Raw genomic sequence first — 64103 nt, 5'->3', positions numbered from 1 at the left:
GAGCTGAAAGAATATTATTAATTAATTAATTAATTAATTCATACCCCACCCATCTGGGTGGCTCCCAACAGAATAATAAAAACATGATAAAACATTAAAAGCTTCCCTAAAGCACGTCAAAGTGCAATTAGATAAATAGGTACTGCTCCGGCGGGAAGGTAAACGGCATTTCCGTGCACTGCTCTGGTTCGCCAGAAGCGGCTTAGCCATGCTGGCCACATGACTCGGAATCTGTACGCCGGCTCCCTTGGCCTGTAACGCGAGATGAGCGTCGCAACCCCAGAGTTGTCCGCGACTGGACTTAATGGTCAGAGGTCCCTTTACCTTTTTAAACAGGGCTGTCTTCAGATGTCTTCTAAAAGTCAGATAGTTGTTTATTTCCTTGACATCTCATGGTAGTGTTCCACAGGGTGGGCACCAACACTGAGAAGGCCCTCTGCCCATAGTTGTCAACTTTTCCCTTTTTTAAAGGGAAATTCCCTTATTCTGTATAGGATTCCTTGCAAGAAAGGGGAAAAGTTGACAGCTATACCTCTGCCTGGTTCCCTCTAACCTCACTTCTCACAGGGAGGGAACTGCCAGAAGACCCTCGGAGGAGCTGAGCTTCCCCAGCCACTCTGGGCAGCTCCCAAACGAATGTCAAAACAATACAGCGTTAGATATTAAAAACGTCCCTAAACAGGGCTGCCTTCAGATGTCTCTTAAAAATAGGATAGCTGCTTATTTCCTTGACATCTGGTGTGAGGGTATTCCACAGGGCGGGTGCCACCACCGAGAAGGCCCTCTGCCTGGTTCCCTGTAACCTCACTTCTCGCAGGGAGGGAACCGACAGAAGGCCCTCGGCGCTGGATCTCAGTGTCCGGGCTGAATGATGGAGGTGGAGACGCTCCTTCAGGTATACAGGACCGAGGCCATTTAGGGCTTTAAAGGTCAACACCAACACTTTGAATTGTGCTCGGAAACGTACTGGGAGCCAATGCAGATCTCTCAGGACCGGTGTTATGTGGTCCCGGCGGCCGCTCCCAGTCACCAGTCTAGCTGCCTCGTTCTGGATTAATTGCAGTTTCCGGGTCACCTCCAAAGGTAGCCCCACATAGAGCGCATTGTAGTAGTCCAAGCGGGAGATAACTGGAGCATGCACCACTCTGGCGAGACAATGCGCAGGCAGGGAGGGTCTCAGCCTGCATACCAGATGGAGCTGGTAGACAGCCGCCCTGGACACAGAATTAACCTGCGCCTCCATGGACAGCTATGAGTCCAAAATGACCCCCAGGCTGCGCACCTGGTCCTTCAGGGGAATGGTTACCCCATTCAGGATCAGGGAGTCCTCCACACCAGCCCACCCCCTCTCTCCCAAAAACAGTACTTCTGTCTTGTCAGGATTCAACCTCAATCTGTTAGCCACCATCCATCCTCCAACCACCTCCAGGCACTCACACAGGACCTTCACCGCCTTCACTGGTTCTGATTTAAACCAGAGGTAGAGCTGGGTGTCATCTGCATATTGTGTAAATAATGTATATAACACAGAGGTTTGGGGGGAACTTTCATTCCTCGCTACTATGAGCTGAATAAAGAGCATGAAATTCACTCTTGACTCCGAGTATATTTCAGTAAATAACACTTGCTTTACACACTTGACAAATCTACTTGTCCACCCTCTCACTTAGTAGGTCACGTGCCTGGCTACCATTTGCCCATGGGACTTACTTCAAATTAAGTGGGTTTATGACAACAGCAAACAACTGCTGCGGCCTCTGTTAAGTTCTGAGAATGCTGAAACATTTTCAGATTTATTTTCTATACAGTACATTATACAGAAGGCAAATGGACATCAAGAGAGACAGATAGAGATAGGTGATTGTGACAGTGGCGTAGCAAGGGCGGGGAGATGGGGGCAGAGGCGTCTTAGCCATTGAGGCTACAGTGCATCCCGCCCGGTGCTGGTGCTGCTGCTCCTGCGGCGACCGGTGGCTCGTGGGGCTGCCCCAGCCATCCTTAGAGCAGCGTGAGCGGCGGGGAGTGGTGGAGGGGGGTGACACTTGGCGGCCCCCTTCCACCACTCCCCGCCGCTCACGCTGCTCTAAGGATGGCTGGGGCAGCCCCACGAGCCACCGGTCGCCGCAGGAGCAGCAGCACCAGCACCGGGCGGGATGCACTGTAGCCTCAATGGCTAAGACGCCTCTGTGGGTGACACCTGACCCACAGACACCTGTCTGACAAGGGTGTGATCGTGAAGTCCACCCCCTCTCACACCTACCCACTTTCACCCTGCCTTGGTTATGAAAGCCTCTGCAGGGCTTATTCCACATGCAATTTTGCCCCCCAACATCTTGCTCCTCATCTCCTCCTGACGTGTCCTTTGACCCATCCAACCTCTGCCTTTCACCCTCCGCAGCCAAGTCCTAAACAGAGGAGGAACAGCACGAATAGCCCAGAATAGAATCAGAGATCTGAAAGGTACAACCCAAAACTGCTCTTGAGTTCCTTCTCATGCCAAGAGTTTAGAATCCAACAGAGGAGGTGACTGAACTGGTCAGACAAGTTTTTTTCTACGGCAATGACTGGCTGACCACCTTCAGGGATACTGAACTCTGCACAAACACTGAAACGCCTGGGTTTTTCTCCCTGCTCAGCAATTTGGGTGCTGTGTAACAATATTTTCAAGGAATCCTCACATGTTTGCCCCTTTTCTCCAGCTCCATCCCTCAATCTGTTTGCACCTCAAGGGATGTCTTTGGTGTTGCTGCTCCCCAATCCCACCCACTGTCCCCCAATATCACCTTCTGATCTGGGCTGCATTTGGCAGTTGCTTTACCCAACTTTGCTGCCTGTGGGCATCCGATGGAGCAACGCTAGTCCGTTGACTTGGAGCAAGACCAGATGGGGAAACGGGACTTAGCCCTGTGACGACAGGTTCCCCACCTTGCCTGCTGGGTTTGCCCTTCAGGCTCTTGGGAAAGGATGCTGAAGACATCTCAGATTGGAGATTGCAAAAGTCCAGCAACCGCATTCCAAATGCTACAGGCACAGCCCAGACCAACAGCTCACGACTGGCACTGATACTTCTCCCCCTTGCCAATCAGAAGGTTGGCGGTTTGAATCCCCGTGACGGGGTGAGATCCCGTTGCTCGGTCCCAGCTCCTGCCCACTTGCAATTCTGGGCCAATGATGTTCAGAGGCCTCCTGTCTCCAGCAGGGGAGGGAGAAAGTAGCCATCCTGGCTGGTAGTCATGGGCAACATTCTGCCCCAAGGATTGGTTTCTCCTTCCTTATCTCTCTTTTCATCAGGAAATGTTACATGCACAGCCCAGACCAACAGGTCACGACTGGCACTGATACTCCCCCCCCTCCAATTTAAATTGAAGGGCCTTGCTGTGAATCTTCTGCCCCAAGGATTGGTTTCTCCTCCCTTATCTTTCTTTTCATCAGGAAAACGGAGGTGGGCGGACTCCCCTTCTTCATCCATCAGATAAGCACACAAACACACCCATGCCCCTTTAATAGGAGTATAGCATCTAGATCAAGGGAAGCAATAGTACCACTGTATTCCGCTCTGGTCAGACCTCACCTGGAATACTGTGTCCAGTTCTGGGCACCCCAGTTCAAGAAGGATACTGACAAGCTGGAACGTGTCCAGAGGAGGGCAACCAAAATGGTCCAAGGCCTGGAAACGATGCCTTATGAGGAACGGCTTAGGGAGCTGGGTATGTTTAGCCTGGAGAAGAGAAGGTTAAGGGTTGATATGATAGCCATGTTCAAGTATATAAAAGGATGTCATATAGAGGAGGGTGAAAGGTTGTTTTCTGCTGCTCCAGAGAAGCGGACACGAAGCAATGGATTCAAACTACAAGAAAGAAGATTCCACCTAAACATTAGGAAGAACTTCCTGACAGTGAGAGCTGTTGAGCAGTGGAATTTGCTACCAAGGAGTGTGGTGGAGTCTCCTTCTTTGGAGGTCTTGAAGCAGAGGCTTGACAGCCATCTGTCAGGAATGCTTTGATGGTGTTTCCTGCTTGGCAGGGGGTTGGACTGGATGGCCCTTGGGGTCTCTTCCAACTCTAGGATTCTATGATTCTATGTCTGCTGTTGATCCAGATAGAAACACTGACCCAGACCAAAAGAAGTGGGGCAGGGGAAGGGATCGGAGAAAAAAAAGAAGAGGCGAAAAAGAAAAAGAGAAGTAGAGCGTTTTGACATGGGAGTGAGCACCACCATTCTAAAATTGCAAATGGGAAGGCGATGAAGAGACAAAGGTCAAGAGCCCATAATAATATTAATAGCAACAGATTGAGGGAGTTGGGGAGACTGAGAGGAGATCTGAGAGCCATCTTCCAATATCTGAAGGGCTGTCCCAAGGAGAAAGGGGCAAGCTTGTTTTCTCCTGCTCACCATGGGGAGGGCCAGGTGGGCTGTAGCCCCGGGCATATGATCTTGCTGGCTGCTGGGCGTCTCTGCCCACTGGAGCCTGGCCCCTATGCTGAATGGCCACCCAGTCAGTGTTGTGGGGGTGCACTTGCCAAGAGACGCCATGGCTGGGGAGCCCCCCCCCATGTGGGCAGGTGAGGAGGGAGCACAGCACAGCCCTGTGAACCCTCTGTGCCCCATGCTTGCCCATCAGTGATGGCATCTAGAGTTGGGCTAGAAGGAAGGGTTTTGTTCGCCCTCTGTGCCCAGTCCCTGGTCCCGCCTGGAGAGTGCCCCCCAGGGGGTATCAAAAGATGCCGTGCCACTGTGAGCAGAGAGCAAGACACAAACCCACAGATTCACTTTCTGAGTTGTTGAACACTGGAATGGAGCCCTTCAGAAGGGGCCTGATTCTCCTTTGCAGGAAGAATTTAAGCACAGGTTGGATGGGCAGCAGTCAGGGATGCTATAGCTGTGATGCCTGCTTTGCAGGGGGCTGGATTTCATGATCCCTGGTGTCCCTTCTGTGAACCTATAACTCTATGGTCTTTGACCGGTCCTTGGCACATGCCCCTCAGGGCTTGCAACATCCATCTTGCAAAGGACGGTTGGCATCCCACAAGATTTCAACAGTCTTCCAGCCACCTATAAGTAGAGGGACCTCTCTTTCCCCAGTCAACTGCTTTCCCACTTGGCTTCTGTTACCTCCAGGATTCCCACCAACCTCCAGCCATGAAGATCTTCTGCCTCCTCTCTGTTGCCGTCCTCTTCTTGATGCTGGTGGCTCCAGGTATGGCCTTCTTCTCACATGCTTCTTCTCTGAGCTCCACAGTTCTCAGATTTATTCCTTTTAAACTGGATCAGAGCACCACTTGCTGTGACTCCCAAAGAGGTGGTGGGATCTTGCCCCATGTTTCCCAAATGGGGCTTTTGGTTGGACACTGTGAGACGAGGATGCTGGACTGGATGCGCCCCTTTTGGCCATATCCATCAGTCAAGCTCTGCTTATTACCTCATTTATATGATCCACAAAAGCTCTTGCTTTCAAATCTGCAATAATGAGCTTCAGCAAACTCAGCTCTGCAGTGGGTAAAAGAATGGGCCAGTTTACTGGGCAAGGGGGCTTCTCTCTCCCAGTTTTGCCAGTGGCCGCCCAGGGAAGCCAGTGGCTCTGACGCAGCCTTCCCTACCACCTTGGCTCAGACCCTGTCCTGAAGGTGCAGGGAGGCAGAAGAAGGGACTGACTCTCTGCTCCAGCCCTGCATTCTTCCAGCACCAGCTTTCCCCAACCTGGTGCCCTCCAGGCGTCCAATCCATCAGGGCCATCGTGGAAGAAGTTGTGGAAGGTGTAGAAGGTCAGTCCTGTGAGACAGAGCCTTCACATTCTTCTTTTTCCTCCTCTAGATTTCACCAGAGCCCAATCCCCATGTTGTCGTCACCACTGTCAACGTCTCAGGGGGAGATGCCAACCAAGGTGCATTCGACCCCAAAGGCTACTTCTTCGGTGTGGTCGCCAAGCTTGTTGCCGTTAACGTGAGTTAAATCAAATCATAGTTTTCCTAGAAAATTAGTCAGTGGTGTCTCATGACCCCAAATGCATGACACATATCACTCTGTTTCCCCCCTAACCCACCTCCCTCTCTTAACCTTTACACCCACTGTGAGGGGGAACAGTATTAGCGTGTGCACAGGGAGTTGAAGACCCTTTCCTCTCCCCTTGCTCCCCCCATGAAAGCTCTCTGACCCCTCAGCCACAATTCCCCTTAGACTCCATTGGCTCATAGAACAGTTCTTCGTGGTATGAGAGGTTAGGGGCTCATTCGCTGACCCTCCTCAAATAGCAAAGGCAACCTGCGTGAAAAGTCCCTGTGATGGTGGTTATTGAATCACAGAATTGTAGAGTTGGAAGGGAGAGAGTTAAATGCACACCAACACACACTCACAATGAGCTGCTGAAATGTGTCCTCTCCTGGGGTTGCAGTTTGTAAAAAGGAGGAAAAAGAGTCACATTAGGAAAAAAAAGTGTGTGTGGCAGCCAAGCCCGCTCAGATTCCCCCAAAGTACATACATGAAATGCTCAGAGGTCTCTCTTACAATCATAGAATAGAAATGTAGCATTGGGAGGGACCCAAGGGGTCATCTAGTCCAACCCTCTGCAAAACAGACCCTCGGTGTGCAATTTGGACTCTGACAACAGTCAGCTCTTCTGCCTCCCAGTTGGAGTTACTGGTTTGGGTTTTCAGAACCACCACCAACACCCGTTTTAACAGTGTTTCCTCCTCTCACAGGATATTAACCCTGCAGACCTCCGGTGAAAGACCTCTGGTGAAAGGAAGACCCCCCTGCTCTCCTCCGATGTGCAGCTGCCTCGACTGCACCCCCCATCTCTGCTGGGGAAGAAACCGCTTTGCTTGATGCTGCTGAAGGCGATTCTGGGAAGGAGTCAAGAGGGAGCCATCCTGTCTGCCTGTCTACTCACGAGTCAGCCCCACTGGGGTCTGACTCCTTAGTAAATGGGCTGGGAACTTTGATTTGGTTTGCCTGCAAAAACGCGATAGCTTTTCCTTTTTAATAAATGCAAGCATTGAAAAACTTTGTGATGGTTCGTGTTGTGAAAGCGTGTGCTGGGTTGAGGGGACTCTTTTTGGTCAGACTCAGATAACCATTCTCTCTCTCTCTCTCTCTCTCTCTCTCTATCTATCTATCTATCTATCTCTCTCTCTCTCTGCCAGTCAGTGGTGCCATCCAGGTTTTGTGGTTGCTTTTCAATCCTTGGCTTTGCACAAGGGCACTTCTCAAATTGTAGACAGGATCCTCTCCCTGGGGTCTCCCCTGCCCCTCCCTGTGCCCCTTTCTCTGTGTCTCCCCTCCAACTCTCTCTCTCTCTCTCTCTCTCTCTCTCTCTCTCTCTCTCTCTCTCTCTCTCTCTCTCTCTCTCTCTCTCTCTCTGCCAGTCAGTGGTGCCATCCAGGTTTTGTGGTTCTTTTCCAAACATGGCTTTGCACAAGAGCATTTCTCAAATTGCAGACAGGCCCCTTTCCCTGGGGTCTCCCCTGCCCCACCTCAAGCTTAGAAACAGGAACTGAACTTAGCTGAAAAAGTTAGGAGATATACATTGCAACATTTCTCCCATGAAAATAGTAATGTTCAAAATAATATTAATAATAATAATACCCCACCCATCTGACTGGTTTCTCCAGCCACTCTGGTCGCTCAGAAATATATACCTGTATAAAACCATCACATCACATTAAACATGAAAGAACCTCCCTATACAGGACTGCCTTCAGATGGCTCAGGGGTTGCAGAATTCCACACCTTCCATTTTTTGGATGAAAATTGGGAAGTTCTTAGGAAAGGTGGGACATTCTGAGATCAAATCAGCAACTGGAAGAGCTTCTGTAAATCCAGAACTGTCCCTGGAAGATAGGGACACTTGGAGGGTTGGAGGGACGTGGAGAAAGAACAAGCTGGTGATGAAGGAGAAGGGGGAAATGGACCAGTCCAATACATTTGAGCATCTGAGGCAAACCACAAAATGCTGCTTTCATATATGTGTGTGTGTGTGTGTGTGTGTGTGTGTGGAGGGAGTGAACAAGCGAGTGAGAGAGTGCTTTTCCATTATTATTTTTTACATTGATCATACTTTCAGCATTCACTTTATAAATTGCTCATCCGAGCATCGACTTGCCTCCCTCCCCTTCATGGTTTCCCAATTAATATTTTTATATCCTAGCATTTATTAGTTTTCCCTTTTACATTATACCTTCTATTCTCTGATTTTAAATAAAAGTAAAAGGGTTGTTGTTGTTGTTGTCGACTCTGGGGTTGCGGCGCTCATCTCGCTCTATAAGCGGAGGGAGCCGGCGTTTGTCCACAGACAGCTTCCGGGTCACGTGGCCAGCATGACAAAGCCGCTTCTGGCGAACCAGAACAGTGCACGGAAACACCGTTTACCTTCCCGCTAGAGCGGTCCCTATTTATCTACTTGCACTTTGATGTGCTTTCGAACTGCTAGGTGGGCAGAAGCTGGGACCGAACAATAGGAGCTCACCCCGTCGCAGGGATTCAAACCGCCGACCTTCTGATCAGCAAGCCCTAAGCTCTGTGGTTTAACCCACAGCGCCATATTTCAAATTTCACATTTTTCAAATCTACTTCCCTACCCTCTCACTTAGTAGGTCACTTGCCTGGCTACCATATGCCCATGGGATTTACTTCAAATTAAGTGGGTTTATGACAACAGCAAACAACTGCTGCGGCCTCTGTTAAGTTCTGAGAATGCTGAAACGTTTTCAGATTTATTTTCTGTACAGTACATTATACAGAAGGCAAATTGACATAGAGGACAGATTGAGATAGGTGATTGTGAAAGAGGGAAAGAAAGGTGACAAAAAAAGGAGGCGAGGCAGGAAAGGGAGAGGAGACTCAGTTCCTCAGGTAATTAAATGGGCAAATCCTAGACATGTCTACTCAGAGGTAAGGTCTATTTGTTTGAGTAAAACTTATTCTCATGCAAATGTGCAAAGTTTAATATTTCAGTGCTGTGAGTGAAAATGGCTTTGTGGTTTTAAAAATAAAATGGCAAGTTGATGTTGCCATTTTTTGTTCATTTTGATTCCGGCGCCCGTCCCCACATTCAAGGTGGCTTTGTCGGAGGCGCAGCGATCTGCTCCCCGAGGAGTGAGTGGCATAGGGCGGCTGGGCTGGGCTGGGCTGAGCAGGTGGGGGCACCGCCCCTCGAGGGAGGCAGCTGCAGCTTTTCCTCCTCTTCCTCCACCACCACCATCTCGCTTCAGGCACTGCTGCCGGGAACAGAGCAGGCGCGCCAGTCAGCCTTTGATGCTTTTGAATTATGGTGCTGGTCAGCCTTCTTGATGGTCCAGCTCTCACTTCCATACATCACTACTGGGGAAAACATGTTGTTCAGTCGTGTCCGACTCTTTGTGACCCCATGGACCAGAGCACGCCAGGCAACCCTATCCTCCACTGCCTCCCGCAGTTTGGCCAAACTCATGGCAGTCACTTCGAGAACACTGTCCAACCATATCATCCTCTGTCGTCCCCTTCTCATTGTGCCCTCCATCTTTCCCAACATCAGGGTCTTTTCTTGGGAGTCTTCTCTTCTCATGAGGTGGCCAAAGTACTGGAGCCTCAGCTTCAGGATCTGTCCTTCCAGTGAGCACTCAGGGCTGATTTCCTTCAGAATGGAGAGGTTTGATCTTCTTGCAGTCCATGGGACTCTCAAGAGTCTCCTCCAGCGCCAGAATTCAAAAGCATCAATTCTTCTGCGATCAGTCTTCTTTATGGTCCAGCTCTCACTTCCATTCATCACTACTGGGAAAACCATAGCTTTAACTATACGGACCTTTGTCGGCAAGGTGATGTCTCTGCTTTTTAAGATGTTGTCTAGGTTTGTCATTGCTTTCCTCCCAAGAAGCAGGCATCTTCTAATTTCGTGACTGCTGTCACCATCTTGGAGCCCAAGAAAGTAAAATCTCTCCCTGCCTCCATTTCTTCCCCTTCTATCTGCCAGGAGCTGATGGGACCAGTGGCCATGACCTTAGTTTTTTTATGTTAAGCTTCAGACCCACCCACTGTCCCCCAATATCACCTTCTGATCTGGGCTGCATTTGGCAGTTGCTTTACCCAACTTTGCTGCCTGTGGGCATCCGATGGAGCAACACTTGTCCGTCGACTTGGAGCAAGACCAGATGGGGAAACCGGACATAGCCCTGTGATGACAGGTTCCCCACCTTGCCTGCTGGGTTTGCCCTTCAGGCTCTTTGGTAAGGATGCTGAAGACATCTCATGGGGCCCATCTCTGTGGAGATTGCAAAAGTCCAGCAACTGCCTTCCAAATGCTACAGGCACAGCCCAGACCAACAGCTCACGACTGGCAGTGATACTTCTCCCCTTTCTCCAAAATTAAATATAAAAGCCTTGCCCTCACCTTTGGGTGCCCACTTTTTGTTGTTGTTGTTCAGTTGTTCAGTCGTGTCCGACTCTTCGTGACCCCATGGACCAGAGCATGCCAGGCACCCCATCCTTCACTGCCTCTCGCAGTTTGGTCAGACTCATGTTGGCAGCTTCGAGAATACTGTCCAACCATCTCATCCTCTGTCGTCCCCTTCTCCTTGTGCCCTCCATCTTTCCCAACATCAGGGTCTTTTCTTGGGAGTCTTCTCTTCTCATGAGGTGGCCAAAGTACTGGAGCCTCAGCTTCAGGATCTGTCCTTCCAGTGAGCACTCAGGGCTGATTTCCTTCAGAATGGAGAGGTTTGATCTTCTTGCAGTCCATGGGACTCTCAAGAGTCTCCTCCAGCACCATAATTCAAAAGCATCAATTCTTCGGCGATCAACCTTCTTTATGGTCCAGCTCTCACTTCCATTCATCACTACTGGGAAAACCATAGTTTTAAGTATAAGGACCTTTGCCGGCAAGGTAACGTCTCTGCTTTTTAAGATGCTGTCTAGGTTTGTCATTGCTTTTCTCCCAAGAAGCAGGCGTCTTTTAATTTTGTGACTGCTGTCACCATCTGCAGTGATCATGGAACCCAAGAAAGTTGTGGTAGTTGGGCTCAGATTTATTTCAATGGATTTTGTCAGGGGACTGATTTGTAAATCCGGGGACTGTCCCCAGGAAACGGGGACGTCTGGTAACCTTACCATGGGCCCAATCCCAATATCCTCTACAAGTCAAGGCTTTTACTGGATGGCTCACAGTAGTGTATAAATATCTGTTTAGGGCATTTCCCAAAAGGAAGGGGGTGACACCTGACCCACAGGCACCTGCCTGACAAGGGTGTGATTCTGATATCCACCCCCTCTCACACCTACCCACATCCATCCTGCATTGGTTTTGAAAGCCTCTGCAGGGCTTATTCCACTTGGAGTTTTGCCCTCAACATCTTGCTCCTCAGCTCCTCCTGAAGTGTCCTTTGAGCCATCCAACTTCTGTCTTTCACCTTCCGCAGCCAAGTCATAAACAGAGGAGGAACAGCACGAATAGCCCAGAATAGAATCAAAGATCTGAAAGGTACAACCCAAAGGTGCTCTTGGGGGAGAGAAAAAAAGGTCAAGGGAGTGGTGCCCCCACCTTCATGGCAAGCCTGAAGAGCAACCCAAAGGGAATGTTCCTTTAGGACTGCACAATGGCGCCCAGCAATGTTTAGCAGCATTAACCCCAGAGCTAGAAAAAACCCATAGCTACAAAACATTTGAAAGGCTGTACACAGCAGTCCTTGCTTCAGATAAGGAGCAAGCAGAGGGATAAAGGCCGGTGAGGACCATTGGGGTGCGGGGGTAGGTGGAGATGCTAGAAGCTCTCTGCAATTCCCATTCCCATTCCCCAGGAATCCCCAGCCTGAAGTTGGCGTCTTATGCCTATACGGCATCCCAGGAGGTCTTCTTTAGGAGACCATGTGCTCTTCTTCACATACTTCAACATGTGGTCAGCCAACCCTCCTGGATCTGGGGAGCCTCCTGCTCATTCTGCTGAGTGGAGCCCTGGACATCTGCCCCAAATCCATCCCTGATGTCATCTCTCCTCTTGCTTGCAAGAGAGGTGGCATCCTGCTCCACATCAGCAACCTGTGGGGTGTTGACAACTGGGGGCTTGGGCCAAAAGGTTATTCAGATTGTGGATTGGAACGTGCCCTCAGTTCCTTCTCACCCCAAAGTTTAGAATCTAATAGAGGAGGTGACTGAACTGGTCAGACAAGTTTCTTTCTGCAGCAATGACTGGATGACCGCCTTCAAGGATACTGAACTCTGGGCAAACACTGAAACGCCTGGGGTTTTCTCCATGCTCCGCAATTTGGGTGCTGTGTAACAATATTTTCAAGGAATCCTCACATGTGTTGTTTGCCCCTTTTCTCCAGCTCCATCCCTCAATCTGTTTGCACGCCAAGGGATGTCTTTAGTGTTGCTGCTCCCCAATCCCACCCACTGTCCCCCGATATCACCTTCTGATCTGGGCTATCTCCGAAGTTCACTGGGTTGCTTTGGCAGTTGCTTTACCCAACTTTGCTGCCTGTGGGCATTTGATGGAGCAACACTTGTCCGTCGACTTGGAGCAAGACCAGATGGGGAAACCGGACTTAGCCCTGTGACGACAGGTCCCCCACCTTGCCTGCTGGGTTTGCCCTTCAGGCTCTTGGGAAAGGATGCTGAAGACATCTCATGGGGCCCATCTCTGTGGAGATTGCAAAAGTCCAGCAACTGCCTTCCAAATGCTACAGGCACAGCCCAGACCAACAGCTCATGACTGGCACTGATACTTCTCCCCTTTCTCCAAAATTTAATATAAAAGCCTTGCCCTCACCTTTGGTTGCCCACTTTTTGTAGTTCCCCTCAAATATGCACAATGCACAGACGTTTAAGCCAGTGTCAGCCAGCAATATTAAAATGAATCATCAAGCAAGCAACACAAATACCACAAAAGCAGCACAACACACAAACACACACATACAAATAGACAGCAAGACAGTGCTCAAAGAGTATCCAGGAAAAGAGAAGATTAAGCCTGCCCTTTCCTTCAAAAGATGGATCTGGAGAATGATCAAGGGCATGGAAAAGCAACAGAATTGTTTGGTGCTGGACCGATGGGTTGGTATCCAGGGCCAGAGACGTCCAATTGTGGATGGGAATCCCTGCTCTTCTCCCCTGCAGACCCCACCCCATCACATCCTCAAAATCTTTTCCAAAGTATTGGGCAATGTGTGATACAAGCCTCCAGATCAGTTTTCGGTGGTGTCAGTAACACTAGCCTGGTTTGTCATCATTATGCCAAAGGTGGTTTTGCACATATCCTGTAGAAAACATTTGGCTTCCCACAAGGTTTCAACAGTCCTCCAGCCACCTATAAATAGAGGGACCTCTCCTTCCCCAGCCAACTGCTCTTCCACTTGGCTTCTGGCATCTCCAGAATTCCCACCAACCTCCAGCCATGAAGATCTTCTGCCTCCTCTCTGTTGCCGTCCTCCTCCTGATGCTGCTGGCTCCAGGTATGACCTTCTTCTCACATGCTTCTTCTCTGAGCAGCTTCACAGCTCTCAGCTTTATTCCTTTTAAACTGGATCAGAGCACCACTTGCTGTGACTCCCAAAGAGGTGGGATCTTGCCCCTCTGTCCTCCTGGAGAGTTTCCCAAATGGGGCTTCTGGTTGGACACTGTGAGAAGAAGATGCTGGACTCGATGGGCCCCCTTTGGCCAGATCCATCAGTCAGGCTTTTCTTATTACCTCATTTATATGATCCACAGAAGCTCTTCCTTTCAAATGTGAAATAATGCACTTCAGCAAACTCAGCTTTGCGGTGAGCAAAAGAATGGGCCAGTTTCCTGGACAAGGGGGCTTCTCTCTCCCAGTTTTCCAGTTGCTGCCCAGGGAAGCCAGTGGCTCTGACGCAGCCTTCCCTACTACCTTGGCTCAGACCCTGTCCTGAAGGTGCAGGGAGGCTGAAGAAGGGACTGACTCTCTGCTCCAGCCCTGCATTCTTCCTGCACCAGCTTCTCCCAACCAGGTGCCCTCCAGGCGCCCAAGCCAGCAGGGCCACTGTGGAAGAAGTTGTGGAAGGTTTAGGAGGTCAGTCCTGCAAGGCAGAGTGTAATGGCTTGGGTCTCTCCCACACAAGCGAGATGACTCCGGCAGTTAATTATTTCAGATTTATTAGCCAAATAACAAAGCCCCGGGTCAGAGCTCCGCTAATTTTTGTCATCCTCGGAAAGCACAGTTGCCGGAACTGCACCCTTTTCCCCCAATGGGAAATCCCCACCTCCTCTTCCTTTCCTTTTCCAGCTTCTCGTAAAGTCTCCTGATCCTATGAGATTTTGGAGATAGCACTGCTGGTATTTCTGTATCTGAGTCGCTGTCTGGGCTGACAAGCTGCCTTCTTTAATTAGCTCTCCCTTCAGTTATCCCTGTGCCCAGAGATACTGTGAGAGTCACTGTTGCTTCCTGCCACTTCTCCCTCCCCTCTGCATTCCATTCTAATCAGTGCTCTCTCTACAGGTGAAACTCAGAAAATTAGAATCATAAAATCATAGAATCCTAGAGTTGGAAGAGACCCCAAGGGCCATCCAGTCCAACCCCCTGCTAAGCAGGAAACACCATCAAAGCATTCCTGACAGGTGGCTGTCAAGCGTCCGCTTAAAGACCTCCAAAGAAGGAGACTCCACCACACTCCTTGGCAGCAAATCCCACTGTCCAACAGCTCTTACTGTCAGGAAGTTCTTCCTAATGTTTAGGTGGAATCTTCTTTCTTGTAGTTTGAATCCATTGCCCCATGTCCGCTTCTCTGGAGCAGCAGAAAACAACCTTTCTCCCTCCTCTATATGACATCCTGTGCTGGCCCCAAGGGTTTGTCCATGAAGCGAGGTCCAAGTCCAGTCCTGGGTCTAGGGGTCCAAAGGAGGTCAGTCCGGCAGGGAGCGAGGCAGGAAGCAGGTCAAGGTCCAAGGCAGGTTCAGGCACAAGGTTGCAGGTTGAGCACACGCTTGCAACTAAGTTGCTCACGCAACTTGGGCTGCGTCTGGCTGGCTTTTATCTGGCCCTATGCTTAGGGCGGTCCCGATCCTCCGGAGACTCGCCTCTCCTCCGGGCCTGGAGGCGAGCACTCCTCCTGCAGACACTTAACTCCCTTCGCCTCTCTGCCCTGAGCCTCTGTAGCTCAGGAGAGGATGGTGGGATACAGGACCCAGGGGAAGCCTCAGCTTCCTCTGAAGAGGCTGGGAGTGGAGCACCTGCAGGCAATGGGTCCTCCCTCCCATCAGGAGCCAGAGCAGACTCTGCTGATGCCTGCACCTGGGGATCCAGCACAGGTGGGGATCCTTCAGGCTCAAGCCCTGGCCCCGGCTCAGCTGGTTCTGGAGGCGGGGAATCCTGTGCAGGCTGGGATCCCTCAGGTTCAGCATCAGAGTCTGACTCCCAGGCCATCACACCATCCCCCCTCCCAGGCCTCCCCCTCAACCGAGGGGCTGAACCAGGCTTGCTGGGGTAAGCTGCATGGAAATCACGGAGGCAGGCAGGTGCGTGGACGTTTTCCGCTGGTTCCCATGAACGATCCTCAGGCCCATACCCCTTCCAGTCGATGAGGTATTGGAGCTTCCCCCTGCGGTATCGTGAGTCGAGAATGCGCTCCACCTCGTACTCAGGCTCCCCCTCAACCAAAACTGGCTGCGGTCGTGGATTGTCTGGGTGGAACTCGTCGGGCGGGGCGACTGGACTAAGTAGGGACCGGTGGAATACTGGGTGAACCTTGAGCGATGGAGGTAACTGGAGGCGAAACGCCACCGGCGACACCTGCGCAGTGATGGTGAATGGGCCGGCAAACCGTGCATCCAGCTTTCGTGAGGGCCGAGAAGGATGCAGGTGACGGGTAGAGAGCCACACCCGATCGCCAACATGGAGTTCTGGCCCCTCCTGACGATGTCGGTCAGCCTGGGCCTTGTAAGCGTCCTTGGCCTGGCGCAGTTGCTCCATCAATAATTGTTGCTGGGACTGAAGCTCCTGAAGCCAGTCTGTCACTGCGGGGACCGCGGAAGCTGGCAGCACGTCTGGGAACAAACGTGGATGGTAGCCGTAGGAGGCCTGGAACGGGGTCTGCTGGGTGGAGGCGTTCACTGCATTGTTGTAGGCGAACTCCGCCAATGGCAAGTGATCAACCCAGTCATCCTGCTGGAAGCTGCAGTAACACCGGAGGTACTGCTCCAGCACCGCATTTGCCCGTTCCGTCTGGCCATCGGTCTGCGGGTGGTGGGCCGAAGATAGACAGACCTCCGTCCCAAGGGTCTGGTGCAGGGCTCGCCAGAAGTGGGATGTGAACTGGACGCCGCGGTCAGAAACCACACGCTCGGGAAGGCCATGCAGGCGGAAGATGTGCTGCAAGTACAGTTGAGCCGTTTCCTTAGCTGTGGGTATGGACGGGCAGGGGGCACAGTGCACCATCTTAGTGAAATGGTCCGTGAAAACCAGGAGGCAGGTACAGTGACGAGATGGGGGCAAGTCCACCACAAAGTCCAGCGAGACCGTGTGCCAGGGACGCGGTGGGACTGGTAATGGCTGGAGCAGACCGGGAGGTCGCCCGGTAGGACCCTTGGCCCGCCGGCAGACATCGCAACCAGCAACATAGCGTGCCACATCAGCCTTCAGGCGGGGCCACCAGAACTCCCGGCTTACCAGATGGGTGGTCCGGTACCGCCCAAAGTGCCCTGCTGCTGGGGCATCGTGGGACAACTGGAGAACCTCAGCCCGCAATGGTCCTGGTGGGATGTATAGACGACCCTGGTGCAGCAGTAGGCCCTGGTGCAGGGCTAGCCCTGGATATCGAGGGCATGACCCGTCAGACAGTTCCCGGAGCCGTTCCTGAGCCCAAGCGTCGACCCGTTGCTGTTCTCGCACCCGAGCCTGCAGCGGCTTGGCCTCCTGAGTGGCCAGGAATGCGGCCGGTGGTAAGATAGTCGTCGGTACTGCCTGCTGTACAGTGTCCGCGACGTCCTCGGGTTTCCGGGACAGGGCATCCGCTTTCCGGTTTTGGGAGCTAGGGATGTAGCGGATCCGGAACTGGAACCGGGAGAAAAACAGCGCCCACCGGATCTGCCTTTGGTTCAACTTGCGGGTGGTCTGGAGGTACTCCAGATTCCGGTGGTCCGTTCTCACTTCCACCGGGTGTCGTGCCCCCTCAAGATGATGGCGCCAGACCTCAAAGGCCACCTTGATGGCCAGTAGTTCCCGCTCCCACACGGTATAGTTACGCTCCGCCGGAAGGAGCTGCCGGGAGTAGTAAGCGCAGGGTAACAGCGGCGCATCAGGTCCATGTTGCTGAGACAGGATGGCACCGAGAGCCGTACTGGAGGCATCAGTCTCCACCACGAAGGGACGAGAGGGATCAGGATGCTGTAAAATCGGCGCCCTCTGGAAACAGGCTTTTAACCCCTGAAATGCCACTTCAGCCTCCTCATCCCAGGAGAAGGGCGTCTTGGGGCGCAGCAGTCGGGTTAATGGGGTGGTGCGATGAGCATAATCTGCAATGAAGGTCCGGTAATAGTTGGCGAACCCTAGGAACCGCTGTAAGTCCTTGCGGTTCCGGGGCGCTGCCCACTCTCGAACCGCAGCCACCTTCCCAGGGTCCATCTGCACCCCGTCAGGGGAGAGTCGGTGTCCAAGGAAGTCCACTGACCGCTGGTGGAACTCGCACTTGCTGAGCTTGGCGTACAGGCGGTGCTCCCGCAAGCGCTGCAACACGGACCGAACATGACTCTCGTGACGGGCTGGGTCACGGGAATAAATCAGAATATCATCTAGGTACACCACCACGTATTTGTCTAGCAAGTCCTGGAACACGTGGTTGATGTACCGTTGAAACACGGCGGGCGCGTTGCATAATCCGAACGGCATAACCAGGTATTCAAACTGCCCATACCGGGTCCCGAATGCCGTCTTCCACTCGTCCCCGGCACGGATCCGAATCAAGTTGTAGGCCCCTCGGAGGTCCAGTTTGGTGAACATCTGCGCCCCCTGCACCCGCTCCAGCAATTCTGCAATAAGGGGCAAGGGGTACCGGTCTGGGATGGTGATCTTATTCAGGGCCCGGTAGTCATGGCAGAGGCGAAGCTCCCCACACTTCTTCTTAACGAAGAGTACAGGAGCGGCAGTGGGTGAGGTAGAGGGCCTAATGAACCCGCGTTCCAGGTTCTTGCGAAGGAAGTCCTGCAAGGCTTCACGCTCTGGCTCCGAAAGAGAATATAGGCGGCTCACAGGCAGGGGCGCCCCAGGCTGTAGGTCTATGCCGCAGTCGAAGGACCGATGAGGCGGCAGCTGGTCTGCTCCCTGTTCCTCGAACACGTCTAAATAGTCCTGGTACACGGCAGGGAGCGTTGACACAGCCTGCCCCATGGGGGCAGCAGCTACTAACTCGGACTGAGCATGGGAACCCGGGTCTGGGAAGCGTACAGTCCGATTGACCCAGTCGATCTGAACATTGTGCGACTCCAGCCAGTCCATCCCAAGCACCAGGGGAAACCGGGGCATGGTGGCAATGTCCAGGGTTCGCACCTCCCGGTGCTGCTGGTAGCACAGGACCAAGGGCTGGGTCTCCCGAGTAACAGCGCCCGAGCGTAGGAGCCGTCCGTCAATTGCTTCCACCTGTACTGGTTCCGGCTTGTTCTGAAGCGGCACCTGATGCTGAGTGGCGAAGGCAGAGTCCATATAGGAGCGGGTTGCCCCCGAATCCACCAGAGCGTGGGTGAGAATCCAGGGCCCACCGGGGGGGTATAGACGCACCGGTATCATGAGGTGTTGCAATTCCACTGGTGAGGGCCCATCATGCAATGCTTGGGACCCCAGGTAGCCTGGGCCATCGGCTACTGGGGTTGGCCGTTTTCCCTGCGGCTGGCGTTTCTCAGGGCAGGTTCGGGCGTAGTGTCCACTCCCACCGCAGTAGAGACACAGGTTCCCCTCTCGACGCCGAGTCTTTTCCGAGGGGGAGAGGCGAGGCCGCGCTGCCCCGAGCTGCATCGGCTCCTCCAATGACTCAGCTCTGGCCACGGAACTGCAGGGAAGCACCGGCGCCGGGAGCCCGGAGTGCTGGCGGCCCCGGGCCTGGCGACGGTCCTCCAACCGATCGTCTATCTGCAGACTCCGTTGGATGAGGGCATCCAGTGTGGCAGGGCGATCCAACGTGGCCAGCTGATCCAGTGTCTCGTCTGAAAGTCCCTCGAGATACTGGTCCCGCAGTGCAGAGTCGTTCCAGGTCAAGTCCTGCGCCAGCAGCCGAAATTCCGTGGCGTAGGTGGCCACTGTGGACTTGCCCTGTTTCAACCGCCGAATTGCCCGATTGGCTTGACTCCCCTTCTGAGGGTTGGCGAACGTGGTTTCCAGAAGATTGCAAAACCCCGTATAGTCTGTCAGCAAGGGGGAGTCTTGCCGGAGCAGCGGCAACGCCCACTTGGCCGCCTGGTCCTTCAGCAAGCTGATCAGGAAGTGCACCTTGGTGCAGTCGTCGGGGAAATCCCGAGCTCGCCCCTGAATATACAGCTTGGCCTGGGCGAGAAACATGGGAAAGCTGGCTGGGGACCCATCAAATTTCTCTGGCAGGGCCACTGGGTACTTGCCAGGAGCTGGGGCGGCGGCCCCAGGAACCGGTAAGGCATCCAAACGCTGCTGAAGCGCCGTAACCGCATTGCTTAGCTGCTGCACGATGTGGGTCAAGGCCTGGTTCTCCTGGGCCAATGCCACCAGCGCCGCCGCCTGGTCGGCCATGGCTACTAGTTCCTCCCGAACGCACCCCAGCGAAGGGGGAGTGCGGGTGTGGCGTGAGCAAACTGTGCTGGCCCCAAGGGTTTGTCCATGAAGCGAGGTCCAAGTCCAGTCCTGGGTCTAGGGGTCCAAAGGAGGTCAGTCCGGCAGGGAGCGAGGCAGGAAGCAGGTCAAGGTCCAAGGCAGGTTCAGGCACAAGGTTGCAGGTTGAGCACACGCTTGCAACTAAGTTGCTCACGCAACTTGGGCTGCGTCTGGCTGGCTTTTATCTGGCCCTATGCTTAGGGCGGTCCCGATCCTCCGGAGACTCGCCTCTCCTCCGGGCCTGGAGGCGAGCACTCCTCCTGCAGACACTTAACTCCCTTCGCCTCTCTGCCCTGAGCCTCTGTAGCTCAGGAGAGGATGGTGGGATACAGGACCCAGGGGAAGCCTCAGCTTCCTCTGAAGAGGCTGGGAGTGGAGCACCTGCAGGCAATGGGTCCTCCCTCCCATCAGGAGCCAGAGCAGACTCTGCTGATGCCTGCACCTGGGGATCCAGCACAGGTGGGGATCCTTCAGGCTCAAGCCCTGGCCCCGGCTCAGCTGGTTCTGGAGGCGGGGAATCCTGTGCAGGCTGGGATCCCTCAGGTTCAGCATCAGAGTCTGACTCCCAGGCCATCACACATCCTTTGATATATTTGAACGTGGCTATCATATCACCCCTCAACCTTCTCTTCTCCAGGCTAAACATACCCAGCTCCCTAAGCCGTTCCTCATAAGGCATCGTTTCCAGGCCTTGGACCATTTTGGTTGCCCTCCTCTGGACATCTTCCAGCTTGTCAGTATCCTTCTTGAACTGTGGTGCCCAGAACTGGACACAGTATCCCAGGAGGCTTCTCCCTCCCCTCTGCATTCCATTCTAATCGGTGCTCTCTCTACAGGTGAAACTCGAAAAATTAGAATATCGTGGAACGGTTCATTTCTTTCAGTAATTCAACTTAAAAGGTGAAACAAATATATGAGATAGACTCACAACATGCAAAGCGAGATATGTCAAGCCTTTGCTTGTTATAATTGTGATGATTATGGCGTACAGCTGATGAAAACCCCAGAGTTGAAATTGTGAATTTGGGGTTCTCATCAGCTGTACGCCATAATCATCACAATTATAACAAACAAAGGCTTGACCTATCTCGCTTTGCATGTCATGAGTCTATCTCATATATTAAACTCCAGTAGCTAATGAAAACAATGGCTTACATAAATGGACTTTTCCACGAGATTCGAATTTTTCAAATTTCACCTGTATGTCAGCGTTCTCATTCCATGTCAGTGAAGGAACGCAGCTGACACAGAACCTCCAAAGTCTTCTTTTTCCTCCCCCAGATTTCACCAGCGGCCAATATCATTGGTGTCAAAACGAATGTAGAAAGAAAGGGGGGGAATTGGAAAGATGCGCTCGACCCCGAAAGGTGCTTTATTACTGTGGTCGATATCCTTGTTGCCGTTAAGGTGAGTTAAATCAAATCTTAGTTTCCCTTGAAAATTAGTCAGTAGTGTCTCATGAACCCAAATGCATGAGACTCATCGCTCTGTCCACCCCACCTCCCTCTCTTAACCTTTACAGTCACTGGGGGGGGGCACAATATTAGTGTGTGCACACGGGGTTGAAGACCCTTCCCACCCCCATTGCTCCCTGCATGAAAGCTCTTTGACCCCTCAGAGACAACTCCCCTTATCCTGGGAAGGAATGCCTCCACTGGCTGAAAGAACAGCTCTTCCTGGCATGAGAGGGTGGGTGGGGGCTCAGTCGCTGACCCTCCTGAAATAGTAATGGCAACCTGTGTGAAACGTCCCTGTGAAGGTGATAATTGAATCACAGAAATGTAGAGTTGAAGGAGAAATTCCAGTGGCTGGGAGGGAAAGAGTTAAATGCACACCAATGCACACTCACAAGGATCTTCTCAAATGTGTCCTCTCATGGGGTTGCTGTTTGTAGAAGGAGGAAGAAGGAAAATGAATCACATTAGAAAAAACCTAAGGGGTCATCTAGTCTAACACTCTGCAAAACAGGCTCTCGGTGTGCAATTTGGACTCTGGCAACAGCCAGCTCTTCTACATCCTAGTTGCAGTCACTGGTTTGGGTTTTCAGGACCATCACCAGCACCCGTATTAACAGTGTTTCCTCCTCTCACAGGACATTAACTCTGCCAACCTCTGGTGCAAGACCTCTGGTGAAAGGAAGACCCCCCCCCCTGCTCTCCTCTGATGTGCAGATGCTTCAACTGCACCCCCCATCTCTGCTGGGGAAGAAACCGCTTTGCTTGATGCTGCTGAAGGCGATTCTGGGAAGGGGTCAATTGGCACCTATCCTGTCTGCCTGTCTACTCATGAGTAAGCCCAATTGTTCCCAATGGGGCCTGACTCCTTAGTATGTGGGCTCAGGATTGGAGCTTGGATTTCGTTTGCCTGCAAAACTGCTTTAGCTTCTTCTTTTTAATAAATGCAAGCATTGGAAACCTTTGTGTTGGTTCGTGTTATGAAAGCGTGTGACTCAGATACCCATTCTCTCTCTCTCTCTCTCTCTCTCTCTCTCTCTCTCTCTCTCTCTCTGCCAGTCAGTGGTGCCATCCAGGTTTTGTGGTTGCTTTTCAAGCCTTGGCTTTGCACAAGGGCATTTTGCGAATTGCAGACAGGCCCCTCTCCCTGGGGTCTCCCCTGCCCCTCCCTGTGCCCCTTTCTCTGTGTCTCCTCTCCAACTGTCCTGTTTCCTTGGGCAGCTGCACAGAGAAGGACTGGCTGTTTCATAAACAGGAATTGAGCAGAGCTGCAAAAGTTAGGGGACATAGCCTGCAACATTTCTCCCATGAAAACAGGGATGCCCTGTTCCTTCACCATCACCAAGAAAGAGAGCCAGTGTGGTGTAGTGGTTAAGAGACTCGTTATCTGGGGAACCGGGTTCGTGTCTCCACTCCTCCACATACAGCTGCTGGGTGACCTTGGGCTAGTCACACTTCTCTGAAGTCTCTCAGCCCCACTCACCCCACAGAGTGTTTGTTGTGGGGGAGGAAGGGAAAGGAGAATGTTAGCCGCTTTGAGACTCCTTCGGGTAGTGAAAAGCGGGATATCAAATCCAAACTCTTCTTCTTCTTCACCATCCTGATGTTATTTTTCATAACTCACCCATTGGACTGGGTTGCTCCAGCCACTCTGGGTGGCTTCCAACATACAGTATAGAAAACCCTTATGCTCCCTCTCCCCTCATCTTGCTTGGCACATCAGTAACCTGTGGGGTGTTGACACCTGGAGGCTTAGGCAAAAAGTTTACTCATCTTGTTGTGGACTGGGGAGTTCCCTTCATTCCTTCCTATTCTTGGGGTCCTGAATCCACGGAGGGTTAGAATCTAGACTCGGACCTTCACTGGCCACTGGAGTGTCCCAATCAGCATCTCTAAAGAATAAGGCAGGTGGGAAGAGATGCAATTAAGAGGGATGCTACAGGCTAATAGGTGAGCCATTCCACCGCCTCATCCCCTAGCTGATAAGCAGGAAAACTGTGGGTTGTAGTAGTAGTAGTAGTAGTAGTAGTAGTAGTAGTAGTAGTAGTAGTTGTTACCAATTATATTTCTAGACAACCCTTCAGCCAGCATGCTGTTGAGAGCCTTGTGATCTGGGCTAATTCCCAATTTCACTGTGCTGAATCTGGCAGTTGCTTTACCCAGTTTTGCTGCCTGTGGGCATCCGGTGGAGCAACGCTTGTCCGTTTACTTGAAGCAAGACCAGGTGGGGAAATGGGACTTAGCCCTGTGACCACAGTTTCTCCACCTTGACTTCTGGGTTTGACCTTCGGTCTCTTGGGAAAGAGTGCTGAAGACATCTCATGGGACCCATCTCTGTGGAGATTGCAAAAGGCCAGCAACTGCCTTCTAAATGTTACAGGCACAGCCCAGACCAAGAGCTCACGACTGGCACTGATACCTCTTCCCCTTCTCCAAAATTAAATATAAAAGCCTTGCCCTCGCCTTTGGTTGCCCACTTTTTGTAGTTCCCCTCAAATATGCACAACAATGCACAAACGTTTAAGCCAGTGTCAGACAGCAGTATTAAAACGAATCATCAAGCAAGCAACACAAATACCACAAAAGCAGCACAACACACAAACACACACATACAAATAGACAGCAAGACAGTGCTCAAAGAGTATCCAGGAAAAGAGAAGGTTAAGCATTTTGAGAATTCCATTCCTTCCGTGCTGCAGATTGTTACATGTCACATGTCTGTTTGCATTCCAGCACTGATTATTGGAGTCTTGTGAGCGGAAAGAGAGATACGCTATTTCCGCTTTTTTGCAGTTGTCTCTCCGAGTCCCAGGAAGGAAGACAGGGAGAGAAGCCATGTTTTCTTTACAGTGTATTTCTGTGGTTTCCCAAATCTCCTCATTAACAGCATACGTTTGTGCTGTGCAGGATACTACAGATACCTCTTTACTTTGACCTACAAGTAATTCATTCTGTTCTGCTAATTTATTGTCAAAACTATGAGAGCTGTTAGATTCACTTTGCCTGCCTAGCAATAACTCTTTCGTATCTTGAGAAGTCTTTCCAGTCTCCATGTAGGCTCTTGAGTCAGTCTTTGAGTAGAGTCCAAAGATATCATTTTGGAGAATATAGCGAATGCACTGCGGAATCACATTCCTTTCATGCTGTATGTCCTTTGTTAATACCATTTCCTGCAGAATTGGATGACGGCATGGTAATTCAGAAAGTGCTTTCCTCTGTCTGTTCAGACTCCTGGAATCTACTGCATGTGAATCCGGCCTCCCCAAAGTTGTGTCTAAACAATTTGCAGCTTCTTTATGGCCTGTGTCTTTAAAACTCTGTGAGATGCTTGAAGATGTAGGGATACTTCTGAGAGATGTCTTGTTTTCACAGTACACTGCCTTCCCCTTGGAAAGATGGATCTGTAGAATGACCAAAAGCCTGGAAGGGCAACAGAATAGTTTGGTACTGGGCCAATGGGGTTGTATCCAAGGCCACAAACTTCCATTTGGGTATGGGAATCCCATCTCTTCTCCCCTGCAGACCCCACCCCATCGCATCCTCAAAATCTTTTCCAAAGTACTGTGCAATGTGGGATAATAGCCTCTAGATCAGCTTTGGCTGGTACCTGGGGAGAGGATAGGATGCAGAACTCAGTTGGTGAAGTTGGGGACAACCTCCTGAGTTGGAGAGGGCGGTGAGCAATCCCAAGCAGAAATGTCGGCACAAGAAATGGATCTGCAGGACTGAGCCTGAGAAGAGCCCTGCAGCTGGGTGAGGCCAAAGTCTCTTCTAGTTGGGCCCCCAAGCAGCTGTGGTGTTGGGAGATTACCTGGCTCTTGGGCATAGACTGCAGGAGAACATCTGCATCAGGGGGTGGACTATTTCCCCCCAAACGTTTTGTACCTCACCTGCATGCACTTTCCGCAACTATGCATGATTTGGAACAGAGCTGCCCTTCCAAGTGTTCTCCTTCCATGAATTCTGCAAGGCAGTTCAATCAAGTAATGTGTACCAAAACGCATAAAGTGGTGTAATATGTATCCATACGGGATAAAATAGCATGCAAGAATGGGGGAACGGGACTGTAATGTCCCTGGGAAAACCCTGGACCTCGGCAATGAGGAAACAACGCTGCCAAAGCAGTCCTTACTAAGCTGTAGCCATTGTTTATTAAAGAATCATACACAGCGACGAAAACAACTAAAATGAATGAATGGGAGGGGAAGAGATTACAACTAAAATACCTGTATCCCAGCTAATAGGATTCGGGTGTACACAATGAGATTCCACACTTAAAGAAACATACATCACAGGGACACTGCCTTGCAAAGAAGTGTATATTATGTACGATAACATAAAAATGCCTGTGTATTTGGAAAAAATCCACCCCAAAATGCTGGTGAGTTTGTGTTTCTAAGCAAACTGAAGTGGAATAGTTGAGAACGCAGGGAGTGCTTTGTCGGATGCTGACACTCTGCCCTCCATAATGCCAAGGCTATCAAGCAGCCGGATCAGTGGGGCAGGTTGCATGTGGGGAAAAGGCGGAAGAGATGCAGGGCTTTCCTAAAGGGAGGTAAGATGGATTCATATAGGAGTGCAATGGAGACGTGACGGGAACCTGAGTATCAGGAGAGATAAAACCAAGGGCTTTTTTTCGTGCAGCTTGTAGTGAAACTTTGGAACTCCCTGGCACAGGAGGCAGGGAGGACCACCGACTCGGATGGCTTGAAATGCAGACCAGGAGCTGCTAGCCATGAGGGAGATGCTCTGCCTCTGCAGTGAGGGGCCACAATGCTTCTTAATGACAGTTGCTAGGAATCTCATGTGTTCCATAGCCATTGGTAGCCTACACGGAGTACCTGAGTGAACACCACTCTCCCCACTTGCGATTCTGGGCCAATGATGTTCAGAGGCCTCCTGTCTCCAGCAGGGGAGGGAGAATGTCGCCATCCTGGCCATGAACAGCCTTCTGCCCCAAGGATTGATTTCTCCTCCCTTCTCTTTCTTTTCATCAGGAAAATGGAGGTGGGCTCCCCTTCAGATAAGCACAAACACACCCATGCCCCTTTATGTTTGCTATAGTTGTGTTGGGGTTAGACTTGAATAACCTATGACTCTATGGTCTTTGGCTGGTCCTTGGCACATGCCCCTCAGGGCTTGCCACATCCATCTTGCAAGCAACGGTTGGCATCCCACAAGATTTCATCAGTCCTCCAGCCACCTATAAATAGAGGGACCTCTGCTTCCCCAGCCAACAGCTCTTCCACTTGGCTTCTGGTACCTCCAGGATTCCCACCAACCTCCAGCCATGAAGATCTTCTGCCTCCTCTCTGTTGCCGTCCTCTTCTTGATGCTGCTGGCTCCAGGTATGGCCTTCTTCTCACATGCTTCTTCTCTGAGCTCCACAGATCTCAGCTTTATTCCTTTTAAACCTGACTCTGAACACTACTTGCTGTGACTCCCAAAGAGGAGGGATCTTGCCCCTCTGTCCTCCTGGAGAGTTTCCCAAATGGGGCTTTTGGTTGGACACTGTGAGAAGAGGATGCTGGACTCAATGGTCCCCCTTTGGCAAGATCCATCAGTCAGGCTTTTCTTATCACCTCATTTATATGGTCCATGACCACAGAGGCTCTTGCTTTCAAATCTGTAATAATGCTGTTCACCAAACTCAGATTTGATGTGGGTAAAAGAACGGGCCAGTTTCCTGGGCAAGGGGGCTTCTCTCTCCCAGTTTTGCCAGTGGCCGCCCAGGGAAGCCAGTGGCTCTGACGCAGCCTTCCCTCCCACCTTGGCTCAGACCCTGTCCTGAAGGTGCAGGGAGGCTGAAGAAGGGACTGACTCTCTGCTCCAGCCCTGCATTCTTCCTGCACCAGCTTCCCCCAACCTGCTGCCCTCCAGGTGTCCAAGCCATCAGGGCCACTGTGGAAGAAGTTGTGGAAGGTGTAGGACGTCAGTCCTGTGTGAGAGAGCTTTCAAAGTCTTCTTTTTCCTCCTCTAGATTTCACCAGAGCCCAAGACTCATGTTGTTATCCGAGATGTGAACTTCACAGGGGGACCTGCCAGTGGAGGTGCAGAGCTAACCAAGTGACACTTTTTCGGTGTGGTCGCCAATGGTGTTGCCGTAGAAGTAAGTTAAATCAAAACTTTGCTGTGCCCCAAAATTAGTCAGTGGTGTCTCATGATCCCAAATGCATGAGACTCATCGCTCTTTTCCCCGCTACCCCACCTCCCTCTCTTAACCTTTCAGCCACTGTGAGGGGGACAATATTAGTGTGTGCACAGGGGGTTTAAAGGCCTTTCCTCTTCCCTTGCTGCCCCCATGAAAGCTCTCTGACCCCTCAGCCACAGCTCCCCTTAGCCTCGGAAGGAATGCCTCCATTGGCTCAAATAACAGCTCTTCCTGGTCTGAGAGGGTGGGGGTTCAGTCACTGACCCTCCTCAAAAAGCAAAGGCCACCTGTGTGAAATGTCCCTGTGAAGGTGGAATCACAGAATCACAGAATTGTAGAGTTCGAAGGCACCTCCCAGTGGCTGGAAGGGAAAGAGTGAAATGCACACCAAAACACGCGCACAAGAATCTGCTCAAATGTGTCCTATCCTGGGGTTGATGTTCGTAAAAAGGGGTCTGAAAAGAAGAAGAAGAAAGAGCCACATTAGAAAATGTGTGTGTGTGTGTGGTGGCAAACCCCTACTCAAATTCCCAAAAGTGCATACATTAAATGCTCAGAGGTTCCTCTTATAATCATAGAATAGAAATGCAACGTTGGGATCCAGCCCTCTGCAAAACAGACCCTCTGTGTGCAAATCCCCCAAAGTGCATTCAAGAATTGCTCAGAGGTCTCTCTTTCAATCATAGAATAGAAATGTAGTGTTGGGAGGGACCCAAGGGGTCATCTAGTCCAACCCTGTGCAAAACAGACCCTCTGTGTGCAATTTGAACTCTGGCAACAGTCAGCTCTTCTGCCTCCCAGTTGGAGTCACTGGTTTGGGTTTTCAGAACCACCACCAACATTCGTTTTAACAGTGTTTCCTCTCACAGGACATTAACTCTGCAGACCTCCGGTGAAAGACCTCTGGTGAAAGGAAGACCCCCTTGCTCTCCTCTGATGTGCAGCTGCCTCGACTGCACCCCCCCCCCATCTCTGCTGGGGAAGAAACCGCTTTGCTTGGTGCTGCTGAAGGCGATTCTGGGAAGGAGTCAAGAGGGAGCCATCCTGTCTGCATGTCTACTCATGAGTAAGACCCACTAGGGCCTGACTCCTTAGTAAATGGGCTCAGGATTGGAGCTTGCATTTGGTTTGCCCGCAAAAATGCTTTAGCTTCTACTTTTTAATAAATGCAAGCATTGGAAAACTTTGAGTGGGTTCGTGTTGTGAAAGCGTGTGACTCAGATACCCATTCTCTCTCTCTCTCTCTCTCTCTGCCAGTCAGTGGTGCTATCCAGTTTTTGTGGTTGCTTTTCAATCCTTGGCTTTGCACAAGGGCATTTTGCGAGTTGTAGACAGGCCCCTCTCCCTGGGGTCTCCCCTGCCCCTGCCCCTCCTCATGCCCCTTTCTCTGTGTCTCCCCTCCAACTGTCCTGCTTCCTTGGGCAGCTGCACAGAGAAGGATGTTTCACAAAGAGGAATGGATCAGAGCTGGAAAAGTTAGGGGACATAGCCTGCAACATTTCTCCCATGAAAGAAATATATATAAAAACATCATAACACGTTAAACATTAAAAAAATATCCCTGTACAGTACAGGACTGTCTTCCGATGTCTCAGGGGTCACAGAACTCCACACCCTCCAACATTTCTCAGATGGAAATGTGGACGTCCTTAGGAAAAGTGGACATTCTGAGATCATATCAGCAACTTGGAGATCTTCTGTAGAACCAAGACTGTCCCTGGAAGGTAGTGACACTTGGAGGGACGTGGGGGAAGAAGAAGGGGGGGATGGAGAGCGCTGTGGACAGGACCGGCCCAAGACATTTGAGCCCCTGGGGCAAACCACAAAATGGAAAGAAGGGGTGAGTTAAAATCTATATTAGAATCTTTTTTATTTTTTATTTTTTAATATAAATCTTTATTTAGACTCCATAGTAATAAAGCCAAAATCATACGAATAATAACAAAACATAACAACATAACGTAACATAATGTAACATAACATAACATAGCTTTACAATATAACATAACTTAGCATGACATAATATAATATATTTCTGACATAATTACATTTCTTCGTTACAATTGACTGCAAGAAGATCAAACCCATCCATTCTTAAAGAAATCAGCCCTGAGTACTCGCTAGAAGGACAGATCCTGAAGCTGAGGCTCCAGTACTTTGGCCACCTCATGAGAAGAGAAGACTCCCTGGAAAAGACCCTGATGTTGGGAAAGATGGAGGGCACAAGGAGAAGGGGACGACAGAGGATGAGATGGTTGGACAGTGTTCTCAAAGCTACTAATATGAGTTTGGCCAAACTGCGAGAGGCAGTGAAGGATAGGCGTGCCTGGCGTGCTCTGTTCCATGGGGTCACAAAGAGTCAGACACGACTGAATGACTGAACAACAACATATTCATTGATTTGTTTACTTCTTTGACAATCCTCCATATTATGTATTAACCTTTGTCCATTTTCCTTTCCCCCCGTTGTTGGTCAAATAAGAACGTATAACAGGATCATAGAGAGAAAGAGAAAGAAAAAGAAGAAGAAAATAATCAGTGAGAAAAGAGTAAGAAAAAAAGAAAGAAATTGCATTAAAACAAAATAAAGAAGGGAGAAGAGGAAGAAAGAGAAAAACAAACACACAACACAACACAGAATGAACAAAATTGACTTCTGATTATGCTCTTTGTTTGTACACGGATCTACAATATTGTATTGTCTTCTTTGGTTCTTTCCCAATAAAAAGATATTATTCTTCTTGCATACAAGAATCATGCTGTGTCTCTCCTCTCCTCTTGCTTGCAAGCGACTTGGCATCCCGCTGGTCCACATCTGCCCTTTGTGGGGTGTTGGCACCTGGAAACTTAGGCAAAAAGGTTTCTCATCTTGCTGTGGACCAGGGAGTGCCCCTCATTCCTTCCAATTCTTGGGGTCCTGAACCCACGGAGGGGTTGAATTTAACAGAGGAGTTTAGGCAACTTTCTTTGTAAGACTAGGACCTTCGCTGGCCACTGGAGTGTCCTCATCAGCATCTCAAAAGAATAAGCCAGGTGGGAAGAGCTGCTACTGAGAGGGATCCTAACACACTAGTAGGTGAGCCATTCCACCATCACTGGAGAGCCAGTGTGGTGTAGTGGTTAAGAGGGGTAGACTCGTTATCTGGGGAACCGGGTTCGCGTCTCCACTCCTCCACATGCAGCTGCTGGGTGACCATGGGCTAGTCACACTTCTCTGAAGTCTCTCAGCCCCACTCACCTCACAGAGTGTTACTTGTGGGGGAGGAAGGGAAAGGAGAATGTGAGCCGCTTTGAGACTCCTTCGGGTAGTGAAAAGCGGGATATCAAATCCAAACTCCTCTTCTTCTTCTTCTTCTTCTTCTTCCTTCTTCTTCTTCTTCTTCTTCTTCTTCTTCTTCTTCTTCTTCTTCTTCTTCTTCTTCTTCTTCTTCTTCTTCTTCTTCTTCCCCATCCCCTAGCTCATAGGGAAGAGAACAGTGATGGTTAGTGTTGTTGTTGTTGTTGTTGTTGTTGTTGTCGTCGTCGTCATCGTCATAATCATCAATTAGATTTCTATACAACCCTTCATCTGAGGACCACATCGCAGTTTAAAATACAAAAACATCAAAATACATAAACCAAACAATAGCACACCACACATACAGTCGTGTAAAAGACCATAGATTTTTTTCATTTGTCCAAGGCCTGGAAGGAGAGGAATGTATCTGCCTGGCACCTAAAGGGACAGAGTGAGACTCCCAGGGAAGAGCATTCCACAAACAGGGAGCCACCACCGAAAAGACCTCTCCTCGCAGTGCCGCCCTCCGGACCTCTGGTGAACGAGGAACATGAAGAAGGGCTTCTGATGATGATCTCAGGGTCCAGGTCAGCTCATATGGGGAGAGGCCATCCTTGAGATTCTGTGGTCCTGGGCCCATGTGGGGTGTGAGAGCTGAGATGGAAGGAGCCTGGAAGCTGGAGACACAGATTCCTGTTTGCTGTGTAGGGGGATCTAAAGCTGTGACAAACTGAGGAGGATGATTTGGGGGGTGTGTGTGTGTTCATGCTGTGAACACCTCCATTTTATGCTCAGGCTCTCTCTATATGATCAGAAAAACCCTATATCTCCTAAAGACACCAAAGTCTCTGCTCACCTTCAAGGAAATCGAACTCTGGGCAAACACTGAACCCCCTGGGTTTTCTCCATGCTCCGCAATTTGGGTGCAGTGTAGCAATATTTTCAAGGAATCCTCATATGTGTTATTTGCCCTTTTTCTCCAGCTACATCCTTGAATCGGTTTGCATGGAAAGGGATCTCTTTGGCATTGCTGCTCCCCATTCCCACCATTCCACACACCCCAATATCACCTTCTGATCTGGGCTAATTCCCAAGTTCACTGTGATGAATCAGGCAGTTGCTTTGCACAACTTTTCTGCCTGTGGGCATCTGATGGAGCAACGCTTGTCCGTTTACTTGAAGCAAGACCAGGTGGGGAAATGGGACTTAGCCCCGTGAAAACAGGTTCCCCACCTTGACTGCTTGGTTTGCCCTTCAGGCTCTTGGGAAAGGATGCTGAAGACATCTCACGGGGCCCATCTCTGTGGAGATTGCAAAAGACCAGCAACTGCCTGCTAAATATCACCAGACAGGACACAGCCCAGACCAACTTCTCACAGCAAGCACTGATGCTTCTCTCCCCTCTCCAGAATAAAATATAATATCTCTCCAGTCCAAAGGGTGGGTTATAAATATTAACATGATGATGATAATGGTGGTGGTGGTGGTGGAACAGGACACCCCTCTTTTCACTGCAGAAATGTTAGAAGGTATGCATGTCTTGTCTAGAAGCCTGGGGGAGACCTAGCTGTGTGGGCCACTCTGCCCCCCGCCCATTGCCTCCCCCCCCATCTCTTCCTTCCCTGCCATGCAGCACAGAGATCTACATGCTGTGCCAGCCCACTCATGAGGCAAGGGGCAGTGCCCACCTCGGGTGGCAAGATCCACAGGGGCATCAGATTCAGCCTCCAAGGAATGCATTTTGGCCACTGGGAGGCATTGCTAGTTAAGATTTTAACTCATTGCTTCTTCCCTGTGTAGGGGGTGGGGGTGGGGGCCGGAAAGCAGCATTTTGTGGTTTGCCTCAGGGGCTCAAAGGTCTTGGGCCGGTCCTACTCACAACGCTCTCCATTCCCCCCTTCTCCTTCACAGCCCCCGTCTTCTTCCTCCATGTTCCTCCAACCCTCCAAGTGTCCCTGTCTTCCAGGGACAGTCCTGGATTTACAGAAGCTCTCCCAGTTGCTGATTTGATCTCAGAATGTCCCATTTTACTGAGGATGCCCCCATTTCCATCAGAGGAATGTTGGAGGGTGTGGAGTTCTGTGACCCCTGAGTCATCGGAAGACAGTCCTGTACAGTACAGGGAAGTTTTTAAAATGTTTAACGTGTTATGAATTTATATATATATTTCTGAGCCACCCAGAGTGGCTGGGGAACCCAGTCAGATAGGTTGGACGTTGTTGTTGTTGTTGTTGTTGTTGTTGTTGTTGTTGTTGTTGTTGTTGTTGTTGTTGTTTACGATTACTATTATTATTGAATAGAACGTCCCCATTTTCATGGGAGAAATGTTGCAGGCTATGTCCCCTAACTTTTCCAGCCCTTCTCTGTTCAGCTGCCCAAGGAAGCAGGACAGTTGGAGGGAAGACACATAGAAAGGGGCACAGGGAGGGGCAGGGGAGACCCCAGGGAGAGGATCCTGTCTACAATTTGAGAAGTGCAAAGCCAAGGATTGAAAAGCAACCACAAAACCTGGATGGCACCAATGACTGGCAGAGAGAGAGAGAGAGAGATGGGTATCTGAGTCTGACCAAAAAAGTCCCCTCAACCCAGCACACACTTTCACAACATGAACCCACACAAAGTTTTCCAATGCTTGCATTTATTAAAAAGAAGAAGCTAACGCATTTTTGCAGGCAAACCAATTTCAAGCTCCAATCCTGAGCCCACATACTAAGGAGTCAGACCCCAGTGGGGCTTACTCGTGAGTAGACAGGCAGACAGGATGGCTCCCTCTTGACTCCTTCCCAGAATCGCCTTCAGCAGCATCAAGCAAAGCGGTTTCTTCCCCAGCAGAGATGGGGGGTGCAGTCGAGGCAGCTGCACATCAGAGGAGAGCAGGGGGGTCTTCCTTTCACCAGGGGTCTTTCACCGGAGGTCGGCAGAGTTAATATCCTGTGAGAGGAGGAAACACTGTTAAAATGGGTGCTGGTGGTGGTTCTGAAAACCCAAACCAGTGACTCCAACTGGGAGGCAGAAGAGCTGACTGTTGTCAGAGTCCAAATTGCACACCGAGGGCCTGTTTTGCAGAGGGTTGGACTAGATGACCCCTTGGGTCCCTCCCAATGCAACATTTCTATTCTACGATTGTAGGAGAGACCTCTGAGCATTTCATGTATGTACTTTGGGGGAATCTGAGCGGGGTTTGGCTGCCACACACACTTTTTTTTCCTAATGTGGTTCTCTCTTTATTCAAACTGCAACCCCAGGAGAGGACATATTTGAGCAGATCCTTGGGTGTTTGTGCGATGGTGTGCATTGAACTCTTTCCCTTCCAGCTCTACAATGCTGTGATTCAATAACCACCTTCACAGGTATGTTTCACGCAGGTTGCCTTTGCTATTTGAGGAGGGTCAGCGAATGAGCCCCTAACCTCTCATACCACGAAGAACTGTTCTATGAGCCAATGGAGGCTAAGGGGAATTGTGGCTGAGGGGTCTGAGAGCTTTCATGGGGGGAGCAAGGGGAGAGGAAAGGGTCTTCAACCCCCTATGCACACGCTGATATTGTTCCCCCTCACAGTGGGTGTAAAGGTTAAGAGAGGGAGGTGGGGTAGGGGGGACAGAGCGATGAGTCTCATGCATTTGGGGTCATGAGACACCACTGACAAATTTTGGGGCACAGCAAAGTTTTGATTTGACTTACTTCTACGGCAACACCGTTGGCGACCAGAGCACCTAAAAACTGCCACTTGGGGCGGCCGGCACCGTACTTGGCATCTTCCCCCGTTCTGTTGGCATCTCTGAGTAGGACATTGGGTCCCATGACATTTGGATCCTTGGGCTCTGGTGAAATCTGGAGGAGAAAAAATAAGACTGTGAAGGCTCTGTCTCACAGGATTGACCTTCTATACCTTCCACAACTTCTTCCACAGTGGTCCTCCTGGCTTGGACACCTGGAGGGCACCAGATTGGGGGAAGCTGGTGCTGGAAGAATGCAGGGCTGGAGCAGAATCAGTCCCTTCTGCTGCCTCCCTGCACCTTCAGGACAGGGTCTGAGCCAAGATGGTGGGGAAGGCTGCGTCAGAGTCACTGACTTCCCTGGGCGGCCACTGGCAAACTGGAAGAGAGAAGCCCCCTTGCCCAGGAAACTGGCCCATTCTTTTACCCACTCCAAGTGTCCAACCAGAAGCCCCATTTGGGAAACATGGGGCAAGATCCCACCTCTTTGGGAGTCACAGCAAGTGGTGTTAAGAGGCAAGTTTAAAATTAATTAAGCTGAGATCTGTGGAGCTCAGAGAAGAAGCATGTGAGAAGAAGGCCATACCTGGAGCCAGCAGCATCAGGAAGAGGACGGCAACAGAGAGGAGGCAGAAGATCCTCATGGCTGGAGGTTGGTGGGAATCCTGGAGGTACCAGAAGCCAAGTGGAAGAGCAGTTGGCTGGGGAAAGCAGAGGTCCCTCTATTTATAGGTGGCTGGAGGACTGTTGAAATCTTGTGGGGTGCCAACCGTTGCTTGCAAGATGGATGTGGCAAGCCCTGAGGGGCATGTGCCAAGGACCAGCCAAAGACCATAGAGTCATAGGTTATTCAAGTCCAACCCCAACACAACTATAGCAGACATAAAGGGGCATGGGTGTGTTTGCGCTTATCTGAAGGGGAGCCCACCTCCATATTCCTGATGAAAAGAAAGAGAAGGGAGGAGAAACCAATCCTTGGGGCAGAAGGTTGCCCATGACTACCAGCCAGGATGGCGACTTTCTCCCTCCCCTGCTGGAGACAGGAGGCCTCTGAACATCATTGGCCCAGAATCGCAAGTGGGGAGAGTGGTGTTCACTCAGGTCCTTCTTGTAGGCTACCAATGGCTATGGATCACATGGGATTCCCAGAAACGGGCATTAAGAACCATTGTGGCCCCTCACTGCAGAGGCAGAGTATCTCCCTCATGGCTAGCAGCCCCTGGTCTGCATTTCAAGGCATCGGTGCCTCCTGTGCCAGGGAGTTCCGTAGTTTAACTATACGCTGAATGAAAAGGTCCTTTCCTTTATCTCTCCCAAATCTCCTGACACTCAGGTTCCCGTCACGTCTCCATTGCACTTCTATATCAGGCACGTCCAACAGGTAGATCGTGATCTACTGGTAGATCACTGGACATCTCTGGTAGATCACTGGCTCCCCTCAACAACTTTTGTTCCCCTATAAAAAGCTCAACAACTTTGACCTGAACCCCCCCAAAAGGGCTTTCTATCCTAAAGAAGCACAGCAACTTTTACCTGAACCCCTAAAAATGGGGCTTTCCTCCTTCCTAAAAAAAGCTCAATAACTTTCACCTGAACCCCCAAAATGGGGTTGGATCACTGCCAGTTTTTAACTCTGTAAGTAGATTGCAGTCTCTTGGGAGTTGGCCACCCCTGTTCTATATGAATCCACCTTGCCTCCCTTTAGGAAACCCCTGCATCTCTTCCGCCTTTTCCCCACATGCAACCTGCCCCACTGATCTGGCTGTGAAATATACTCGGAGTCGAGTGTGAATTTCATGCTCTTTATTCAGCTCATAGTAGTAAGGAATGAAAGCTTCCCCAAAACGTCTGCTTTTATATACACTATTTACACAACAGGCCCCACGTGATTGGCTAATTCCGGAATACTCCTGTGGGCCAATCAGGTGGCGGATTCACTTCCACCTGGAGCCGAATTGGGGCAGACTGCTGCATTCTGAATCCTATTGTTCTAGGGCCAACCAGACTGCTGCATTTTGGATCCTATTCAACTCTGTACATAACAGGCTGCTTCGTAGCCTTGGCATCATGGAGGGCAGAATGTCAACATCTGACAAAACACTCCCTGCATTCTCCACGATTCCACCAGTGCTGTCAAGTATCCCGTTTTCCCCGGGATTCTCCCTTATTTCAAGCAGTTTCCTGCTGCTCTCCCTTATTTTTTATTTCCCTTAAATTTCCCGTTTTTAATGGAAGCAGCTCCTCCCCTGCTGGCCAGGGACTGGGTGGGAAGACCTCGCCTACTTGGAGAGAAAAGCCTCAGCCCTCAAAGCAAGTGGGAGCCGTTTCCCGCGCTTACAGGGGGGTGTATTCCTCCCCCTGCATCAGCCCCTATCCATTGCTGCCGAGCCCCTCAGCCGGCCAATAGGCTTAGCTGGTGGGTGGAACCTGGCTGCCTTTGAGCAGCTGCTGCTTCCTGTCCTGTTTTGAAGGGATCAGACAAGAAGACGATGGGGCTCCATCGCGCGGCGCACATGGCTGCCCTCCTCTTTGCTCCACTCCGAGCCCGAGCCTGCTTGGAGTTTACATTGCTGCTCCGCCCACTTTTGCTTCTGGCTCCGCCCACCACTGACATGTGACTGTCCCCGGGATAGGGGAGACTGCTGATCCCTTATTTTCAAATCCGAAACTTGACAGCTATGGATTGCACATCAGTTTGCTTAGAAACACAATGCTTAGAAACTCAACAGTGTGGCGTTCTGCTTAAGCCACTTTGTGTGATGTTATGTACTGCACTTGACTCCGAGTATATTTCACGTGAGTTCAAGAAAAGACAGACAAGGTCTTGACCAGCAAGCCTGACTGGGAGACAAGAGTGGGACAAAAAGCTCCCTTTCTCTCTCTACCCAGGCACTTTTATTCACACATAAAACCGCCTTACAGAATTCAAACGAGCCAATGATAATCCAAGAACTAACTTCCCTAGCTACAGGTCTATTAGCATTCCAAAGATCAGGTAGAAGAAAGGACAGAAGATTGACAGGAGGAAATGAAGGGTAAACATCCCTGCCATATTGACACTACCCAGGCCTCCAGGATTCAGCATATCTACTTCAAAGGGACAGATGCTATGAAGTTATCAAAGGGACACATCCTTACCAGCCAGTTGTAAATTAAATAGCAACACTTATCTAAAAGAGACGTGACTATCCCGTCTCACTGTAATGGAAGGCAAATGAAGCCAATAGGAACAGCCAATTTCTTGCCAATTTCAGGTCACGTAGGATTGGTCATAAGAAATCATATCTTGAAACATAGACCAGCAAGGAACTTTACACTCAGCACAATCACATATGGATATCAGAATGTCTTTTGCTCACTCACACAATGTCTAAGACAATGGATCACTTCTCATCTAATTCTACATGAATACCACACATCAGCATTTTGGGGTGAATTTTTTTCCAAATACACAAGCATTTTAATGTAATCGTAACTAATATACACTTCTTTGCAAGGCAGTGTCCCGTTCCCCCATTCTTGCATGCTGTTTTCTCACATATGGATACATATTACACCACTTTATGCGTTTTGGTGCACATTACTTGATTGAACTTCATTGCAAATTCATGAAAGGAGAACACTTGGAAGGGCAGCTCTGTTCCAAATCATGCATAGTGTATGCAGCTGAGGTACAAAACGTTTGGGGGGGAAATAGTCCAGCCCTGATGCAGATGTTCTCCTGCAGTCAATGCCCAAGAGCCAGGTAATCTCCCAACACCACAGCTGCTTGGGGCCCTGACTAGAAGAGCCTTTGGCCTCACCCAGCTGCAGGGCTGTCAATGCTCCACAATTTGGGTGCTGTGTAACAATATTTTCAAGGAATCCTCACATGTGTTGTTTGCCCCTTTTCTCCAGCTCCATCCCTCAATCCATGCCAAGGGATGTCTTTGGTGCTGCTGCTCCCCAATACCACCCACTGTCCCCCAATATGACCTTCTGATCCGAGCTATCTCCCAAGTTCACTGGGCTGCAATTGGCAGTTGCTTTACCCAACATTGCTGCCTGTGGGCATCCGATGGAGCAACGCTTCTCCGTCAACTTGAAGCAAGACCAGGTGGGGAAACGGGACTTAGCTGTGTGACCACAGGTTCCCCACCTTGCCTGCTGGGTTTGAACTTCGGGCTCTTGGGAAAGCATGCTGAAGACATCTCATGTCAACTGCCTTCCAAATGTTACAGGCACAACCCAGACCAACAGCTCACAACTGGCACTGATACTTCTTCCCCTTTTCCAATTTAAATTTAAAATCCCTGCCCTCGCCTTTGGGTGATACACACACACACACACACACACACACACACACATATGCTGCAAGGCAGACCCAAAAAGGAAAATAACAGAACACTGCTAGTAATCACATACAGCTCCTAAGTTAAAACAGTACAACACATCATCAGAGATCTACAAGCTCTCCTAGACAACGACAGTTCTCTTTCTCAAGCTCTGGGAGGAAGACCCTTCATCGCCTACAGACAGCCACCCAATCTCAAACAGCTCCTCACCCACAATAATACAACAAGAGGACTCAACATGGACACTGGTACCAGAGCCTGCAATAAACCCAGATGCCAACTTTGCTGCCACATAAACCCGGACAACACCATTACTGGTCCCAACAACATCAAACATACCATCTCAGGACTATTCAATTGCTCATCTTCCAACATTGTGTATGCCATCAAATGCCAACAGTGCCCTTCAGCTCTCTATATTGGACAAACAGGCCAAACCCTACGCCAAAGGATAAATGGACATAAATCTGATATCAGGAATCACAAGGCAGAGAAACCAGTAGGAGAACACTTCAGTCTCCAAGGACATTCTATACAACATCTCAAAGTAGCTGTCTTATTACAAAGGAATTTAAGAAATACTGTAGACTGGAAAGAGAAGTTGCAACTCATTACCAAATTGAAACCCATGACCAAACTTAAAAGCATGGATAGACCTGGTCTGAACAAGGACATTGGATTCTTATCTCATTATACATGACAAAGCTATTTTAGCCATCTCACCCCCTGCTTTTTCCTGTAAGACCAATTGCAATCGTTAACAGTGGTCAACAGGTTTTCCACACCTATAAAGCAATCCCCCATTCTCACCACCCTTCTGAGTAATACCCCTCCCCACTCCCTCACTATATATAAGGGTCTGGTGACTTCTGTTTCAGTGTATCTGAAGAAGTGTGCATGCACACGAAAGCTCATACCAAGAACAAACTTAGTTGGTCTCTAAGGTGCTACTGGAAGGAATATATATATATATATACACACACACAAACACACACACACACACACTTTATTGGTTTTAAAAATTGCATTGTAGGGGTTGGACTAGATGACTCTTGGGGTACCTTCCAACGCTGAAGCTCTATGAGTCTATGATTCTGTGGTCTTTGGCTGGTCCTTATCAAATGCCCCTCAGGGCTTGCCACATCTATCTTGCAAATGACAGTTGGCATCCCACAAGATTTCATCAGTTCTCCAGCCACCTATAAATAGAGGGACCTCTCCTTCCCCAGCCAACTGCTCTTCCACTTGGCTTCTGGTACCTCCAGGATTCCCACCAACTTCCAGCCATGAAGATCTTCTGCCTCCTCTCTGTTGCCGTCCTTTTCCTGATGCTGGTGGCTCCAGGTATGGCCTTCTTCTCATATGCTTCTTCTCTGAGCTCCACAGATCTCAGCTTTATTCCTTTTAAACATGACTCTGAACACTACTTGCTGTGACTCCCAAAGAGGAGGGATCTTGCCCCTCTGTCCTCCTGGAGAGTTTCCCAAATGGGGCTTCTGGTTGGACACTGTGAGAAGAGGATGCTGGACTCGATGGGCCCTCTTGGGGAAGATCCATCATACAGGCTTTTCTTATTACCTCATTTATATGATCCACGGAAGCTCTTGCTTTCAAATCTGTAATAATGCTCTTCAGCAAACTCAGCTCTGCAGTGGGTCAAAGAACGGTTCAGGGGGCTTCTCTCTCACTGTTTGCCAGTGGCCACCCAGGGAAGCCAGTGACTCTGAGGCAGCCTTCCCTCCCACCTTGGCTCAGACCCTGTCCTGAAGGTGCAGGGAAGCAGAAGAAGGGACTGACTCTCTGCTCCAGCCCTGCATTCTTCCAGCACCAGCTTTCCCCAACAAGGTGCCCTCCAGGTGTCCAAGCCATCAGGGCCACCGTGGAAGAAGTTGTGGAAGGTGTAGAATGTCCGTCCTGCGAGACAGAGCCTTCAAAGTCTTTTTTTCTTCATCCAGATATCACCAGAGCCCAAGTTGGTTGTATTTGGAGATGTCGACGGCAAAATGGGAGACTGCAAACAAGGTGCACTGGGCACCAAAGGCCAGTTTTTCGGTGTGGTCGCCTAGTGTGTTGCCTTTAAGGTGAGCTAAATCTTAGTTCTAATCAAATATTAGTCAATGGTGGCTCAGGGCCCAAAATGTATGAGAATCATTGCTCTGTCTTCCCCTCCCCCCCACCTCCCTCTCTTAACCTTTCAGCCACTGTGAGGGGGACAATATTAGTGGGACAATATTAGTGTGTGACCAGAGGGTTTAAAGGCCTTTCCTCTCCTCTTGCTCCCCCCATGAAAGCTCTCTGACCCTCAGCCACAGCTCCCCTTAGCCTCGGAAGGAATGCCTCCATTGGCTCACAGAACAGCTCTTCGTGGCATGAGAGGGTGGGTGGGGGCTCAGTCGCTGACCTTCCCCAAATAGCAAAGGCAACCTACCTGTGTGAAACATTCCTGTGCAGGGGGTTATTGAATCACAGAATTGTAGAGTTGGAAGGGAAAGAGTTCAATGCACACCAACACGCACACACAATTCTTTGCTAAAATGTGTCCTATCCTGGGCATGATGTTTGTAAAAAAAAAGAGGGTCTAAGAAGAAGAAGTCACTGGTTTGGGTTTTCAGAACCAGCACCAACCCCAATTTTAACAGTGCTTCCTCTCCCAGGTGGGTAACTCTGCAGATCTCTGGTGAAAGACCTCCGGTGAAAGGAAGACCCCCCTGCTCTCCTCTGATGTGCAGCTGCCTCGACTGCACCCCCCCATCTCTGCTGGGGAAGAAACCGCTTTGCTTGGTGCTGCTGAAAGCGATTCTGGGAAGGAGTCAAGAGGGAGCCATCCTGTCTGCCTGTCTACTCATAAGTAAGCCCAATTGTTCCCAATGGGGCCTGACTCCTTAGTAAGTGGGCTCAGGATTGGAGCTTGGATTTGGTTTGCCTGCAAAAATGCTTTAGCTTATTCTTTTTAATAAATGTAAGCATTGGAAACCTTTGTGCAGCACCATGTTGTGAAAATGTGTGCTGGGTTGAGGGATATTTTTGGTCCGACTCTATCTATCTATCTATCTATCTATCTATCTATCTATTTTGATGTTTTAAATCTTTATTTCATTTAATTATTATAGTATGGACATACTGTATGGACATACAGGACATACTGTTTTTCCTCCTGGCAGACCAGAATACCCAGACAACGGAGAAGGTAGCCAGATTTGTTGAGAGGGCCATGAAATTGAGGGCTGCCAGCTGAATAACAGTGCCCCCTCATAATTAAGATCTCATTTATTCTTGTTTTAATTGTGCCGAATCCTGATTCAGCTCATTTTATTGGTTATATATGGTTTTTATCAGTATCTGTAATATGTGCTTTTTTTTTTATGCAACGGCCTGTGGGCTATGCAAATAAATAAAGTTTGTTGTTGTTGTTGTTGTTATAGTATGGAATATGTGCTCTAAGGTATACAGAACATACAGTGTAAAATATTACATTGATAAATTTTCCGTTTTCCATTCTGTGTCTATCTTATTCTATTATTGTGAACATCATAACACATTAAACATTAAAAAAAATACTTCCTTATACAGGGATTGCCTTCAGGCGGCTCACTCTCCAACTCCACACTCTCCAACATTTCTCTGATGGAAATGGGAACATCCTTAGGAAAAGTGGGACATTCTGAGATCAAATCAGCAACTGGAAGAGCTTCTGTAAATCCAGGAGTGTCCATGGAATACAGGGACACTTGGAGGGTCAGAGGGGCGTGGAGGAAGAGAAAGGGGGTGATGAAGGAGAAGGGGGAATGGGGAGCCTTGTGTACAGGACCGGCCCAAGACCTTTGAACCCCTGTGGCAAACCACAAAATGGTGCTATCCAGCCCCCACATTACCCTACTCAGGAAAGAAGGAGTGTGTTAAAACCTACCGCATTTTTCGCTCCATAGGGCGCACCAGGTCATAGGGCGCACCTCTTTTTTGGAGGAGGAAACAAGAAAAAAAAATATTTTTTCTGGTTTTCCTCCTCTAAAAGCCCTGTTTTTTTTAGGATCAGCTAAAAGTTTTGCAGCTTTTTTTGCAAAGGGAAAAGCCCTGGTGTTTTTTTTTTTTTTTTTTTTTTAGGATCAGCTATAAGTTTTGCGGCTTTTTTGCAAAGGGAAAAGCCCTGGTGGTTTTTTTTTTTTTTTTTTGGTTTTAGGATCAGCTATAAGTTTTGCGGCTTTTTTGCAAAGGGAGAAAAGCAAAGCTCCTTTTGCAAAGGGGGAAAAGCAAAGAGGAAAAGGCCCATTTTTATGGGGTTCAACTCACATTTCTGCAGCTTCTAAAGGAAAGGGAGCCTTTTCTACAGTTTCCAGACAGATAATCTAATCAGCCAGTCCCATGTCGCTGGGGAAACAAACAACCTCCCTCTGCAGCACATTCAGCAATGGAGGGCGGGGCTGAAAGGGAGCCGGGACTCTTATCTCTCTCCCAATCTCTTGCTGATCAGCTGCTGAGCGGGGTCCTTTCAACACCCCCTTTTCTCTTTGTAAAATAAAAAGCATGCTCCTCTTTTGGCCCCTGGGCAATTCGGCTCCAGGGACCACCATTCGCTCCATAAGACGCACAGATATTTCCCCTTACTTTTTAGGAGGAAAAAAGTGCGTCTTATGGAGCGAAAAATACGGTACATTAGGATCAAGAGGGAGTATATCAGCAATGCCTCCGAGTTGCCAAGATGCATTTCTTGGAGGCTGAATCTGATGCCCCTGTGGTTCCTGCCACCCGAGGTGGGCACCACACCTTGCCTCATGAGTGGGCTGGCCCAGCATGTGGTGTTTTCTTTAAAAAATATATTTTAAATTATTATTTAGATCACCAACAACCCAGACAAAAACAGTGAATCTCCCCAGGCGGCCGATACATCGGATATACATAAACAATGAAACATATTCAAATCCACCCTATGTACAATTCTATATATATATTAACAACCCGCAAGGTTTATTTAGCTTTTAACGTTTTGATTACCCCAAATTGTTCAAACCTACCCAAATAATTCAGTAGGTTCTCAAGCCAATCCTCTTTCTCACTGACCTTAAACCCTTTCATTCTGCGTATCTTCGCAGTTAGGTATTCTAAAATTACAATATTATTCAATTTTTTCCTCCATTGGTTCACCCCTAGCTCTAATGCATTTTTCCAATTACTCGCTATAACCTGTCTAGCTGCAATTACCACCTACACATTTGCATTCCTCTTTTGTTTTTAAACCATTGCTACCCAGGCTAATGAGAACCATTAATTTAGATATTTCCACTTCTCTACCCACAATTCCTGATATTTCAGTACCAATCTGTTTCCAAAAATTATTAAGTAAAGGACAATTCCACCACATATGACTGTATGTTCCTATCACTCCACATTTCCTCCAGCAATTTTTACTTCCTGATCCAATCCAGCTCCAGGTGAAAATGAATCCGCAACCTGATTGGCCTACAGGAGAATCCCGGAATTAGCCAATCACGTGGGGCCCATTGTGTAAATAATGTACATAAAGCAAATGTTTTGGGGAAACTTCCATTTCCTCGCTACTATGAGCTGAATAAAGAGCATGAAATCCACATTTGACTCCGAGTATATTCCAGTTTCGGAATGGATGTTTAAATCCCCTAGGACAACCAAACTAGGTGTCTCCAGGAGAACATCCGCCATGACTTGAAGCAGCTAGAGCAGGGAGTCCTTGGTGCAGCGGGGAGGTCAGTACAGCGAAAGGAAACCTTTACTGCCCCTATTGCCCAACTTCCAGAACATGCACTCAGAAAATTCGGTCTTCCCAATAGGTAAAATCACTGCAGGGATAGTCTTCAAACAACGACTAAACCTACCTCCTTGGTAATGACATGATCTGGTCTTAGTGTAACTCCTCCTTGTACCCGTGATCACAGAGATCGGGTGTCCCAGTGCGCACCCACCCACCCACGGAACCTGCCCCAGCCATTTTGTTGGCTCCTTTAGGTGTCAGGCAAATAAATTGCTCTTCTCCCAGGTCTTCGGCTAATGAAAAAAATCTATGGTCTTTTACAATATGTGTGGGGTGTTATTGTTTGGTTTGTTAATATGTATTTTAAACTGCACTGCAGTCCTCAGATGAAAGGTTGTATAGAAATCTAATTGATGATGATGATGATGATGATGATGATGATGATGATGATGATACCAGTCTTCTTTTACCTATTAGCTAGTGGATGAGGATGGTGGAGCTCACCTATTAGCCTGTAGGATCCCTCTTAGTTGCAGCTCTTCCCGCCTGCCTTATTCTTTTGAGATGCTGATGAGGACACTCCAGTGGCCAGCGAAGGTCCTAGTCTAGTCTTACAAAGAAAGTTGTCTGACTAGCTCACCAAACTCCTCTCTTAGATTCTAACACTCCATGGGTTCAGGACCCCAAGAATGGGAAGGGATGCAGGGCACTCCCTGATCCACAGCAAGATGAGAAACCTTTTTGGCCTAAGCTTCCAGGTGACAACACCCCACAGGCTGCGGAAATGGAGCAGGACGCCAACTCGCTTGCAAGCAAGAAGAGAGGAGAGGTGGGGTCAGGGTATTCTATATGTTGGAAGACACCCAGTGTGGCTGGAACAACCCAGTCCAAAGGGTGGGTTATAAATAATAACATCATGATGATGAGGATGATGAGCAGGATGATGATGATGGAACAAGACACCCCTCTTTTCACTGGAGAAATGTTGGAAGGTATCGGGGAAACCTCGCTGTGTGGGTCACGCTGCCTCCCCCCCCCCAGCTCTGATTCCCACCCACCCCTGTCTCTTCCTTCCCTGCCATGCAGGACAGAGATCTACATGCTGTGCCAGCCCACTCATGAGGCAAGGGGTAGTGCCCACCTCGGGTGGCAGGATCCGCAGGGGCATCAGATTCAGCCTCCAAGAAATGCATTTTGGCGACTGGGAGGCATTGCTGATATCCCCCCACTTGACGCTTATTAAGATTTTAACTCATCGCTTCTTCCCTGGGTAGGGGGTGGGTGGGGGCTGGAAAGCAGCATTTTGTGGTTTGCCTGAGGGGCTCAAATGTCTTGGGCCAGTCCTGTCCACAAGGCTCTCCATCCCCCCCTTCTCCTTCATTGCCCCCGTCTTCTTCCTCCATGCCCCTCCAACCCTCCAAATGTCCCTGTCTTCCGGAGCCAGTCCTGGATTTGCAGAAGCTCACCCAGTTGATTTGAATTGATCTCAAAATGTCCCTCTTTTCCTAAGGACGTCCCCATTTCCATCAGAGAAATGTTGGAGCTCTGCGATCCCTGAGCCATCGGAAGGCAGTGCTGTATAGGGAATCTTTTTTAAAAAATGTTTATGTGTTATGATGATGCTTTTATATATATTTTTGAGCTGGGGAAACCAGCCAGGTGGGGGTATTATTATTATTATTATTATTATTAAATAGAATGTCTCTATTTTCATCGGAGAATCGTGGCAGGCTATGTCCCCTAACTTTTCCAGCTCTGCTCAATTCCTGTTTATGAAACATCCTGTCCTTCTCTGTGCAGCTGCCCAAGGAAGCAGGACAGTTGGAGGGGAGACACAGAGAAAGGGGCATGGGGAGGGGCAGGGGAGACCCCAGGGAGAGGTGCCTGCCTGCAATTTGAGAAATGCCCCTGTGCAAAGCCATGTTTGCAAAAGAACCACAAAACCTGAATGGCACCACTGACTGGCAGAGAGAGAGAGAAAGGGTGTTAGAGTCTGACCAAAAAAGTCTCCTCAACCCAGCACGCGTTTTCACAAAATGGACTTATGCAAAGGTCCTCTTCATCCTGGAGAGAAGTGACTAGTGGGGTGCCACAAGGTTCTGTCTTGGGCCCAGTCTTATTCAACATCTTTATCAATGACTTGGATGATGGGCTTGAGAGCATCCTGATCAAGTTTGCAGATGACACCAAATTGGGAGGGGTGGCTAATACCCCAGAGGACAGGATCACACTTCAAAATGACCTTGATTAGAGAACTGGGCCAGAGCAAACAAGATGAATTTTAACAGGGAGAAATGTAAAGTACTACACTTGGGCAAAAAAAAATGAAAGGCACAAATACAGGATGGGTGACACCTGGCTTGAGAGCAGTACATGTGAAAATGATCTAGGAGTCTTGGTAGACCACAAACTTGACATGAGTCAACAGTGTGATGCAGCAGCTAAAAAAGCCAATGCAATTCTGGGCTGCATCAATAGGAGTGTAGTATCTAGATCAAAGGAAGTAATAGTACCACTGTATTCCGCTCTGGTCAGACCTCATCTGGAATACTGTGTCCAGTTCTGGGCACCACAGTTCAAGAAGGATACTGACAAGCTGGAACGTGGCCAGAGGAGGGCAACCAAAATGGTCAAAGGCCTGGAAACGATGCCTTATGAGGACGGCTTAGGGAGCTGGGTATGTTTAGCCTGGAGAAGAGAAGGTTAAGGGGTGATATGATAGCCATGTTCAAATATATCAAAGGATGTCATATAGGGGAGGGTGAAAGGTTGTTTTCTGCTGCTCCAGAGAAGCAGACACGGGGCAATGGATTCAAACTACAAGAAAGAAGATTCCACCTAAACATTGGGAAGAACTTCCTGACAGTAAGAGCTGTTGGACAGTGGAATTTGCTGCCAAGGAGTGTGGTGGAGTCTCCTTCTTTGGAGGTCTTGAAGCGGAGGCTTGACAGCCATCTGTCAGGAATGCTTTGATGGTGTTTCCTGCTTGGCAGGGGGTTGGACTGGATGGCCCTTGTGGTCTCTTCCAACTCCAGGATTCTATGATTCTATGAAAGGCCTCTCCCCCTATGACCTGGAACCTGAGATTACCATCAGAAGGCCTTCTTCATGTGCCTCCTTCGCAAGAGGTTTGGAGGGCAGAAATGCGAAAAGAAGACTTTTCTGCGGAAGTTCCCTGTTGATATTTGTCCATTGGCTCAAATATGCCCCCATCCCACCACACGTTTCCATACCATGAACCAACACAAAGGTTTCCAATGCTTGCATTTATTAAAAAGAACAAGCTAAAGCATTTTTGCAGGCAAACCAGATCCAAGCTCCAATCCTGAGCCCATTTACTAAGGAGTCAGTCCCCAGTGGGAACAATTGGGCTTACTCATGAGCAGGCAGGCAGACAGGATGGCTCCCTCTTGACTCCTTCCCAGAATCGCCTTCAGCAGCACCAAGCAAAGCGGTTTCTTCCCCAGCAGAGATGGGGAGTGCAGTCGAGGCATCTGCACATCGGAGGAGAGCAGGGGGGTTTTCCTTTCACCGGAGATCTGCAGAGTTAATATCCTGTGAGAGGAGGAAACACTGTTAATACGGCTGCTGCTGGTGGTTCTGAAAACCCAAACCAGTGACTCCAACTGGGAGGCAGAAGAGCTGGCTGTTGTCAGAGTCCAAATTGCACACAGAGAGCCTCTGTTGCACAGGGTTGGACTAGATGGGTTCCTCCCAATGCTACATTTCTATTCTATTATTGAAAGAGAGACCTCTGAGCATTTCATGTATGTACTTTGGGGGAATCTGAGAAGGGTTTTGCTACCACACATGTTTTTTCTAATGTGGTTCTCTTTTTTTATTAAAAAAAAAACAGCCTCAGGACAGGACACATTTGACCAGATCATTGTGTTTGTGCGTTGGTGTGCATTGAACTCTTTCCCAACCAGGTTGCCTTTGCTATTTGAGGAGGGTCAGCGACTGAGCCCCCACCCACCCTCTCATGCCACGAAGAGCTGTTCTTTGAGCCAATGGAGGCATTCCTTCCCAGGGTAAGGGGAGTTGTGGCTGAGGGGTCAGAGAAGTTTCATGGGGACAGCAAGGGAAGAGGAAAGGCCTTTAAACCCTCTGGTCACACACTAATATTGTCCCCCTCACAGAGGCTGAAAGGTTAAGAGAGGGAGGTGGGGTGGGGTGGAAAACAGAGCTATGAGTGTCATGCATTTGGGGTCTTCCTTTCACCGGAGGTCTGCAGAGTTACCATCCTGTGAGAGGAGGAAACACTGTTAATACGGGTGCTGGTGGTGGTTCTGAAAACACAAACCAGTGACTCCAACTGGGAGGCAGAAGAGCTGACTGTTGTCAGAGTCCAAATTGCACACGGAGGGCCTGTTTTGCAGAGGGTTGGACTAGATGACCCCTTGGGTCCCTCCCAATGCTACATTTCGTATATGTATTTTGGGGGAATTGGGCGGGACTTTGCTACCACACAGACACCTATTTTTTCTATTGCGGTTTTTCCCCCTTCTTGTTTTTACAAACAGCAATCCCAGGGGAGGACACATCTGAGCAGATTCTTGTGAGTGTGGGTTGGTGTGCATTTAACTCTTTTCCTTCCAGCCACTGGGAGGTCCCTTCCAGCTCTACAATGCTGTGATTCAATAACCACCATCACAGGGATGTTTCACGCAGGTTGCCTTTGCTATTTGAGGAGGGTCAGCGAATGAGCCCCTAACCTCTCATACCACAAAGAACTGTTCTATGAGCCAATGGAGGCTAAGGGGAATTGTGGCTGAGGGGTCAGAGAGCTTTCATGGGGGGAGCAAGGGGAGAGGAAAGGGTCTTCAACCCCCTGTGCACACGCTGATACTGTTCCCACTCACAGTGGGTGTAAAGGTTAAGAGAGGGAGGTGGGGTCCGGGATGGGGGGGGGACAGAGCAATGAGTCTCATGCATTTGGGGTCAGAAGACACCACTGACTAATATTCGAGCACAGCTAAGATTTGATTTAACTCACTTCTACGGCAACACCATTGGCGACCAGAGCACCTAAAAAGTGCCGCTTGGTTCGCCCGGCACCGTATCTGGCAGCTTCCCCTGTTCTGTCGACATCTCTGAATACCACATTGGGTCCCGTGACAACTGCTCCCTTCAGCTCTGGTGAAATCTGGAGGAGGAAAAATAAGACTTTGGAGGCTCTGTCTCACAGGACTGACCTTTTACACCTTCCACAACTTCTTCCACAATGACCCTGATGGCTTGCACAACTGGAGCACATCAAGTTGGGGAGAGCTGGTGCAGGAAGAATGCAGGGCTGGAGCAGAGAGTCAGTCCCTTCTTCTGCCTCCCTGCACCTTCAGGATCTGAGCCAAGGTGGGAGGGAAGGCTGCGTCAGAGTCACTGGCTTCCCTGGGTGGCCACTGGCAAAAGTGGGAGAGAGAAGCCTCCCTGCCCAGGAAACTGGCCCATTCTTTTTCCCACTGCAAAGCTGAGTTTGCTGAAGCTCATTATTACAGATCTGAAAGCAAGAGCTTCTGTGGACCATATAAATGGGGTATTAAGAAGAGCTTGACTGATGGATCTGGCCAAAAGGGGCCCATCAAGTCCAGCATCCTCTTCTCACAGTGTCCAACCAGAAGCCCCATTTGGGAAACTCTCCAGGAGGACATAGGAGCAAGATCCCACCTCTTTGGGAGTCACAGCAAGTAGTGTTCAGAGGCAGGTTTAAAAGGAATAAAGCTGAGATCTGTGCAGATCAGAGAAGAAGCATCCGAGAAGGCGGCCATACCTGGAGCCAGCAGCATCAAGAAGAGGACGGCAACAGAGAGGAGGCAGAAGATCTTCATGACTGGAGGTTGTTGGGAATCCTGGAGGTACCAGAAGCCAAGTGGAAGAGCAGTTGACTGGGGAAGGAGAGGTCCCTCTATTTATAGGTGGCTGGAGGACTGATGAAATCTTGTGGGATGCCAACCGTCCTTTGCAAGATGGATGTGGCAAGCCCTGATGGGCATGTGCCAAGGACCAGCCAAAGACCACAGAGTCATAGGTTATTCAAGTCCAACCCCATCACAGCTATAGCATCCCTGGCAGGTACCCATCCAACCTCTGCTTAAAATCTTCCTGCAAAGGAGAATCTGGCACCTTCTGAAGGGCTCTGTTCCACTGTTTAACAACTCAGAAAGTGAATCTGTGGGTTTGTGTCTTGCTCTCTGCTCACAGTGGCACGGCATCTTTTGATGTCCCCTGGTGGTGGTGGTGATCTCTGCAGACGGGACCAGGGACTGGGCGCAGAGGGCAAACAAAACCCTTCCTTCTAGCCCAACTCTAGACGCCATCACTGCTGGGCAGGCATGGGGCACAGAGGGTTCACAGGGCCGTGCTGTGCCACCTGCCCACATGGGGGGAGCCTGCCTGGCCATGGCGACTCTTGGTGGGCGCACCCCCCCCCCAACACTGGCCAGGCAGCCATTCATTGTGGGAGCCAGGGCTGCTTCAACAAGGCCAGGCTGGGCTCCAGTGGACAGAGATGCCCAGCAGCAGGCAAGGTGGGGATCCTTGTGTGGGGGCATGAGCAAAATCATGTGGTCAGGGCCACAGCCTATCTAGCCCTCCCCACGGTGAGCAGGAAAAAACAAGCTTGTGGCAGCCCAACTCAGTCTCCCCAACTCCCATATGCAATTTTAGAATGATGGTGCTCGCCCCCACGTCAAAATGCACCACCTCTCTTTTTCTTTTTCAATTCTTCTTTTTTTCTCTGATCTTCCCCCCCCCCCGCCCCTCTTCTTTTGGTCTGGGTCAGAGTTTCTATCTGGATTAAGAGCAGACATAAAGAGCAGGGCATGGGTGTGTTTGCGCGCTTATCTGATGGATGAAGAAGGGGAGCCCACCTCCATTTTCCTGATGAAAAGAAAGAGAAGGGAGGAGAAACCAGTCCTTGGGGGCAGAAGGCTGTTCATGGCTACCAGCCAGGATGGCGACTTTCTCCCTCCCCTGTTGGAGACAGGAGGCCTCTGAACATCATTGGCCCAGAATCGCAAGTGGGGAGAGTGGTGTCCACTCAGGTCCTCCTTGTAGGCTTCCAATGGCTATAGATCACATGAGATTCCTAGCAACTGTCATTAAGGAGCATGGTTGGCCCTCACTATAGAGACAGAGCATCTCCCTCATGGCTAGCAGCCCCTGGTCTGCATTTCAAGGCATCCGAGTCGGTGGTCCTCCCTGTTTCCTGTGCCAGGGAGTTCCGTAGTTTAACTATACGCTGAATGAAAAGGTCCTTTCCTTTATCTCTCCCAAATCTCCTGACACTCAGGTTCCCCTCGTGTCTCCATTGCACTCCTATATGAATCCACCTTGCCTCCCATTAGGAAACCCCTGCATCTCTTCCACCTTTCCCCCGCGTGCAACCTGCCCCACTGATCCAGCTGCTTGATAGCCCTGGCATTATGGAGGGCAGAGTGTCAGCATCCGACAAAGCACTCCCTGCGTTCTCAACTATTCCACTTCAGTTTGCTTAGAAACACAAACTCACCAGCATTTTGGAGTGAAGTTTTTCCAAATACACAGGCATTTTTATGTAATCGTACCTAATATACACTTTTTTTGCAAGGTAGTCCGTCCCCCCGCTCATTCTTGCATCCTATTTTCACCAATGTGGATACATATTACACCACTTTATGTGTTTTGGTACACATTACTTGATTGAATTTCCTTGCAGAATTCATGGAAGGAGAACACTTGGAAGGACAGCTCTGTTCCCAATCATGCATAGTTGCAGAAAGTACATGCAGCTGAGGTACAAAACTTTTTGGGGGGGAAATAGTTCAACTCTGGTGCAGATGTTCTCCTGCAGTCTATGCCCAAGAGCCAGGTAGTCTCCCAACACCACACCTTCTTGGGGCCCTGACTAGAAGGGCCTTTGGCCTCACCCAGCTGCAGGGCTCTTCTCAGGCTCAGTCCTGCAGATCCATATCTTATGGAAACATTTCCTCTGGGGATTCCTCACCACCCTCTCCAACTCAGGAGGTTGTCCCCAACTTCACCAGCTGAGTTCTGCATCCTTTCCTCTCCCTAGGCACAAACCAAAGCTGATCTGGAAGCTTGTATCCCACATTGCCCAATATTTGGAATAGATTTGGAGGATGCAATGGGTGTGCAGGGGAGAAGAGCAGTGATTCCCATCCACAGGTGGAAGTCTGTGGCCTTGGATACAACCCCATCGGTGCAGCACCAAACTATTCTGTTGCCCTTCCATGCTCTTGATCATTCTCCAGATCCATCTTTCCAAGGGATGGGCATGTTTAACCTTCTCTTTTCCTGCACACTCTTTGAGCACTGTCCTGCTGTATCTTTGTATGTGTGTGTTTGTGTGTTGTGCTGCTTTCGTGGTATTTGTGTCGCTTGCTTGATGCTTTGTTTCAATAGTTCTGGCTGACACTGGGTTAAAATTCTGTGCATTGTTGGGAATATATGGGGGGAACGACAAAAGTGGACACCCAAAGGTGAGGGCAAGGCTTTTATATTTAAATTTGAGAAGTATCAGTGCCAGTCGTGAGCTGTGCCTGTAGCATTTGGAAGGCAGTTGCTGGTCTTTTGCAATCTCCACAGAGATGGGCCCCATGAGATGTCTTCAGCATCCTTTCCCAACTGCGAACCCAGCATGACCTGAAGTGTTATTTCTGGGTTAGCGGAGTCTGTAACCTGAAGCGTATGTAACCTGAGGCGTATGTAACCCGAGGTACCACTGTATTATATTTTATTCTGGAGAGGGGAGAGAAGGATCAGTGCTTGCTGTGAGATGTTGGTCTGAGCTGTGTCCTGTCTGGTGATATTTAGCAGGCAGTTGCTGGTCTTTTGCAATGAGATGTCTTCAGCATCCTTTCCCAAGAGCCCGAAGTTCAAACCCAGCAGGCAAGGTGGGGAACCTGTGGTCACGGGGCTAAGCCCCATTTCCCCACCTGGTCTTGCTTCAAGTAAACGGACAAGCGCTGCTCCACCGGATGCCCACAGGGAGCAAAGTTGGGTAAAGCAACTGCCAGATTCAGCCCAGTGAACTTGGGAATTAGCCCAGATCAGAAGGCGATATCGGGGGACAGTGGGTGGGATTGGGGAGCAGCAATGCTAAAGAGATCCCTTTCCATGCAAACAGATTCAGGGATGGAGCTGGAGAAAAGGGGCCAAATAAAGAAATCTGAGGATTCCTTGAAAATCTTGTTACACAGCATCCAAATCTCTGAACAGTGAGAAAACTGAGGGGTTTCAGTGCTCGCCCAGAGTCCAGTTTCCTTGCAACAAAGGTCAGTGTTGGCTGTGCTGTCTTTTGGATATCTGGTGCTATTCACACATAGAGACAGCCTGAGCATAAAATGCAAGGCTTCAAAGCATTAACACACACACACACACACACACACACACACACACACACACACACACTCCTACTCAGTCACAGCTTTGGATTCAGTACACACACAGCAAGCCCATCTCTGTGCCTCTAGCTTCCAACCTGCTTCCAGCAAAACTCTCCAACTGGCTCAGGACCTCTTTACCTCCAATGCCACCTCTCCCCATATGTGCTGACCTGGATCCTGAGACCATCATTTGAGGCCTCCACAGCGAGAGGTCTGGAGAGGGGCAACACTAGGCAGTTAGGGGCTGAGGGTGGAGGAAAGGCCCACCCATTAGTCAGAAGGAACCCTTCACTCAGTTGCTGCTCTTGCAAGTGGCTCGTTGTTGTTTTTAGATGCTTTGGAGCGCAAATACTACTGCTCTGGTAAAGAAGGCCCAGCAGAGAATTTATTTCCTCAGACTTTTAAAGAAGAACAATCTGAGTGAGAGACTGCTGGTGTCCTTCTACCGAGGCTCCATAGAGAGCAATACAATACAATACAATACAATACAATACAATACAATACAATACAATACAATACAATACAATACAATACAATACAATACAATACAATACAATACCTTTATTGGCATAAATAAAACAATAAGCATAAAACCATCCGTATATATTAAAATTCTAGAGCATACAATATAAAAGAAGGAAAAGGGAACCCCCCCCCCCACGATTATACAGGCCAGAGCTCCCCAGATTTAACTTCAAAAATCCTGGTCAGAAATTGTGCCATAACTCTAGTCACTTCTGGAGAATCATCCCTCAGCAAAAAATGGGCTACAAGTTGTTTATTATGGGGGACCCTGGGCCATATAGAGGACATCGCGGGATCTTCGTGAAAGATATTGAAAAGAGGACAATCCAGAACATATGGGCTATAGAGTCAGATACATTCTGACCACAGGTGCAAAGTCTGTTCTGGAAGGGAATACCTCTAAACCTTCCAGATAACACTGCGGACGGAAAGGCATTCAAACGCACCTGCGTAAATACTCATAGAGAGCTTTCTTACATATTGTATTTGTGCTTGGTTTTCCATTTGCACATCCAAGGAGAGGCAGGTACTCCAGAAGGTCATAACCGCAGCCCGAAAGATTATTGGTCACCCTCTCCCATCTTTGGAAGAACTATACAGCTCCCACTGCCTTAAAAAAGTAAAGAATATTTTACAGGATCTATCTCATCCAGGATACAGTCTTTTTGCACCACTGCCTTCAGGCAAGAGATAGAGAACAATTAAAGCAAGAACAAATAAGACTAAAAAATAGTTTCTACCCCAGAGCTATAACCATCTTAAATGCTGTAACCAGATAATATGCCCTTGGAGAGTTGTGATGGGTGTGTGGAGAGTATGTGCATGTGTGGCTGAAAATGTGTTTTTGTCTTTTTTATGGGATGGCATTCTATTTCACTGCACTTGTACAACGTCGTACTTGTACAATGACAATAAAGAAATCTTATCTTATCTTATGAGGACACTCTCGTGGTTGGCCAGAGTCATTGTCTCAAACAGAAACTTGTCCGACCAGTTCAACAACCTCCTCTCTTAGATTCTAAACCTCTGTTGGTACAGGACTCCATGAATGAGACGGAACTCAGGGCACGCTCCAATCCGCAATATGAATCACCTTTTTGGCCAAACACCCAGGTTGATGTAGTGCAGCTCAATGCCAACTCGTTTGCAAGCAAGAGGAGAGATGCCATCAGGGCTCCACTCAGCAGAATGAGCAGGAGGCTCCCCAGATCCTGCAGGGCTGGCTGACCACATGGTGAAATATGTGAAGAAGAACACATTGCCTTTTAAGGAAGACCTCCTGTGAGGCCATAGAGGCATAAGATGCCAACTTCAGGCTGATGATTCCTGGGGAATTGCAATGGGAAGTGGGGAGAGCTCCTAGGATCTCCACTTGCCCCCACATCCCAATGCTCCTCGCCAGCCTTTATTCCTCTGCTTGCTCCTTATCAGAAGCAAGGATTGCTGCACATCACCTTGCCGACAAAGGTCCGTATAGTTAAAGCTATGGCTTTCCCTGTAGTAATGTACGGAAGTGAGAGCTGGACCATCAAGAAGGCTGATCGCCAGAGAATTGATGCTTTTGAATTCTGGTGCTGGAGGAGACTCTTGAGAGTCCCATGGACTGCAAGAAGATCAAACCTATCCATTCTCAAAGAAATCAGCTCTGAGTGCTCACTAGAAGGACAGATCCTGAAGTTGAGGCTCCAGTACTTTGGCCACCTCATGAGAAGAGAAGACTCCCTGGAAAAGACCCTGATGTTGGGAAAGATGGAGGGCACAAGGAGAAGGGGACGACAGAGGATGAGATGGTTGGACAGTGTTCTCAAAGCTACTAATATGAGTTTGGCCAAACTGCGAGAGGCAGTGAAGGATAGGCGTGCCTGGTGTGCTCTGGTACATGGGGTCACGAAGAGTCGGACACGACTAAACGACTGAACAACAACAACAACAACAACAGCCTTTAGAATGTTTCGTGGCTCTGAATTTTCTAGCTCTGGGGTTAATGGTGCTATACATTGCAGGCTGCCATTGTGCAGTCTTAAAGGACCATTCCCTTTGGGTTGCTCTTCAGGCTTGGCATGAAGGTGGGGACTGTCGGGTTGGCTGGGGGCAAGGACGACCCCCCGGGCATATGACAGGAATGTTTCCAGCCCGTCTTCCCCATCAGCGATGAGTGTGCAACTCTAGGGAGTTCTGACAGCCTTCCCTGATGATTTATTATGACCCATGTCTTGGAGACACAGGGCACAACCAGAGGCCCACAAACAGGACCACAGCACAAGAGTGCTCCTTCTTCCCACAGTCTCCTGCCATGACAATGGAAGGAGAACAAAGGCATTGTGATGAGTAGCCATAGGTGTCTTCAACATTGTCTGGAGAACCCCCAGGATCCCCATCCCTGTCTTATAGAATTATAGATTTGTAGAGTTGGAAGGGACTGTGAGGGTTATCTAGTCGTGTTCCCCTGCAATGCAGGAAACTCAACTGAAGCATCCATGACAGATGGCCATCCAACCTCTCCTTAAAAGCCTCCAAGGAAGGAGAGACCACAACCTCCTGAGGGAGACTGTTGCACAGTCAAATAGCTCCTACTGTCAGAAAGTTTTTCCGAAGAAGAAGAAGAAGAGTTTGGATTTGATATCCCGCTTTTCACTACCCGAAGGAGTCTCAAAGCGGCTAACATTCTCCTTTCCCTTCCTCCCCCACAACAAACACTCTGTGAGGTGAGTGGGGCTGAGAGACTTCAGAGAAGTGTGACTAGCCCAAGGTCACCCAGCAGCTGCATGTGGAGGAGTGCAGACACGAACCCGGTTCCCCAGATTACGAGTCTGCCGCTCTTAACCACTACACCAAACTGGCTCTCCGAATGTTTAGTCAGAATCTCCTTTCTTGTAAGTTGAAGTCATTGGTCCGGTTCCTACCTTCCGGAATAGCAGAAAACAAGCTTGCTTCATCTTCTGTGTGAAAGCCCTTTAGATATCTGAAGGTGGCTATCATATCTTCTTAAGGAAAGGTGGGTTGGAAGAAATGCCCAAAACCCAGTGGTGCCAAGTCTACCGTATTGGCCGGGAACCTCCCGTTTCTAAACGTGTTTCCCGCTGCTCCCCCGGATGACTGAAAAACCCGTATAATTCCCGGGTTTACAAAAGGACTGCTTTCTGCCCGGCTCACAAGTCACGGGCAATGAAGGATTAAAGGCGAGAGGGAGAGGGAGAGGCCACAAGGTCTGTGCTTCGGCCACATGGCCGCTAGGTGGGGGTGGTGTCCTATGAAACTGTCCTATGTAAACTCCATTCTTCCTGCTCCTGTCACACCAGTGCCCACAGCTCGCCTCTCCCCTCCCGCCCTGCTTCAAAGCAACAACACACCAAAACACACCCTCACTTCACCTCCCATTTTTTCCCAAATTAAAAAAAAAGGAAGGAAAGAAACGGAAAGGGGGGGAAAAGACAAAAAAAGAGAGAGGCGCCTTTCCCTCACGGTTGTGGCACATTGATAAGGGGTAGCGAACATCTCATACCTGGTGTGAATGTTAATCAGCCAGGAGTTCTCCTTTCCCCCAAGATAGGGAACTGTATCCTTCCAAATTTATTAGAACCTCCTCCAATGCCTCTTTGAAAAACCTTCTTTGTCACCCTCTTCCCAAGGACCCCCTTTCGGCGGTTGGCCTGCTGGGCTGGGGGTGGGTGGGAGACTGTACTTGCACAATGTACAAATATGGAGTTTGCATTGCTGCCCCGCCCACTTTTGCTTCTGGCTCCGCCCACCACTGCCATGTGACTGTTCCCGGATAGGTGAGGCTGCTGATCCCTTATTTTAAAATCCAAAAGTTGACAGCTATGCCAAAACCTTGTGATCCTCCCTGGACAGGTGAGGCCCCTCAGGTGAGTTCTTCCACCCCATCATCTGGGTGACACTCTCAAGATTTGAGGCAGCTGGTGCTCTCCTCTCCCTCCTTTCTTGCTTCCATTCCATCATACCTCAATACCTCAAGGAGCCCCTCTCCCCATGTGAACCTACTGAGACCCTGAAATCACTATCTGAGGCCATTCTTTGTGATCTTCCTCCCCAAGATGCCCAGAGGGTGGCAACACAAGAATGAGCCTTTTCTGTGATGGAATGATGTCCCCAGTGTGGCTTGGGGGGAGATGTTGGTTGGTTGGTTGGTTGGTTGGTTGGTTTGTGTTTGTTTGTTTGTTTGTTTGTTTGTTTATGATGCATTTTGTGTTTTTTATCTTGTACTTTTATGTTGTGAACTGCCCCAAAATCTATGATTGAAGGGTGGTACACATATCAGAATCAAAATCAGAATCATACCACCATGGACTAAAATATAATATCCAATGTAAGCCAACACCTTTGCAGGACTGACTACAGGTCACCAAATAATGAGCAAGCTTTTGAGTTCTGAAGAACGTTTCTTTGAGCTGGATATTAAGCTAATCAGGGAAAACTTTCTCCTCCAGATTTTGCGTGCATCACAACTCTGGATCCAACCCCTGACCACTGGCCTCTGGTGGGAGTTACACCTGGAAGGTCAGAGCTTCCCCCAGGAATGACTTGATACTGGAGATTCCAGGTTTCTTGCTGGGAGACACACAACAGCCCATTCCCCATATTTGAAAGGATCAACTACAGCAGTTCCCGAGATCCAGCTCTGGCCTTAAACGAAACATTGGCAGGTTCCTGGTGGTCAGAGGTATTAAAGAGAAACACTGTCATATTTATAAAAGGCAAACATGGAGGTTTATTGCATGCAGTGGAGTAGAAATGTCAGTTTTGGACCCTGCCCCAGAGGAAGGGGGTGGCGCCCTGAGACACAGGCCCACATCTGAAGCTGTCTTCCATCAATTGGTCCATCAAGCTGAGTGATCTCAACAGGGTTCCCAGCAGGGGTCTCTCCCAGTCTTGCCTGTTTTAAAATGAGGAATGAAGAGGGTGAGGCTCACTCAGATGTTCCTTGTAGGTTGGGACAGCTCTTGGTTAGGAAAATAAACAGGGGAAAGGTACATGAGATTGCAAAGCCCCAACCAGGCCTCCCAAAGTGCATAGCTCAGAACCGTAGAACTGTAGCATTGGAAGGGACCCCCAAGGGACCCCCAAGGGCCTTCTACTCCAACCCTGGGGAAGGTTCGAATCACAAGTAAAGAATCCTTGAGAAATGGCCATCCAGCCTCTGCTTAAAAGCTCCCAAGGAAGGAGAGTCCACCACCTTCTGAGGCAGTTCATTCTTCTGGAGAACAACCATCAGAAAGTTCTTCTTTAGTCTGAATCTTGCTTTGTGTCCCACCCCTCCTTTTCCAGACTAAACATACCCAGCTCCCTCAACTGCTCTGGAACCAATTTTCTTCATCCCTGGGCACGATTAACATTTCCATTTAACTCACCTCAACGGCAACAAAGTTTGTCTCTTGAACACCATCCAATTTCTCTTTCCTTGATGCCGCAGCTGAAATACTTGCATCTCCCTCCCCTACGGACACATTGAGGTTCGAGATTTTGGGCTTCGGTGAAATCTGGAAGGGGAGAAACCCTTTGAAGCCTGCTTCTCCCCCTCCCCCAATGGCCTTGCCTTCTACACTTTCCACACCTTCTCCGAAGGCCCTACTGCCTGGGATACCTGGAGGGCACCAGGTTGGTGCAGGAGAAATGCAAGGAAACGGTCTGGGCTGGAGACTGAGATCATTCCCCTCCCACATGCACTTTAGATCAGGCATGGCCAACTCCCAAGCCACTGTGATCCACTTGTCGTTGCCAAGATTTGTTTGCCTTTTTTTAGCGGGGAGTGACCAAAGTTGTTCAGCTTTTTTACGATTGACCAGCAACACCCCCGCGATTGACTGGTAAATCACGATCGACCTGTTGGACATGCCTGGTCTAAGCCAAGGCAGAAGGGAAGGCTGTGTCAGAGCCACTGGCTTCCCTGGGAGCCACTGGAGAGAGAAGCCCCCTTGCCCAGGAAACCGGGTCATTCTCTGCCCCACTGCAAAGATGAAATATTTTAAAGCAGCAGCTTCTTTGAATTAGATTTCATGTTTTAGGATTAGCATGGCAAGAAGATCATAAGAAGAGACTGGCTGCTGGATCAGGCCAAAGGGCCCCATCTAGTCCCTCTTCTCGCAGTGGCCAACCAGATGCCCCATTGGGGAAGCTCTCCAGGAGGGCAGATGGGCAAGAGAACCCAACACTAATCCCTTTTGGATTCCCTGCAAGTAAACGTTCGGTTCGAGGCAGGTTTAAAATGAGGAAAGCTGAGAGATGTGAAGTTCGGAGAAGAAACATCTGAGAAGAAGGCCATACCTGGAGCCACCAGGAGCAGGATGTGGAAGATAGCAGAGAGGAGGCAGAAGATCTTCATGGATGGAGGTTGGTGGTAATCCTGGAGGTACCAGAAGCCAATTGGAGGTGCAATTGACTGGGGACGGAGAGCTCCCTCTACTTATCGGTGCCTGGAGGACTGTTGAAATCTTGTGGGATGTCAACTGTTGTTTGCAGGATGGATGTGGCAAGCCCTGGGGGTCATGTGCCAAGGAGGGGGAAAAGACCAAGGCTGTGTTGCTATGATGATGTTGATGTGTTCCTGCCTCCTGCAGTTTTAAAATGATGACATTTGCTCTCTCGGCTGCCCTCCTCTCTTTTTCTAGTCACTGGTGGTGCCAACTCTGATATCTTAGTTAATATGGGCTCCACCCCACCTCCCTCCCCAAGTGGTCTCCTGCCCCACTTCACCCACTCCTTCCACTCACAGCTTGCCCCCGGACCCTTCCCCCTCCTCTCTTTGTTCACCCCAACCTTCCCCCCTCTTTCCAGGGAGGTGGGTGCTTCACCCAGTGGCTTTCTCAAACGCTCTGCGAGGTTCCTCTCCCCTCTTCCCCCTGCCAATGAAAGTGGATCGCAAAAAGTTTTCCTCCCTCTCTCAGAGCGCCAGAACTCGGGAATAACCATTGAAGCTGAATGGCGGAAGCTTCAGGACACAGAAAGGGACGTCCTTCTTCCCGCAGTTCATCTATGGAACTCCCAACCAACTTGGATGACTTTAAAAGAGGTTGAGAGAGAGGGCGATTGATGGCTGGTAGTCCATAGAGCAATGGATTCAAACTACAAGAAAGAAGATTCCACCTAAACATTAGGAAGAACTTCCTGACAGTGAGAGCTGTTCGGCAGTGGAATTTGCTGCCAAGGAGTGTGGTGGAGTCTCCTTCTTTGGAGGTCTTTAAGCAGAGACTTGACAGCCATCTGTCAGGAATGCTTTGATGGTGTTTCCTGCTTGGCAGGGGGTTGGACTGGATGGCCATTGGGGTCTCATCCAACTCTATGATTCTTTGAATCCCAGTTGCTGCCAAAGACAGGATGGGGAGAGGGCTCTTCTCGGATCCTGCTTTCGACTTTCCTATAATTTGTATCTGGCTGCTCACTTTGAGAACAGGATGCTGCGTGCGTGAGATGGGATCTCTACAAAAAACAACAACCGGAGCGGAATCCCTAAGATGAGACCAAACTTTGACCAGAGTGGAAATGGAGATGGTCTTCGAATTGAGTGTGTGTGTGTGTGTGTGTGTGTGTTGTGTGTGTGTGTGTGTGTGTGTGTTGTGTGTGTATACTATCCCATTGTCATGGACTGACCACTTCCTGTTGAAGTTTGTGTTTGTAGGGACAAACCTTCTCTGCAGAGGTGGGAGACCAGCTCTGATGACATACATCCCAGTCATTTGACGGAATTTGGCTTGGTTAGCCTGGAAAAAAGGAGACTGAGAGGAGATATAAGAGCCATTTCAAATATCTCAAGGGCTGTCACTTGGAGGAGGGATCTCGCTTGCTTTCTCCTACTCTGGAGGGCAGGACTCAAACCAATAACTTCAAGTTGCAAGAAAGGAGATTCCACTAAACATTTGGGGGGGAAAACTTTCTGATAGTAAGAACTATTTGACAGTGTCACTGTCTCCCTTGGGCAGTTGTGGACCATCCTTCCTTGGAGGCTTTTAAGCAGAGGTTGGATGGCCACCAGTCAGGGATGCTTTAGTTGAAATTCCTGCATTGCAGGAGGTTGGACTAGATGACCCTTAGGGACCCTTCCAACTCTACAGTGATCTGATTGTACAATCCTGCAGACTCTTCCTATGGAATTATGTGTATGTATGAACACAGCTGGAGGTGATCGTCCTGTTACACAGTGCAACTCTCAAACTGTTGGGAAATGATATTCATTCTCTCTTTCTCTCTATTCACAATACATATTTCTTCCAAGGAAACCACTACGGAGAGCAGGAACTCCAAAGAACCAGCAGGTGGTGCTCCATAATCGGTTGCTTGTTGCAGATGGAGACGGAAAACTGTGAAGTTTCTATTTCACCCAGAGACCTCAGGGAAAGGATGCAGTGACTGATCCTCTTGCTTGTTGTTATAGACAAATTGGAGGTTGTCTTTTACAGCCCAGCTCTCCATCAAGGGACTCCGTGTCCCCTAAGTCCATTATTGGTCAGAGAGGAATGGGTAGAGGCAGGAGGCAGTAGAAAGCAAGCAAGCAAGCAAGGTGTTTAATTTTCTGTTGCAAACTAACTTCTCCCACTTCAAGGAGGTGAGGATCCAGAAAAAAAGGTGTGTAGGAGCTTTCAAAGGCTTTAGAAATTGCCCAGCCCCTTAGCCGGAGACCACCCAAAAGCATCATGCAAGCATCACTGAAAGAGGCTGTCTATGACAGAAATTGGAGAGTGTTGCTTGTCTCCTGTCTCTCCAGATATCTGATAATGGTTGCTGAGTTCCCAGGAGTACAATAAATCACACTGACACAGAATACTTTGTTTATGGATTCAAATAGGCCACAACTTTATTGGTTTTAGATGTGTGCGGTTCGGCTTAAGCATTGGGGTGAGGCCAGGCTATATCTTGACTGCTGCCCGTCTGCAGGGAGTCCACGGAAGAGTAAACCACCGATGGGGGTGCCCTATAAATTACGTCAGATAGTGGCACCACCCCGAGGAGTCCCCGTAGGGGCTGTGACATGGCCCTAGCCCATGCCCAGGTTTTGGACAGTATTCACACCTGCTCTGCTGGTTGATAGGCTGGGGCTGCCACAAACTGCCGCTGACGCAGCCGGCAATGACACATTGTGACGTCATGATGGAGTGCGCCTGCACGAAATGTCATGCAGGCGCACTCCGTCGTTGGGCTGTGCGCTGCTGCTCCTGGGGTGACGGAGGGAGCGGCGGCGCGTGGGAGTGGCGGGAGGGGCTGCTGCATGTCACCTCCACACGCCGCCGTTCGCTCCGTTGCCCCGGGTGCGGCAGCACCACACACACCGTGCACTGCTGCTCCCGGGGCGACGGAGCAAGCAGCGGCGCATGGGGGTGACAAGCGGTGGCCCCTCCCGCCACTCCCCACGCACCGCCGGTCACCACGGGAGCAGCAGCGCTGCACGGACGGGGTGCTCGCTCGGCCGTGTGCTGCTGCTCCCGGGGTGACGGAGGGAGCGGCAGCGCATGGGAGTGGTGGGAGGGGCCGCCGCTTGTCACCCTCCCCTCCCCTGTCACCCGGGGCATACCGCCCCTACCGCCCCCCCAGCGACGCCCCTGAGCATACCTCCCCCCCCCCAATGCCAGAAGATTTTGAGGCTCAGCTGCCTGTGCACAACGGCATCCTCCAATATAGAGGAAAGGTGATTTATCCTGCCATTCCAAGCCATTCTTTTGAGATGGTAAATGCCTTAGACCTTTAATCCACTTCACAGGTCTACCCTGTTCATACATAAAATATCCCCTTAAAACAGGATTTGAAGCTTTCTCCAAGATACTTCCTTCTGCAGAGAAATATTTGGG

At 49.6% G+C, this 64103-nt stretch overlaps 4 long non-coding RNA genes across 4 annotated transcripts; 2 read left to right on the top strand and 2 right to left on the bottom strand.

The window, feature by feature from the left end:
- Window positions 1–13317: 13317 nt before the first annotated feature.
- LOC117044446 lies at window positions 13318–21995 on the top strand. Its single transcript, XR_004426294.1, has 3 exons — window positions 13318–13415; window positions 21029–21154; window positions 21840–21995. It is a non-coding gene; the product is annotated as an uncharacterized LOC117044446 (long non-coding RNA).
- A 4430-nt stretch (window positions 21996–26425) lies between these two features.
- Window positions 26426–28320, top strand: LOC117044443. The gene is made up of 3 exons (XR_004426291.1): window positions 26426–26549; window positions 27182–27310; window positions 28222–28320. It is a non-coding gene; the product is annotated as an uncharacterized LOC117044443 (long non-coding RNA).
- A 5207-nt stretch (window positions 28321–33527) lies between these two features.
- LOC117044445 lies at window positions 33528–50390 on the bottom strand. The gene is made up of 3 exons (XR_004426293.1): window positions 50169–50390; window positions 34311–34460; window positions 33528–33560 (listed from the first exon to the last, which is right to left on the bottom strand). It is a non-coding gene; the product is annotated as an uncharacterized LOC117044445 (long non-coding RNA).
- Window positions 50391–59124: 8734 nt separating this feature from the next.
- Window positions 59125–60680, bottom strand: LOC117044447. Its single transcript, XR_004426295.1, has 3 exons — window positions 60592–60680; window positions 59679–59807; window positions 59125–59203 (listed from the first exon to the last, which is right to left on the bottom strand). It is a non-coding gene; the product is annotated as an uncharacterized LOC117044447 (long non-coding RNA).
- Between the last annotated feature and the right edge of the window lie 3423 nt (window positions 60681–64103).

Source organism: Lacerta agilis, chromosome 3, assembly GCF_009819535.1.
Source record: "Lacerta agilis isolate rLacAgi1 chromosome 3, rLacAgi1.pri, whole genome shotgun sequence".
Taxonomy (NCBI): domain Eukaryota; kingdom Metazoa; phylum Chordata; class Lepidosauria; order Squamata; family Lacertidae; genus Lacerta; species Lacerta agilis.
This window is presented reverse-complemented; position numbering and strand designations above follow the sequence as displayed.